This window comes from Centropristis striata, chromosome 7, assembly GCF_030273125.1.
Source record: "Centropristis striata isolate RG_2023a ecotype Rhode Island chromosome 7, C.striata_1.0, whole genome shotgun sequence".
In the NCBI taxonomy this organism is placed as follows: Eukaryota; Metazoa; Chordata; class Actinopteri; order Perciformes; family Serranidae; genus Centropristis; species Centropristis striata.
Genome location: NC_081523.1, coordinates 32,173,388 through 32,245,476, shown reverse-complemented (window position 1 = coordinate 32,245,476; position 72,089 = coordinate 32,173,388). Strand labels below are relative to the sequence as shown.

General features: G+C 38.1%; 1 protein-coding gene across 1 annotated transcript; it reads left to right on the top strand.

The window, feature by feature from the left end:
- Positions 1-18,909: 18,909 nt before the first annotated feature.
- LOC131974999 (protein crumbs homolog 1-like) lies at positions 18,910-59,684 on the top strand. The gene is made up of 13 exons (XM_059337519.1): positions 18,910-19,076; positions 34,703-35,398; positions 36,307-36,502; positions 38,870-39,009; positions 40,316-40,501; positions 40,614-40,727; positions 45,632-46,585; positions 47,445-47,986; positions 49,774-49,939; positions 50,996-51,857; positions 52,130-52,246; positions 52,400-52,526; positions 54,536-59,684. The coding sequence occupies exons 1-13, from the start codon at positions 19,007-19,009 to the stop codon at positions 54,755-54,757; spliced, it is 4,392 nt and encodes a 1,463-aa protein (XP_059193502.1). The 5' UTR covers positions 18,910-19,006; the 3' UTR covers positions 54,758-59,684.
- Positions 59,685-72,089: the final 12,405 nt, after the last annotated feature.

Genomic DNA, 72,089 nt, shown 5'->3' with positions numbered 1-72,089 from the left:
CTTAAGGTTAGAGAAAGAAGTACATATAGGCATAGCACAACATAGCTAAAGATATCAAATAAATGGACATAACTTCCAGAATTCAGGTAGTCATGCAGGTGAAGTAAAGTTTGACCTAACGTGATGTAGCTATGCATGGAAGATAAGATAAGTAACTGTTAAATAACAATGTTGATTTTTGGTTTTATACAAGACACCAACAGCGGCCTCCTGGGTCAAAGTCCTGTGTTTGTATTTGACCCACCCACACTAAGTGGAACTTCACATTCTTCATACTCCATATACTCACTTCTGCCTTTAATTTTACAATTCTTAACTTTGCTTCCACCTTGGTGTACTTAGGGCGCTACTAACTACAAACATAAAAATGGGTCATTTTAAGTGGCGGGAGAGAGAGAGAGAGAGAGAGAGAGAGAGAGAGAGAGAGAGAGATGTTTTATTGATGCCAGAGGACAGGGAATTACAATAGTCAGATATGAAGGATTTAGAGACTTATTCAACTCATTAAAACAGAAAGGTATTGACAAAACCATTCCAGGTTAAGCAAGGAGCGTGTACTTCTCTGCAGAGCAGCAGTACACAGGGAAAGGTTACTTTGTTAATGAGGAGCTGGCTGTTTCCATTTCAGCATCATTGGTACAGCCCCAAAGTAAGGTGTTTCTGAGCTCTTTCCATGTTCTTCTTTCCATGTTAATTTCCCATTATTTTCAATTGAAAAATGTTTTGTGATTTTTACAAAAACAGCTAGGTGAGTCACTGACAAAAGACATAGCACACCATTCCCGATCATTTCACACCTTTTCATGTATCTTTTGGACACAAGTTCTTCAGTGAAAATGTACAGAGGATGAAGAATAAGAAATAAGTATGGCGAAGAGAAAACATTGGCATACTGAACAATCACGCTTTGGATAGACAGACAAGTTGGATCAATTTATTGATGTTTTGGGCATTTTTATGGGGGTTGTTGACAGGAAATTGATAGAATATCAGACTTACCCTTTAATTCACACAAGGTGTTACATGAGCTGCAGTTAAGTTATGTAATATATTTTCAACATAATACAAAATATCATTGCATTGATGCTACCATCAATGCTTGTTTATTTATTTGTATTTTTGTTTATTTTATTCGGAGCAGTGCACATTAATCAACATTGACATTTAACTACATCAATTCATTTTAGTTGTAGCTATTTTTAATTGCTTGTTTAAACTGTACTAGTGCAGTACCCGTAGGAAGTATGTATTTGTATAGTGCGAGATTGTATTTTGTACATAATGCTAATGCCTCTTGCTAGTGTAACCTTAAATAACACAGAAACGATATCTTTATTATGCTTAGCTCTCAGTTAATAAAGTTTTTTTTTTTACTGTTTTCAATGGATCAAACTGATGCGGAAGAAAAGGCTTAAATCTCCGCTTAGCATGCTAATCGTGAGATAGCACATTACACAGTATGCTGCACTAAAAGTACATCAACATGAACCCAATTAGCTGATATACTATACCACATGTAAGTATCTCAAATGATTATGGGGATTAAGCAACATGAATGTCATCCCTGAATTACACAGTAATGCAACATAAGAAGTGAATAAAGATAAATAGACTTAGAGATGAGATGAGACAGGCGTGGAAATCCAGAGTGAATTGTGTTACTGACCAGGTGTAGGCCTATCACACAATGGGGCGGAGCTCCCCTAAAAGGCTCCCGTTTGGAAACAGTGCAATGCCGCAACACGTCCTACGTAAATAATGACATTTTGAAGAAAGGATTAAAAAATCTTCAAAATCGAGGATGCACACCTTCGTGCCATGTGCAAGCCACATATGAAATTTTAAGTCAGTCTGACTAACTAACTTTAATTCTAAAGTTAATTCGTAGGTATTTCATTGTGACAATTTCTGTGTGTCTTAAAATTTAACTGTTGAGAACTAGGAGCCAAGCCTGACTGGACTTGTTGAATGTCACATGCTCATAAACTACCATGTTGCAGCTTTTTGCAGTTAAAGCACATCAGTTCTCAAGCACATAAAAGCATTCTCAGACTGCAGTAAAAAACCCCTGCTTTTACAACATATACTGTATAATTTTGTTGGTGTTTGTCATGTTTCTGTGCAGACACATGTACTGCAGCATGCTGGTTTCGTGTAAAGAATTTTCAGGGGAAAACTTGTAAATGTAGGCCTTATCCATTTAAACTATGTGTCTCTGTGTGTATAGGGACTCAGTGTGGCTTCAGGACCCTCAGGAGGTCCCAACAGATTTAAGAAAATGATCATAAGGTAGATAAACCCAAACTTGTAAAGATATCATTAGAGAAGGACAACATTTAAAAAACATCGACTTCACTATATTCTAATTCTGTGATTTAGCACATTTCTATTTCTCCAAGAAGCTGTTTTTCCCCCCACTACAATGGGAGAAAACCTACTCTTTTCATGTCCCACTATTTAACTGACAACTCATTTGGGTCCCATTCGCCATACGTCCATATGCTACCATGTTTTTTGTCGTTTTTGCTGTAGCGAGCTCATTGGAACCCATTGGTACCCACCATGTCATAATATTGTGTTGGAAGGGGGCGAAATAACACGACAAACAATTCGATCCATTTTTCCCCTTCAGGTGCTGTCGCAGGTTCAAGATATCTGACTGAAAATAGGCTTTATGGGCAGCCATAAGTCTTCTCTTTATATACATGCCTGCTTTTTAGATGATAGAATGCATGTTAACACAACATCAAATGTTATTATTTTTGCCTATTGCATATGAATATTTCTGCATACTGGGATCCCCAAAGGAGCCAGTTCAATGCAGTGATGGCATTATTTGAAACTTGACCTTGATGTATAAAATGAGCTGCTGTGATCTCCAGGATAATCACAGCCTCATGAAACTTTACAACCATTCCCTAGAGCAGCTATTCTCAACCTTGGGGTCCCGACCCCAAATGGGATCGCGAGATGATTTCTGGGGGTCGCCAAATCATTTTGGAAGTCAGCTCTGTCTCCAGCTCTGTGTTAAAGTGTTCATGTGTTAATGTGTTTTAGTCTTTTTGGTCATTTCATGTCTTTTTTTGGTCATTTAATGTCTTTGTTTTTGGTCATTTTGTGTCTTTTTTTGGTCATTTTGTTTCTTTTTTGGGCCTTTTTGTGTCTTTTTTTTGTCATATTGTGTCTTTTTTTAGTCATCTTGTGTCTTTTTTGGTTATTTTGTGTCTTTTTTTGTCATCTTGTGTCTATTTTTGGTCATTTTGTTTCTTTTTTGGTCATTTTGTTTCTTTTTTGCACCATTTTGTGTCTTTTTTTGGTCATTTTTTGGGGGGTAATTCAGTGTCTTTTCTGACAAACCCCAAAGTATCAAGTTATTACTTTCCAAGGAGTCTCTGGCTTGAAGCTGACTGTTACACACTCAGGAGGTCAGAATGGACCTTTAAACTTATAGGAAAGGACTTAGATTAAAAATAACAATAAAATATAAAAGATATATATAAATGCACAGACAGAGAGATGTTTTAGTTGTTGTCTGCTTCATTATTTGTCCAAAATTCGTCGTATCAACTGAGTTTGTATGATCTGAACTGTGAGATTGGGGGGGGGGGGGGGGGGAACTACTGAGAACTACTGACCTAGATACCTAGAGCATTCAGAGGATGTATGGGTTTCATGTGCACCCATAGTGTTGGAATAAAATATATAATTTACCTCTTTCCATGAAATGATTGTTACAATGTGATTTATTTCTGACGGATAAAGTGTATATTGTCTCAAAACTTTATTAATCAATCTCTTTCAAACATATAACAATGACAATGAAACCACAACTGTCTGAAAACAAAATTATTCCAACTTTATGGGCAACCGTATATATTGATAAGGGCGTTTCTCAGCAGTTTAGAGAACAGAAGTGCTCGTCATCCAATCGCCGAAAATACAGAAATCTCCAAAATTTGAAACCAAATCCATATAGGTTTTGGTGTATATACGTATGTTATATTCTGGAGGAGTTTTTGACCAATTTTATCCATTCTCAAAATTAAAAAAAGAAGATTTCTGCAAAAACTTATGGGACTGCATCTCAAATGAATCTTCAGGTTCCCAGCTGTCAGATGATGCTCATCACTTCCATGTGACATCAACTGTGCGACTTATAAACAAAGTCGATTATAAGCATCCAACTAATCAATTATTTATTAATTTAAATGAACTAAAATTCAAAGAACTGGTGGATTTCAAAACAGCACAGTTTATGTTCAAAATTAACAACAACAACAACATGCTGCCTGACTGTATTCAGAAAGTGTTCAATCTAAGACAAAGCCAGTACAATTTCAGAGGGGTGTGTATATTTATAAAGTTAAAAACCAGAACCAACACCAAATTACGATGCACTACGGTAACAGCTGTTCATTTTTTGGAACAAATTGGAGAATGACTTAAAAACATGCAATACCATTAATTTATTTTAAAAAATACTTAAAAACAGGATGATTAATTTATATAAGTTAGAGTAATGCGTGGTGACACCTGATATGCTGCTGTTATTCTTGTTTTGTTTGATTGTCTTTTTTTTCTCTTTTTTTTAAGGAAGATGGAAGAAAGGAGGAAGAAGGGAAAGGAGAAGAGGGAGGAAGGAAGGGAAAGGAGAGGAAAGCAAGAGGAAAGGAAGAAAAAAAAAATCAAGCAGCTTCTCTCTTTTCTCTCTTTTGTGACTGCTTATTTCTTTTATTAATAAATAACAGATTGTACATTTTCAATTTTTAAATTAACTTGAGTTGTAACAGGATAGGCGTAATAAGCTATGCTTCAGCCTACGCCTTTTCAGTCCAAATGTCTATTATCAATTTTCTTTCTCTGTTTACTTATTGTTTACATTGATCAATGTTTTTTCTGGTATTTTACTTCTCTTTTAATGACATGTATTAACTGAAATAAACGGAAACAAAACGAAAAACTGTTGACCTGCTATCTCTCACTAAAAATCCGCTGCCTACAAAATGGTAAAAATGATGAGGGGAACCTGACTAAAACATTTTATAGTTCAATAGATAGATAGATTACTTTATTAATCCCCGAAGGGAAATTTAGTAGTTGTTGGATAGTTAATGTACAGTGGCAAGATGATGGTAATTGTACTGATGATACGATGGTAATAATGTTATTGTGACTAGACAGTATATAATAATATTAAAGTATATATATATAGTATATAATAATAATAATAATAATAATAAGGCCAGCATAAGAATCAATGTGTCATATATTTAGCCTGTGCAGGGTGTGCATACATACATAATATAATATATAATGTGTAAACATGTATAAATATATAAAATATATATATAATGTAAAAGTCTTTCACATTTACTCTTGCTTCTCCTGTGCTGCTGCTCTCTGCAGTCAGTTCAACACATTGGCTCGCTGCAGAAACAACCAGAGAAGCAACAGAAACAAAAAATGACTACCATCCCATCTGGTTGGATGTGAATCACAGCCTGGTGTTCTCCTGCAACATTAGCGCCCTCCAGTGGATCATCCAGAGAAAGGAGCTGAAGTTGGCCTCTTCTGGCTCATTCAGCTTAACCCTTAATAGGGCACTCATTGAAATACTTGCAAATTCCAAAGTTCAACCCTAGAGAATATTGGAAGATATTACATACTGCCAGAATGTGTAAATAAAAAACATACGGACCCGGGGGAGGGGGGTAATATTTAAAAAAAAAAGGTTTACAAGATTAAAGTGACAAATCTACGAGGAAAAAAATATGCAGATTTATGAGATTTAAAGTGGTGAATCTGCGAAAAAAAAGGGCTTTTCCCCACACTTTTTTCTTGCAAATGTGCGACTTTTTTCGCACAGATTTGCTACTTTAAATCTCTTAAATCTGTGACTTTTTTTCTTGTAGATTTGCCACTTTAATCTAGTAAATTTGCAACTTTTTTCTCTTTTAAATATTATTATATTATTATCATACTGATTGGTCAGATGTCATGGTGTCACCGTCTGTGACGTAGCCTGATCTTTGCTGACTAGCTGGAAGAAAACCATGTGGTTCTACGACCAAACACAGAGACATGGGGACCCCGTTTTGATATCCACTGAAGTTACCAAATGCAGTTCTTCGCCCAATAAAGGGTTAAGTAGGATCACTCTTCAGTCCACTGAGATCCCTGACAGGCTCAGAGAGGCACATCATGTCTCTGTGCTGGCGACTGGCAGTCTGTACCTGGTGGGTGAAACATTCACTTAACTTATAGAGGAACGGAAATCCACCGATGGTCACTGTATTCTGTTATTTGGGCTTTTTTTTTTTTTTTTTCCTGTTTCCCTCTGCAGCAACACTATGGAACTTATATCTAATATTTTCTCCTTTACAATTCCTATCTGGATAAATAATCTGTTAAACCCTACAACCAATTAAAACAATCAGTGTGTGAACTTTGATTTCAAATGTGGGTGTGATTATTTGGAATAACATGTAAAAAATAGCACAGCAATTCAACAGTGTAATCATGATATGTGTGATACAGTGTGGGGGGTATGGGGCAAATTAAAGAAAAAACTGAGTGGAGAAAAATATCAAATGCACTGGGGCTCACTGAATGGTTTGATGAGTATAAAAAAATGTTGATGACCTTCACACTCACTAGGTATCAACCCAGCTGAACCACTTTGGAAAAGTTTGGACCCATGTATGAGATGATGCTCTCCAAGTTGTTTTTAAATTGTTTTTCCAGGTGTTTCTCTGTGCATTCCGATAACATCACTCCCTTTTGAAACTGATATTTGACATGCAGAAAACAATTTTGCATGTCAAATGCTGTATACCAAAAATACCAGGTTGTCCTACTACATGTGGTTGCATTTTGTAATATGCAGGTCTGGCTATTCTGACCCACAATCCTCTGAAGCAGAGGGTCAAAGTTCATTTCGCCATGTTATGATAAAGTAGTATGTCGCATGCATACTTTCTGCTAGTAAAAGTATAAAGAAAGTGCAAATGCAGAGCAAATGTCTGTCTGTCTGTGCCTGGATGTTGTCACCATGACAGCATTCACAACCATTTGCAGTCATGAAACTTTACAGGTGTGTAATTGAGATCAAAATGAAGGCCAAGGTAAAATACAAATGTGAAACACCAAGCAATGGTGCGGGAAAATTGGAGGGTACAAGGGGAGCAATTCTTTTCAAAATAGAAAATAAAATCTGTACATCATTTGCATTAAATGCTGCTACATTTGAATCCAGTAGCAGCATAGAACAATGACAATGTTGACCTATAGATGGCAACATTTCCCCAGTTAGAAAACTTTTGCTCCATTGATTTGCCAGTACAGTCAGAGATACTGAGGGGGAATGACACAAGTTGAAGGTCATTTTGAAAACGTAACATTCTACTGGGTGAGAAGCTGACAGCAAAGTTTTATGTTGACTCGGCTATAGTTGGATGTATCAGCAAGGGTGAGGAGGCTGAGTACAAGGCTGCGTGAGCAACTTTGTCACATGGTGTGATCAGAAACATCTACAGTTCCACCTGACAAAGACGAAGAAGCTCGTGGTAGATGAAGAGGGCCAAGGCATCGGCACCCTGTTCCATCCAGGGGGTCGCTGTGGACATTGAAGAGGACTATGAATCAATGTCATTATAGATAACGAAAACTAATGAAATAATTTAAATTAGAATTGAAAAAAAAAAAGTAACAGAAAAGAATTAAAACGTAAAAAAAAAAAAAAAAACTGAAACTGAAACTGTTTGGTGTGGTTACAAAACTAAGTAAACTAATTACAATTATCGTCTTTGTCAACTTTTTTCATACATAAGACTTTTGGTTGATGAGAAATCTATATATTTAGCTCTGCCAGTTTTACGCCAGCTGCCGTAGATTGTTTGACAATCTACCCACGGGTGAATGTGAAAGTTGGGAGGAAGCGGCAGAGTCCTATTTTGGGATTTCTTTGAATTTGAATACAAAAATTCAAAACAAAATTAAAACTAAAACTCATGAAAAATCAAAAGTATATATATATACTTATATATCTATTTTTTTCTATCCTTGTTGGAATTAGTGGAGCGACACCAAATTTCCTTCCGGTGATCAATAAAGTATATCTGACTCTGATATCTGAACAAGGTCCTGCTTTTTTCCCTGTTTACTACACTGTTCCCAATGCCATTCCTTTTGTTGTTCGGTATCCTCTTCCTTATTACTATTCCTATGTTCCTTCCACTTATCCTTATGCTCCCTACACTTATCCATATGCTCTTTACGCTTATCCTTACGCTTATCCTCAAGCCGCACCTCATGCTGCTCCTGCTTTCCCTCACGCAGACCCTTACTCTGACCATTACTCTGATCCTTTTAACTATAATGCAGTTGAGAATGTGATTTCAAGTTACGGGTATGAGCAACCTGAGAGGATAAGGACATTGAGATTGATATCCCTGAACTGAATTTTGCTAAAATCTGGCCAATCTACCTAGGAGCTTCTGAGGAGGTCAGAGAGGCAGAGGGTCCTGGATCTCCCTCAACTTCTGGCCTTGGCTCCTCCACAAGGGGATGCAGAGAAGCACTCACGTCTGACGCATGCAACTCTTGCATCTGGTAGTGCCATGCCCTCCCAGTGAACCAGGCAGCACTTTGTTTTCCCATAGTTCCATAGTTCCCATAGTCAGTGCATTATCTACAAGAGATGACAGTGGACACACCTCCTGTTTTTAGAAGCAGACAGGTGGGTGGACACACAAAAATATACTCTGTAACGGTTAACTTTAGGCACAACACTTGATTAAGGTTAAGAACAGTGTTGTGCTGAATGAAAGCTACTTCAACACTTGACTCCAAATAACTACAGTGACTCTTGGTATTTGGTTTAACATACAATCAAGCTAAAATAGGATATGAGGATGATGCAATAATCATTAAACACAAAGAAATTGAAAGATGAAAAAACATTGCTATTCTTCAATGCCACAAGGCAAAAAACAACCAAGAACAAAGATAAAGTTTTGCCCTGAGGGTGGCGCCAGAGGTATGGCTACACATGACATAATATTTGATTTTGTTGAGGCCTGCCCCAAATCATGTGATACATTCATATCACAAGTGAAGCATGCCTCATATGTGGCATATTTAATATTTATTTTCTCCCTTCACCCACCCTGCCTCTTTCCATTAAAGCAAGTCCTACATCTCTTTTTACTATTTCATCTTGTCCCCGCACATCCAGAAGAACCATATCTATGAAATTTAAATGAATTTTGACAATGCACTATACTATATGTTGAACCAATATAATGGTGTTATTTCTTCTACTTAAATGTAATGTTAATCTCATAAATCTGCTATTTTTTCTCATGGATTTGTGACATTCTATGACATTTTTTTAATTTAACATTAATCTTAATCTTATAAATGTATATATATATATATATATATATATATATATATATACTCTATGTCTTTCTATTCTTGTAACTGAATTTCCCTCTGGGGATCAATAAAGTATTTCTGACTCTGATTAATATGGAGCGCAATATAAACCTAGTGAAACAAATTTTTCAGAGATGACCCGCCTTGATCACAATGTCGAAGTCACGATCGACGAATGATTTCCGTTACTATAGAGATGTTAAAGCAGAACTATGCTGCATTTCATTCAACTTAATCAAACAGTTAAGAAATCATTCTGATGGTAAAATGACCTATGTGGGCACAAATTTCGGCCCCCCTGCTGTCTCCTGGCAGAAAACCAGCCTGGCAAGATCTGTACTTGCATTGGAGGACTGGAGAGTCTTTTTGTGAGTGAGTCTCGGTGTACAGAACTTAGAGTGAGCACAGTTTGATACATGTGGAATTAAATTAACGTAGGTACTTCTCTAGTTTTGGGAGTACGCCATCTTTCAGTATGAGAGCTGCGCAGTCTTTGATACATGAGGCTCCAGATGATGGCTCGCCATGTTAGTGACCTATTTATCAAAAGTAGCCACGTTCCAAATCATCCCCTGCTTTTTCATCTATTTTCTTCTAAATGGGACCATTATTTACACAATTAACATCATATTGTCTTAAAGAAAATTTGAAACAAGCGATTGAGACAATAATGTTGCCACAATTTTTTTTTCTGAGGTCATAAATCAAGTAAAAAATAGTCTAATTTTGTATTGAGATTGATTGAGATAGATAGCTAGTTCTTTTACCACCACCGTTGGCGACCCCTGCTGGATTTTTGAAAGAATGCAGGCTTAAGACACTACAGGGTTTATGTGTTCATAATACATCCTAGCTGTTTGGGGACCTTTTAGTTGGGGCGCTAGTAATGTCTGCCCCTGGTGTTCCTTCCCTGATACAGAGTGCATTTCACCAGAATTACTGACTGTGGGTGGCTGCAACTTGGGTGTGTGATGCAACTATGTCATGGCAGTACTGTGTATTGCTCAGACCCAAGAAAGCACGATGTGTGACGTAGATGTATATGCAGATCTTGAGAAAGCTGCAAGCAGCAATAGGCCATCCCCAATAGCCATGTTTTGAACAGGCACTGAACTATTTTGCTCAAACTTCACAAAACTCTTCCAGAGACACCAGAGACACTACACTGTTCTTTACAGCTGTTTTCACAGGCTTATAATAAGTAAACTGACCATTACTGTAGGCAAAATATTGGCTGAGCGTTTCTTTAGGGTATGTTTTACAAACCTTATTTCACATTTGTCTTATTGTTGCATGTTAAACTAATAGCATTCGCTTATGACAGGTATATAACAACTGTCATATAGAGCCCCATATACCATAAAATTGCTCCATCTGAACAACAAAAACATATCTGTCTGGCCTTTCCTCACTCCCCTGCTGTGTAGTAATGTCAGAGCTAAGCTGACAGACAGACACAATCTTAAAAGCCAAATTGAATGCAATGTTTTATGATTATATCTGCCCTCCAAATATTACTGGAGGATGTTTGCTTTGATCCTTCATGGCTTTGTTCAAATCCCTTTCATTACTTGAGCATTTGAGTGGGCATACTTCAGACCGGGTCCAGGTGATGAAGGGTTAACAGAGGATGTTTTGGAAGGTCGGGGGCCCACTGGGGGGCCACTGCTGGGAGACGCTGTCTTTCTGGCTTATTAGCCCCTCATAGAGATTACTACAGACAGGAGACCAGAGGACAGAACAACAGATTGAGGCCTGACAATCTCTTTATACCATATAGAGAAAATATCATTAGAGAAGAGGTCAGCTGTTTCTAATGCATGGCCATTGTCATGTTGAATTTGGAGATTTATTTGAAACAAAGTAGATGGTACAGTATGTTGCAGACTTCAGTCAAGCATAGACATCTTAATAAGAGCCTGTCTCTCACATAGACAGGTAGTGAGAAAGGCCCCAGTTGGTGTGTAAATCACTTTATTGTACTTATCAGGTATTAGAGACAGCCTGAGCAATTAGTGACTCACAAAAGAGATTTGTTTAGGCGACAGCATTTCTTGCACAATGAGAAACCTGAGGGATTTGATCAAGTATCTAGTAGCATTGCTCTGTAAGATGCTTGAACAGGACAGAATCCTCTTACTGTCCTCACTAATTCCCAGTGTAGGAGGTGGACTGCTGTGATGGAGTTATCACAGTCTTTTATCATAGCTTCAGCTGTCACAACACTTTTGTGAAACTTGTTTTTATTTTACCTGTATTTGCACAGGGAGGCTTTGGTGAATAGTGCTCCTTTTACATGATATTCATACAGTTACTTGCAGTCAAAGCTGTGGACTACCTAGTAAAATCCCCAGATATTCAGTTTACTCACATTTTTATTTGCAGAAAATAATGCCACGTCTTTAACTGGACAACTTCTGCTCTGATTTTCATTGAATTTTGTCTAGATATTTGTAGGCTCCAGAACAGGATTTCCAATTACTTTAATATTACTGTTGAGTTTTCCTCATGTCTCACTTCTGTATCACAATTTCCTCTTGACCAGCATTTCTATCCATGACAAAGTATCTCATAAACTACTGGCCACATTTTTTTGAATTTGCAGTTAGCTCACATCACCTTTCTTGTATTGCCAGCAGAAGGTCAAAGATTAAACTCGATCAACCTCTGAAAAAACATCCATCCATCTTCCTTAACTGCTTTTTCACACTTGCATTCACACACCATTGGGCAATTAAGAGTTAGAAGGGCATGTTTTTGGACTGTGGAAGGAAGTCTGGGGACAAGGAGAGAACCCACGCTGACACAGGGAGAACATGCACACTCCACAGTCGGAGGAGACTCTCTTGCTGTCAGGTGAGAGTGCTAACCGCTACATCACCGTGTAGCCCTTCTGAAAACACAGATTACAGTCAAATGAACTAAGCCTTTTCATGCTCTTAAGAAGATAGACCCTTTGGAGACCCACTGAGCTTTGTGCCACCAAACAAAATATTAAGTCAACTGTGCTCTTTGTTATTTTTTTGTTTGAGTAGGTGGCACTATTTCTATTACCAGTGTATCCATTTATCGTGAGACAATTATTTTAAATAAACAATAAACATAAAACACACTATTTCCCCTGCAACACAACATTTTTGGGGTCTTCAAATCTTGATGAACCATAGATAAAATCACTTTCATGAGGAGGAAGGAATGCCATTGGGATTTATCACGCTTATACTAACTACAACATCACTGGTATGCACAAGTGTTTCGCTTTTTTCACCTCAATATATTTGGGGCTTGGGTGTTCAACCAAGCAACATTTTTTAAATGCACCAATAATAAACAAATATTAAGTTTAATACAGAGTTGCGCTGTTATGAACATGTAAACATGTAAGTAATGGTGAATTGGCTCCAAAATAGAGTTTGAATACCTCCCTATCTGAGCTGTAGCAGCATTCTTTGTTGGCAGTTAGAAGAGGGGGAGGGGTGAGGGAGTGAAGTTAAGGGTCACAAGGCATTTGGAGTTTTTTGAGATGCCATTGTTGTGAAGGCTCAGACAGGAATGGATGTAAAGATGTGAAAGGGAGGTGGAACAACAATAGTAATACGTTCAAAATGTATAGCACTTTTCTGGATGCTCAAAGACCAGTATGAAATAATGAATTAGTCCATAAGAAGGGAGAAAAAGAACAAAGTTTGTCAATAGCCACTCTCATAGTGCCATTTCATGCCGGGACATTTACGGCTCTGTAACGTCTCACCTTAACCACCAACGCGCCTGAAGCGGGATCAAATGATCCCACCAATTTTCTGCCTCCAGAGGTAGTCATAGAGGCGGAAAACTTGTGGGACTGTTTCATAGTGTTGTCCCACAAATGTCTCGCTATATTGCCGGAAAGTCTCTGCTGGCTTTTCGCCTTAGGGTGTTCATAGTGATCCCGTGAAGGCGTGATATTCCTACCCTTTCATGGTGTAGTCTGACGTCGCGGAATGATTCGGAATGCCGAATTGGAGTGTAAATTCACAGACTGGGGACGCCAATATTACTAATTTTTACTTCATTTTTTATTAATTCTTCTTTTTGAACCGAAAAAAACAAAACAACATAAACTACAACAGCGTAGGCTAGATGCATATACATATTCATACACATACTCACATAGGCACCATTAAACAGATGTACATAAACATATAAACATTTACACACATACAGTATATATAGCCCTATACATATACATGCATCTGCCCCGTCTAAGAAATAAGAACCAGTTAACTTAATATTCAATATGCATTTCCTTATATCATTTTGGTTCGAAAAAAAAAGGGAGTAGGCTGAAGTATAAAATACTTATCTAGGCCTCTCCCCTGATACTCAACACTTCAAAATAAGAAATTGTATCTCTATACATAGCCACTTAATGTCAAATAAATATGTATTATTATTATTATTATTTATTTACTTATTTTCTTATTAGTCAACCATAGTATATCAAACAACTTAGATCTGAGAATTTCTATTACTCCCGCAAAGAAAACAAACGAACAAACATAACCAAACAAATCAAAACACTGAAGGCAGTTACAAGAACGTCCTCATCCAGCTTGCGGGCTATACTTTTTTAGCATATGATTTTTCATAAGCCTTTTTAACTTAACAATTGTTGTGCATGATTTAATTTCATCGCTGAAGTTATTCCATATTCTCACTCCCTTACTTGTAATGCAGTGAAACTTTGAATTGGTCCTTAGGTGTTTTTAGTACACATATACCTCTCAGGGCATGTGTACTTACTCCATTGCAGAATCAGTAAATGAATGAATGTCCTAAGGTATAATGATGGCAGAGCTTCGTTATGGCACTTTTGTGCAAACACAGTATGAAAAGGCCTTATGTCTCTCTGTATTACCATACAGTGCAGGCGTTAAGGGGGAAGTGTTGGCATCCTGTTAGTACTTGTAAGTTTCGAGGCATGAAGTTTTTAATTGCTTGTGATTGTATTGTGTATTGTATGCATGTTTGTTTACCCACAGACATCTTAGCTTCAAGCAGATCAGTCAGAACACTGCTCCGTATGGCATCATGGATAAACTGCAAATAGTGAGTGAGAGAGACAGATTGGGTTGCAGTCTGTTAATCTGGACAGCATTTGTTTATAGAGATGATGACCCCCTGTCATGGTTTGTCTTCACCCTGGACGAAACTGGATGTATCTTGTATAGATAGATAGATAGATAGATAGATAGATAGATAGATAGATAGATAGATAGATAGATAGATAGATAGATAGATAGATAGATAGATAGATAGATAGATAGATAGATAGATAGATAGATAGATAGATAGATAGATAGATAGATAGATAGATAGATAAACTTTATTTATCCCAAGCTGGGAAATTACAGTGTAGCAGCAGCATTACACACAGAGACACTAACAACACAATTAAATAAGAACAACCTAGCATACTTCAAGCAATAAAATATAAAAATACAATAAAAATACAATAAAAAATAAAGTGTCTAAAGAAGGAGTATGTATTAAGGAGTAGAATTCCAGTGCAGAATAAATATGAATATACAGTATAAAAATGTTTGGTGCTGTGAAACAAATAAGGTGCAATGAACAGTGTGCATAAAAAACAAAGTGCATAGCGTATGTGTCCTACTGCTCTGAAAGGAATACACCAAAGGTTGAATGGTTATCTTAGTGCTCAAATATGAGAAAATGCACACCTAATTTATCCTCATTAATATATCATAACTGTTATTTTGAATGATGAGTTCTGCCAGTGGGAGTAAGATTATTGCAAGTGAAACTTCAATACATATTAATTTACATTTTACTCATTGATTAATTAATTAATTATTCTTGAGTTCCAATTAGGAACTCAACTCAGGAAACATTCTTTTGAATATAAAATATTTTTTCTCTTTTGGATACATTTAAGTGCCACTACAGAAGATTGAATACGATGCAATGGCAAAGAAGGGCAAAAAGAAAAAAAAGGGCCTCAGGTGTGTTTAGTGTTTGTTTGTTTATTTTCCAGGTGAACTCCAGTGTTTTTGTACAGTGTAGTGTTCTCTGTGTCTGGAGCCCAACAATAATTCACTTCTGCCCACGGAGAGAAAGCCAGTCTTCCTAAAACTGATAACCTGACCAAATGTCATTTTGTTACACATTCAGCTTCATGTTATTATCCCCGCCAAGGAGGAAATGGTTCAGTTTGTTTGTCTTTTTGTCAGCAGGGTTACAGAAAAGGCTAATGGGCTGATTTTCATGAAACTTGGTGAATCAAGGATCAAGGAAGACCCATTAAACTATGAAGATCCAAGAGTCTCAAGACATGGGTGGTAATTAAGAGGTCTGGAACTAGGCCCCACTCTTCTGTTTATGAAGGCATGTTCTCTGTATGCCCTTTCATAAAAGACTGATGATTAGTGGGAGTTACAAATCTGAAGTGAGATCAAATAAACTAATAAGACTTTAACGTTCAGGCAAAACATGGCAGCACAGTCTCCTATATGTTAAAGACATTTGTGCCTCACCTTTCCTTAACCCATAAGAACCCAGACCCAGTAATCCTAAAGGAAAATTATGGGGGATATACCACTGACCAAGTCGACCGCATAAAACACTTAAAAAAAAATTCTACCCCTAAATGTAAAAGATCTTTGATGTGACATATACGATATATTGGGCGTTTATTGTATTTATGTTTATGATATTTCTTATATTAAAACAAAAAATAGACACTATTTCTGCTTACAGAAACACAAATTTGCCTTTTTCTTTGCATCTCCACAATATTAGTGCTGTTTAACAATAAATTATTTTTCAGATTTGTAACAAAATAAGAATAAATCAAAAATGAATAAAAACAAATAACGATTTGCCTTTTTGTTTGCATCTCCATAGCATATATCAAAAATGTGACTTTAATTCGTTCAGTTCCCTATTAACAGATTAGAATTGTTAAATGGATTTACACTGAGCCTCGTAACAAAAAATAAGCTTTTTGAAATTAGCTACTTTTTCACATTTCTGTTTCCAGTCACACACACATTGTGGAGAAGTCACTTCTTGTCAAAGTCACATGACCACCACGCCAGGGTGTTGCGTATGTGTCGTTTAAGGATTTAATGAGTTAAGGTGAAGCATAAAGCTGAATATGGGAGATTCTAGAAGATTTTAAGTGTTTGTTACATGGGCGTCACCATGGGTTCTTATGGGTTAAGAGAAAGACAAACCAAGAGACAAGTGGAGAAACTGTGAGCATCCTGAGGCCTAGCTGAGACTCCATGGCAGCCTGCTGTCTATTTCTCCATTGTGTTGCTGCTTTAATGAACACGGCAGCCAGTCACTGTGGAATGTGAAGCTGTGGAGCTGCTGTGACTCACTACTTTACACATTTGCATGTTGCTTGGTGAAGGCCACCCACACCCCTCCCCCTCACACATCCCGCTGCCGAATGTTTAATTAAACTTTGTTGTTGTTGTGAACGCGGCAGGTTGGACTTAAGCCTGACAGCGGGATCAGGGCCTTTGTATGCGGTTGGGGGTGGGAGTGTGTATGAGAGTTGGTGTGGGGGTGAGTCAGGCATTCGTCTAGCGACCATAGAGGCCTCCGCCAACCACAGAGGTGCAGGGCAGGCTATCTCTACCCCTACTCCCAGGGGTGGGGATGGAAGTTAAGGGGACTGGAGAGCAACAATCCACCGATCCAAAACTAAATCTGGAGTCCTTAATTAGAAAGTTGGTCTGATTAAACACCGAAAAAGTTAACATGAGAAAGGATGCGTTTACTTTTTCAATATACAGCCTAAAGTGTTAAAGGTCAAGTCAAGTCAACGTTTATTTATAGAGCACATTTAAAAACAACCTCAGTTGACCAAAGTGCTGTACAGTTATTAAAATAGAATAAACCATACACAAAAAGGTATAAATAAAAACGATGAAAACAATAAAATACTAAAAACAGTAAAACAATAAAATAAAATAGAATAAAATAGTAATAAAAACGCAATCCAAAACAGAGTTAGAGATAAAAAAGACAAATAAAAGGGTAAAAAAAAAAAAAAGTAAAAAGAAAGCCAAGGATTCTTTCCTAGCTGGGACTGAACGCCAAGGAGAATAAATAGTTTTTTTTAAATAATGTTTTAAAGTGCTCAACAGAGTGTGCAGCTCTGACCTGGAGAGGTAGGCTGTTCCACAGTTTTGTGGCCGCCACAGAGAAGCCTAACCATAAAGCTAACCATACACAGGACGTGGGGCGTGAACCCTGGAATTATTAAACACATTACATTTTCTCCAAATTATATCACACAAAATCGCCTAGTGGTATATAGATTTCACTTTACAGAGAAGGGGTTAATCCACACAAAAAGAAAATATAAGTGGTGTTCAAGGTGCAATTGGTTAAAAAATTCAAAATCATAATTCAGGTAACACAGTTTAAGGTGAAAAAACCCCCCAAACATATAAATATAGGTTCGTTTGTTTTGTCTTTTAAAACATGTTATTGCGAGCGGATGGCTGTAGAATTAAACCTATCAAAATGCATCTACAGCTGTCCTTAAAAATATTTATGAATTTAAAAATGGAAGTTATTTGTCATTAATGTATGCTCTGGAAAAAAGATGAGAGTCATACAGTCAGATGAAGTAACATTTGGTTAGGAAAGATGTGCTTTGGACATTTCTGACCTGAATGAAGTCTAAATATGGCTGTGTTAATCTAATTCCATTTGATTCATAATTAATCTGTATTTCACTATATATCAAAGATATTTGGAGTGTTACATGGAAGAAAGTGCATGCATTTATTGAAGCAACTATTCAGAGCACCAATTTGTTGCACAAAATGTAGATAAATGAAGCAATTAGTTGATGGCCATCAAGTTCGGATTATAATTGCTCATTATTTGAAAGATTATTTGTAAAAGTTGTTTTTTAAAGAAATATATCAATAGTCTATAGAGCCGGCTTCTCAACTGTGATGATATGCTGCTTTTTTCATTTCATGTCAAAGGAAACTGAATATCTTTCTATTTTGGACTCACTACAGCCAAAGCTACCGTATTATGACATCACCATTGGCTTTGCTAAAATTTTGCAGACCAAGCAGTTAATCTTTTATTTAGGCAAATAATCAGACGCTTCAGAAATCATGAAAAGTTTTGAGTCGTAGTTAGTTGCAGCTGTCCATGTGTGGGATGTCACTCTGGATTTAAGTGCATGTGTGTACAATGACAAATTCTTAAAACAATGAAAAGTTCTCAACTGGTCTAGAGTGTGTGAGACACAATCAGTGAACCAGAGTCCAATCCAGTAATCCAGCTCATGTTTTCCTGCCCCCGCTCGCTGCTGGGGTGATTACTCTGCTTTACTCCTGCCCAGCTTGGTCTCCAGAGAGACTCACACACACTCACAGCCAGTAGTCAGGCATGTGGGTGCTGGAGCCCACTTTCAGCAGCTAACTCGGAGCAGCTCGGATGGAGCACTGCGGTGTGCTGGAGGCAGAACCTGTGGACTGACAGTATTGTTCTACACTGACCGGAAGCTTCAGCACCCTGTTTTACCATGGAGTTTGGAAGAGTTTGGTCCAGATATCAGAGGACAGTGCTGATCACCATGATGATGTTCAAACTGGGTAAGGCTTCAACATGTGCAATGTACTACTACAGCACAAATGTAAACACAGCACCCTAATACACATATACCATACATGAGAGAAGGAACTATTTTAGGTGGGAAAAAAATAATAACACAGTCTCATCCACAATTGTAACTGTCTCTCATGCTTGTGTGTAAAGTGTACTATATATGTATTCAATCCTGCTGTGCTGCATGGCTATAATATGTTGATATGTATTTAGAGCCATGACAGGACCATGTTGTAGAAGTAAACTTTATGTTATATGCCTGTACTCTCACAATTTCCAAAAAGTCTCCTCGAAAGAATCATTTAATTCCAAATTAGGGGAACATACACTGTGAAAAGTGCTCAGTTGGTACACTTCCAATTTATGTTCTGTAACAAATGACTATCGTGACCTGGTGAGCCTTTTAGTCAGTGCACAGCAGCTAAGTTGAAAATCCAAAAATGTAAAATCACTCAACCATATAGTTTTATATATGGAGAAAAACTGCATGAGTAATAAATAAAGTACCCAATAATAAATGAACAATGAATTACACATTTTACCTGCCATCAATACCAAATTTGCATTCCAAAGTTATTTTTAAGAGTCTTTCTAGGAAATGATTAGGAAATTATGGACCAATAAGATAAAGAGTCACCTGTAGTTACTGTTAATTGCAAAGTTTGAAATCCAGCTTTCAACACTAACTGATGCCTCATCATCTTTTGTATACACTATTGTAAACATGTTAGTGTGTTGGAAGCAAGTGATCAACATAATATATTTTTTAATTAATTTATTTCTCAAGTGTTTTATGTGTCCGTTAGTCAGTCCTTGAGAGACATTAAACCACATTACAACCCAGTGATTCATAACAGATAATGAACAAGTACCTGGCTTCCTTCTAACTCCGTCATGTGTGATAAATCTGTAGCTGGGGTATGGGAGTGTGTGTGGGGGCTTCTTGGTCGACCCCACCACCTTATGAAACCCTGTTGACCCATTTTTCCCGCGCCCTTCATTTGTGTGAAGCGTCTGAAGCAGTTTTAACTGTGGCAGACCAGCAGCAGGGATTGGCTGAGGGTGGCATTGTTAAAGATCACCATAGTAACGAGCTGAGCGTCCAGCTGCACTGCTACACAGCTTTTTTGTCTTAGCTTTGAATGGAAGGAGTGATGGGTTTAAAGGAGCATGGTAAGAGACCTGGCACTCTGTGCTTTTAAGAATTTAAAGATAAATACTGCAGCCAAAAACACAGAATAAAGTCCAAATGATGCTGAGGATGAGGAGAACAGGGTTTGCCTGGGGGCGGCGTCCCAGAGGCTCATCGGTAGAGTGCATACCACTAAGGCTTAGTCTTTGCAACGCAGTGGTCCGGGGTTCAAATCCGGCTTGGAGCCCTTTCCTGCATGTCTTCCCCTCTGTCTCCCCCTTTCACTCTGAATCTCTACTGCTAATAATAAAAGAATAAAGAAGAAAAAAGGCCAAAAAACTAATAAAAAAAAAGATAAATAGCTGTTTAGGAATGAGAAAAAAGACCAGTTGAAGCATCCACTGTGCATGTTAAGGGCTGCTATCTCCAGATGACTAAGTCGAGGAAGATTTGCTCTAATGATAGTTGAGAACTCTTAACCGAAAATATGAAAAATATGGGGGTTTAAGCATCCACAGTAAATGTTTGCAAAGCTTAACCTAGCAATTTAGCGTGGCACTTTCTTAAGGAAAAAAAAGCACTTTACTACTTATTCGAAATTCCTCATTACTCTTGATACCCCAAAAAACATACTGATTATGTGTTCATTGTCATTTTAATGTATAGCTTTATAACTCATTTCTCAAAGAAAAGTTACAAAAAACAACAACACATAATTTGCTCCCAAACTAGACAAACACATTGTGGTAGAAATGAAGCAGTCTTTGTAGGAGATTACACGGGAGACAAATGATGTACGTCTCTCAGTGACTCAGTGTGTAACTGTGACTGATTCAGAGGGGATTTGTGCATTTTTTTTGTATAAAGCAGAGCAGCCACCTGCTGTGGAGCCATTGGAGCACAAAGATGAACTCAGGCAGGGCTGCTAGTCTCTTGTGGTGATTCAATAAAATTCCTCTGAGCCCAACTTGTGCGTTAGGCAGGGGCTTCCCTTTTTCTGTGATTCATAGCATTGCTGCTTCCTCTGCCCAGCAGCGAGACTCTCTGCTGGCTTTGTGTTGCTGTTTTCGTGACTCGGGGTAAACACTTTCTCTAGCTCTCCCTCTGCTTTTGCACCTGCAACAAATGAAAAACTTTTATCTCATTTCAGACGGTCTTTATCTCATTACACATGGTATTTCGAGGCTTACAGGAGCCTCTTAATTGACACAAATGTTGTCAGTGTAACATATTCTCAATGCGATGAACTCAATTGCTTACAGATTCATGCAAAAACACACATTTGCACAGTACTTGTTTTGGGAGGTTATTGTGGTTAAGTTTAGAGTTTAGGTTTGGTAACATTAAAAAGTTTGTTCTCCCAATGTCATAAAGGGCTTAGGTTGCCAACAAATCCAATAGAAAGACCAAATTTTTGAATTGGTGCCACTATGGTGTCACTTTTGAAGTCAATAGGACAGGGATAGCAAGACCCACAATAATCCATCATATTTGAGATTTTCATCAACATAACATCACATCATGTTGGGTAATGTTTCTTGTTATTGGTCATTAAGCAGATCATGGCTCCATCCAGCAGCAGCATATAGCTCAAGTCAAGACAGCTATAACTACAACTTGGTTCCAAAGAAGTTCATATTTAGTTCATATTTACAAAAAACAAACAACAGTTTTAACATTAAATATCTTATATGTCTTTTTACTGTATTCAACTGAATGGAGGTCAAAAAGGATTTGCAAATAATTACGTTCTTTTTCACAGCGTCCCAACTATTTTTGGAATGTGGGAAGTAGCTATTATCACTGACCATACTGCAAATAAAATCTGATAAATTCATTAACGGCTATGATTAGAAATGGCCCAACTCAATGATGTAGTCTGTCAGTGTTTGATAAATCCAGTTAATTTGCACCTGACTCAATGATTCAAATTTGTACTCCTCAACTAGCCTTTATTATTAGCTAGCACACATGCATGACAGTTAAACTTAAGAGTCTGTAACATTTGCTATCAAACACCACACTGTTTCCTTTACACACTGCAAAAAAGGGGTGTCTAAAAACAAGATAAAAACACTAAATCTGAGGGAAATTATCTTGCTGCATGGACAGATAATTTCACTTGACAAGATTTCTTAAATTAAGATTAAATCTAGAAATAAGCATGTTGTATGCTTAAAATAAGAAATTAACTCTTAAAACAAGATAAATTAAAGCTGCAAGCAGCGATGAACTGGCCCGGCCATGAGTGCACTGAAAATGATTTGTTTCTTACCAAGATAAAAAAAAACTTTAGATTTAGTTATTTAGAATAAATAAGAATGTATCTTGTTTAAAGAGTGACCTCCACTGCCCCAATTCTCTTGACCATTGGGTGCAATGACCAGTGTTAAAATTGTGTTTTACACATACAACTTATCTACTGTACAAGCCCAGCAATGCCTGACTTAATTTCTGACATATCTTGCAAAACACAAATTCCATAAAAGGGTATTTTATAGGCCTGACAAACTTTATGTGATAATAAGGTGCTTCTGCAAATGGAAACTAAGCAGCAAGGGTTAAGAAAAAGGTATATTCTACAAGGCTCTGCTAGATGGGTCTATCAAGAAGATGTTTAACTTAATTTTCTAGCCAAGCACACAGCTAATGTAGATTCTCCAGTTAGCCACAAACACCTAGCTTGCACCAGGACATAGTGGAAATAATTCAAATCACATCCAACTACTTTACTATACTTATGAATTGCTTAGAGAGCCACCATCTGTATGAACAATGAAACAAATTGTATGAAAAACAGAAAGCACAAGTCATGGAGGATTTGGGAAATACTAAGATTGTTGCACTCACTGGGAACTTCACTCAGCAATCCTTTTTAGTTACCTAAAAATTGTGCCACTGACTCAGGATACATTTGCAGTTAGCTATGGACATTTATGCCATTAATCGCAATTAGATATTTTGAACAGTTTGGCTCATTGTGTTCTTAAATGCTACTGCATTGGACCTCCTAAACATTAGCCTGCAAATAAATAAACTAACGTGACTAGGAGGCATAAGTCATTTAGATTAATAAACATGCAATGTAGACTTAATTCCATAATGTGACATTTTGCCAATTATGCGCTTCTTTAGAATGGAAAAAAAAGAATTTGATGAGAAAATTTGGTCAGGCTGCTTTTCCTGCCTTTCAATTTTGGTAGTTGGTAGTTTGGCAGATACATTTACCAAGTAGACTCCATCAAAGAGAGATGGAGCAACAGCATTATATGTAAATCTGACCCCCGCTTCATATCGAAGAGCGTCTGTGAGGACTCTGGAGAGCAGTTTGATCCTGACATCATTCTATCTGCTATTAGTCAGTGGCTCTGCTCAGTGTTATTGTTAAACTGAGATGCTGGTACCAGTCAGTGCCAGGGACAAACCCTGTCTGGCCATAACCATGATCTATTAAGTGCTCAGTAATGGGTGAGGGGTTAGGAGGAGCTGTTATCTACTCCCTGGAATGTGTGAAGGGTTGACTGGGTTCAGATGAAGGGGTGAAGAGTGAGGAGACCCTCACTGTCAGCCCTCTCCAACAGGATTCATGAGATTACAGGCAGTACAGGTTAAAGTTAATGGTTCAGAGTAAGATCAACTTTCCATGCCAGTCCATGGAAAGATCTTAGCTTTCTCTCACTAAGGAGGCCAAAGGGAGTGAAAACAATGAGAAAACATAACAGACTATCTCCTAAAAGACTAATCTGTGTGGAAGTTTTGTTTGTTAAGACTGCTTTTCCTTTGTGTCCATTACATGTTGATGAGAAACAGGATAAAATAACACCTTAACACATGCTTTTTTGGTGCTCAGACACATTCAACATTGTTTTCTGGGTTTTTGAAATGGAAATACCCACTCAGCCTTGACAAAAAAGAATATAGTGCTATGGATGCAATGTTAATTAGATCCAAAAATCACCACAACACAAACAAACTGAACAAGGTGGCGGTAACATTAGACCAGCCACTTCCGGGGAGAAAGCATAGATAACAGCTAGATAACACACACTGGCTGGATCACAGGGGGAGAAGTTTTCAGAATGGCTTGGGAAAACACCCTTTTGACAGTAAAACACAAATGGTTTGTCCAGAAATACAGGGAACACTACAGCAAAGATACAGAATTACACAGAAGAAAAAAATAAAAAAATAAAATAAATAAATAAAAAAAATTAAAAAAATGAATAAAAATAAAAAAATAAAAAAATAATGGACCCCTTCTTTAAGAAAAGACGTTGAATCTAATATTATCTACATGGCTTCCTTCTTTAGTCCATGCTACACCCTTCCACAAAGTTTCATAAAACAGACAGACAGACAGACAGACAGCCAATGTGATCTCTTTGGCGGAGTTAATGACAGTTCTGTATAACACATTACAGCTTAGGTTGAAATAAGGAGAAAGAAACAGTCAGTTAACACATTCTGTAGCATTTAGCTCAGCTTGTGAGAAATGGCATATTGATATTGATTTACAGCATTAACATCCTTCACAGAAAAAAAGGCTTCCTGTCACGATTTCAACTTTATGTAACAGTATGCAATGTTATTGTCAAACACATGTTCACACTTGCATATAAATTGATGTTGAATTTTCACAATTGTTCTCTCTGGTATGCTTTACAGTCACATATATAAAAAGGGTAGATATTAAAGCAGCTGGGTGCTGGCCGAAACTGAAATCACCAACTACTGGATTGAGTGCCCTTTGTACAGACTTTCATGTCCTCCTCAGTATAAGTTGTGATAACTTTGGTGATCCACATAGTTTTCACCTAGTCAGCACACAAATGTCAGCACACTCACATAGCAGGCTAAAGTGGTGAACATGTTAATATTACCTGCAAACATATGTGGGCATTGTGATTGTGATGTTAGCATTAAGCTCAAACCCTTGTGCCTAAGAGCTGGGATATACTTGACCAGAACTAAAGTATTTATGCTGTGGAATGAGGAATTGTTATACTTTGACTGCACCTTTTCCATGCAAATGTGATTGATAAATACATTTGAAATGTAATTAAATCAAATTATGATTAAAAGTTAGATTTTCAAAACCATCTAAAGTGGAAAGCCTTTTCTCTAAAGCCAAAGAGCACCAGAAAAGATTTACAGTCATCATAAATTCACTGACTGTGGTCTGATTGCACTTCACCTCATTCTAACACTGTAAACTTCAGTTTAGATTATAAATACTATTCTGGGACTAGCATTCAAATTAAAATAGAGGAAGCACAAACAACACTGCATTTATCTGGATTTATCAGGTATGGAAAGCTTCAACATGGTGGGAGGAGAAGTGAAAGACTGTTGTGAGGAGGAAGATGAAGGAAGTGATAGCATATGCTGTGAGAGGAAAAGGAGTGTGTAAAGTGGATGCAGTGTAAAATGAGAAATGCAGGTGTTGCAGGAAAAATAAAATACTGCTGAGATGTTTTGTTTTTGAAGATGACTTGCCATCAGAGCAACACATTATTTGTTGACAATTTTACACAAAGCACTCTACAGTATCATTTTTCCATGCATTTGTGTGGGTGCTCATCTTGTTAGAAAATACAGGGTGAAAAAACCTGGTTGACACACATGTGGTCCATCTAGCCTAGACTGGTTAGAGAAGAATTTTGAAGCCAGCTTTTGTAATTTTTGAAAGAAAAACTAGCATAATCTGCAAATACCTATAACAACTGAAAAGCTGAATTTAGGAGCAGTAAAATGTATCCTAAAGTCAATAATTAGGGTTTTTCTGCTTCAACCTTACCTTATTAGCTAATGGTAGCCAATGTAAAGTACACACAATTACCCCTACAGGAAGTATGCTTGTTCACTGCAGAAAAGCCAAGTTGTATTTTTTTTGGCCTAAAAAAGTGATTTAAGTTGGTAAACCTTGGAAATATAAATTATTGACATTGAGGGCAATAATGTAAGTTAGCACAGCAAAAGGAGCCAGTTGTCTGCTCAAAAACAAGTTGGTGAGTTGTTGTTACTTATATCTTTAAGTTGGGGTTCACAACAAGGGATATAGTTCTGCTAACTCTTATTTCTTTGTTGTGAAATGCAGGAAAGTTGAGAAATTCATAGCAAAAGCTAGCGGCTAACTGATGCTAGCGGCTAACTGCGGCGCTGCTTGTTACAGCTACAAGAGTAGCCATTAGCGTATCAATGCTAACTCAAAATTGTGGTCGCAACATTAGCTGACATTTCATAGCGGCGTTACAATCGTGCCAATTCAGCATATTGCAGAACTTAGCAGAAGTAAGGATTAAAAGTTATTACAATGTAAAATTATAAGTTAGTACAACTTACAGTTGAGTTGACAAAAATCTGAATTAAGAGTTGAGCAAACTCAAAAACAAAACTCAAAATATTTAGTTTAATTGTCCAACTTAAAATTTTATCGAAGTTTGTTGCCTTGAAATTTTGAATTTACCCAACTTTTCTTTTTTTGCAGTGTTGTTGCCTGCTTGTTGTCTACTCACTCTCAACCAAGTCAAATAATGATGTCTCCACTCACTCAAAAAATGGGAAATTGAACATGCTATCGTCCTGTAAATTGCAACTTGTGGCCATAGACCCTGCTGATTTAGGTTACTACTAGTCTTGCATTTATACTGTGTTACTTTCCTAAAAAGAAGTCTTCATCAACTTGTAATTGAAACATTTAAAAATTAAAACTAATTCCCTGGAAATTCAACCATTAGATACCTTGAAATCAAAGTTAATATTTTGGCAGGTTTCAGCTCAAGAAGAGAGTAAATAATGTCTCCAGGATGTTTAATCCTCTGAAGACCATGAGGGTGTTAAGTCAGATCTATATTTCTTGTGTGCACAAGTTAATAATGGTCAGATAGTTACGGACTGGGGGAAGCATGAACATACACAACATATTTTTGGCAATAAGGCCAGGAGTTGTTGTTTTGCTCTGATCCAATGTGTTTGACAGATGGACAGACTGGTGGTCTGGATGAAAAATAAAGAGGCAACTATTCAGTTCATGTTTAAAACCTAAATTTTAACTTAAACCTAAATTCATCACTATGACTTACCAAACTCCTCTTGAGGATTTAGCTGTGCTGAGGGTTCAGTACATGGAACCTCCACACTGGATGAGATGGAGCACTCAGCTGGGCATGTGACTGTAAAATAGTGCATAGAGGAACAAGAACAGGTTAGGTTATCACTGCATTCATAATTCTTCAAATCTACATACTCAAACAATTCATAAAAACAGATATAATATGTTAAGTACTTGGTAATGTAATGTTACTGTAATGCCACTGCACATTTTTTTTCTATTTTTAATATGTATTTTTATAGATGGGAGTATTTTAAACTCTCAACAATAAGTTCTGATTTGATTTAGTCCACCATTTATTTAATTCATACAAATAAAAGTTCATACAATTCAAAATTAATTCAAATTCAGATACCAACCTGAGGCTGAGGCATGACGTCGCCCTCCACGCCTCCCCCTGGGCTTGCCTCTTCCTGCACTAACCCTTTTAGAGTTCTTAGGAGGGTCTCCTCCAGAGCGTGCTCGTTTCCGCTCCTCAGATCTTCTCTGTGTGTTGAAATGAAAAATTGTGTACGACTGATATTAAATACTGAATAATGAAAAGCCAAAAGATAGGTGACGAATAAAGGAAAATGAAAGGAAACCCCAACATAAGGGCTGTTTCCACTACCGGGCAATACCCGGACTGAGGCGGGTCTCACTCGCCGAAACGCCCCTAATTTGAATACGAGCAGTCCGGAGCGGTCTTTTGTCTGACTTTTTTCGTCCCTGTCGAAGAGCAGGGTCTTTTTTCTCCCCTGAAAAAAGCCTGGTTACTGATTGGGTGGATCACTAAGCAGGATGTGACGTAGTACTCCACGCCACAGCAACAAGCGCCATTTGTAAAAGCGAGCGAAGCAGTGTTGACAACTTAGCGACTTTGTTGCAATTCTTAAGGAGCTGCGGGAACCGGCGGCTCATTAAGAGGAATAAGAACGAGTCGAAGCGGCACATTCCTCCTGCAGCAGTCTCTCCCAGCTGCAGTCACAGAGCCGGCTAACAGTTAGCTCTGTAGCAGTACAGTGTGTATGTGCTGATGCTGCAGGAGGTGTTCACTTAGCGATCTCTGTTTATTTACAACAAGCACCGGACACTCTGTGCACAGTTAGCGATGCCGGTTAATTAGCCATGCTGTTTTGTTTATGATCAGCTGCTGACTTTGTGCACAGTTAGCCACGGCGGCCACAGTTGCATCTCACGTGTTTAATCCATCGCGACGATCGAAAACCATACGTCACCTCCGGAGTCTCGTAAATCCCTCTGGGGGCCTTTTTGTAATGGAGACACGCAGAGTGAGTGGACTTTTGAGAGTGTGTGGCCTGAGACTTTCCTGGTGGCCACTATTCCCCCTAAAGGAAACACGGCTATAGTGTGTTACTGAGGAATTGAATAGCTTTAATGCAAAATGGCTTTGACTGTACATATCTCAAGGGATGAACAGCATTCTTGAAAAAGATATTCCCTCATTTGGTGTTTTAATGATGCAAGGAGAGGGTGTTTAGATGTGGTGATTGTGAACGCCATAGCATATTATTCACATCATTTACAATCAAACCATTGAATGAGCCCTAGTGCCCTGTGCACTTTGTCACCCATCTGTTCAAGTACACAATGAATGAGATATATTAAATACTTACCCGGGCTTCAGCTAGAGTGTGGTCTAAATGCATTAAAACAGTCCTGCGTCTCTCATCTTTGTAGTAGGGATTTTCTGGGTCAGTGGTATATCTGTAGGTCATTGCAACAGACAGACGAGTAATACAAATATACAAACAGACAGATTCTGTATAAAAGACAGAGACAGACAGACAGACAGGGCTAGATAGACAAACAGGTTGAGAGATAGACAGAGGTAAAGATAAAGAGATGGTTGGAAATATAGACAGAGAGACAGATAGAGATTGGCTCTTAAAAGTGCCGTTGGTTTTGTGCTGTGGATGTCGGATGAGTTGTGTGTTGTTGCGTGTTGGTTGGACGTAGCTGCAGAGAGAACAGAGAAAGTTAATGCAGTTACCAAATACAAAATATATAAATATAATTTAAAAATAAATAAAAAAATATATTTTTTATGTAAACATCTCAAAACATTTTCAATGGCTATAATAGGCATTTTGCATGTTCTAGACCAGTGGTTCTCAACCTTTCTTCAGTGATGTACCCCCTGTGAAATATTTTTTCAGCCAAGTACCCCCTAACCAGGGCAAAGCATTTTTGGTTGAAAAAAAAAAAAGGCTTAAAAACAGAGCGCTGTGCCATCAGTGACTGTTTTATTAAACTTTGGAACTGATAAAAACATACAAAATTCAAACATTTAAAAAAACAAACATTTTAAATGTTAATAATCCATGACTAAATTCATTGTAAATATTTCTCATCACTAAAATGTAGTGATTCAAACTAATGTAGTAAAAACATTGACCATATAATCATTTAAAACTATAACTGCTACGCTTCAACCACGACTCCATCTTTGAGTTTTCAAGTGATTGACAGGTGATGCCAGGTGGCATATGACAGGTTGGGTCGAACCATCCTGGTATGGGGGAGACTCTGGGTTTTTAGGAGAATTAAATTAAATAAAAATATTTATCAAATAATTATTTTTAAAGGATTTTTGCATGGATGCTACTTTTTAAATGTATATTTTAAAATCTCACGTACCCCCCTGGAGTGCCTTCACGTACCCCCTGGGTATGCATACCCCCATTTAAGAACCACTGTTCTAGACCGTTCTTTTGTCTCTCACCAGGGCCACTGCTGAGTGGAGAAAACTGGAGAAAAAAGGTGTTATCAAATATTTAACACATATTCTAGTTACTACTCTTTTGTAATCTGATAACGTAATCCTGATTGGCCTACAAGTAATAATTTACTACTCAGTCGGGCCTATATCAATATTGAAATGGTTGCAATGTGTATTTGAATGAAGGAATTGTAATTTTCTGTTGCGTCTTCAGTAATTACGGTAAAAGACAGGAAGTTCAGGGTTGTCCACTTCCTGTAAAACTGTTAAAGGCGCGTAATATCGTCTGTGTTTTCCCTATTAAGATACAGTATATGGGTTTTCCTCACTTTGACTAAATGGCATGTGGAGCAGGCCGGTCAGGCTAAATTAATATTGTCATTCATATTCACATTCATGCAGGTTGGGAAGGAACCAGCCACAGACAGATAAATGTATAATTCACCAACCACTCAACAGTGAATATTGTTTTATGTCACTTTCATATTTGAACAGTATTTGGCACGTCCGAGCCTGCAAAACCAAAATGAGAGAAAAAGACGGCTAGTCGTGCTCCCACAGTCACGTTCTACTCTTTAAAAGGTCGATGCTTCCTTTCACCTGATAGAAATTAAGGCTTGCGCTAGCTTATGTTGAACGTTAGCTAGTCAGCAGGCCTAATTTCACAGTGAAAAATAAAAAACTGTCAAATGTATGTTCCTGATGAAGTCCAAACTATCGACCAGGCTTTGAATAATTGGCCTAATGAATAAACCATGCAAGTTATGTCAAAGAACGGCATCATTAATGACATTTCGGCCACACATGCAGCAGAGCATTATGAGCGCACGTCTTACCTGGAGAGTAGTGTGAGCGCAATGAGCTGGTCCCCGCAGGAAGCTGCTGAAATGTGCAGTCGCCTGCAGGTGGTGCTGCGCGCGACGTGTAATAATGTCCATCTTACAATTAAATGTATCTTACCCTAAATATAAAAGCTTTCATTTCTAACTGTGCTGGCTTTAAAAGGTACAAATGAAAAGTACAAATTATGTTCACATATCTGGGCCAGATCAGCCAATCAGAAAGCTTCAAATTCTGTTTCCTGTACTGTTTGTGGCTGGTCGATTGTTATTATACACATAACTTTCTTTATTTCAATATAACTGCTACAGGGCAGTATTTCGCCATTGACGACATCCGCAATTTAAAACGTTATACCATTATTTATATACGGTGACTACGTCCATTATTTATACAGTCTATGGTTATACTACAAGCTGGTGTCGTCACCACAGCAATGGCCGCTGATACTCATGGGAGCTGTAGTGTAAATTCACGCAACAAACCAATGAAATTACGATATTTCTCGGAAAAGAAGCAGAAATATTTCTTAGCGATGACAACTACACAACTCTGCAGTATCGTTAATGATCAGTATACATTATAATAATAAATTAATACATTCTGACGCGAAAGAACCACTTTTCTGTCATATGTGCCGCCTACACATGAAAACAGTGCTCTTCGGGGACCTATAAATTACAGAAAGATAAGATATTGAATTATAAACGTCTATTAAGACATTAAAAACACATAAATGCGATCATCAGAACCTCGACCGCACAGCTGTAAAATACGTGATGCAAGCACGAAAGATGCTTCCTATTGAAATACATTAGTTTTAAAGTCGTCCTGAGCAGCACAAAATTGTTTTGTAAAATCTTTTCGATGCGCACGAATTAGATTGTTTAATTTTGTGACAGTTTCACGAACTGCCGTGAGACTGGGTTGATTTTTCAGGTTAGTCATATCACTATTGCTCTCCACATCAAGGTCTGAAGTCCCAAGCTGTATACAAACAGCAATGAGAGAAACTTTCATTGTCAACACTGACAGCTGCTAGCTCTGTCATGTAATAAGTTTACTTTCAACACCATCTGCTGTGACCTTAAGTCCAGAGGAAAGAGGGGCTTGTCACCTTTAGCACCATTTATGGTGAAAGGTCTAGGTAGACCACTGTGTAAGCTGGAGGGTAATGCCGCTAAAGCTTATGAGTGAAAATGCTGGTCATCCAATCATAGTGAACAAACGTATATATATAGATATATATATATACGTATATATATAAATATATATAGCTGCAAGACCCTAATCACCCTTTTGTTCATAGTAGCTGACTGTAAGTTGTTTATTTTATTAAACTAACTACTTACAACCTGATTGAGCAAAAAGACTGACAGCTGGAACAGCCAATCCTCCTTCATAATATTTATCCTGAGTATATCCATCTCCATCTGTCCTCAGAAAATGTGGCTTTGTCATCTTTGTGGCTCAAGCACCTTGGAGCCTCACACTTAAAACCTAAACACTTTTGAAAAACATACTTAAAATAAACACAATTATTGTAGTGTTTTTTTGCAATGTTTCCAATGTAATACGGTTAAGTTTAAATGTTCCAGAAGTGGACATATTGCAGAAACCAACCCTGAGATCAGATTGGCCATCCACAGTTTTGAGTGTGCAATGTTTCTTTTGTTTGTAGCCTACTTTTGGAGGCACAATTTTGGTTTTAGTTAGGAGGAAGCTTTTAATTACATTTGGATGATGTAATTGTTGTGTTGTGATTGGTTATGGTCTATTTATGTTAAACACAGGAATGTAAGAAACTGTATTAATACTGAAATGCGATATGAGTAGTGTGATAAATCAATGTTAATCTGGCATGTGCATTTATATACTTGTGTTCACTAGCTAGCTGCTATTTGTATGTATTGTTGGTGCTGGATGCGTACTGTGAGTTTGTCAAAGATGTTCCAATGAAAATAGCTGCCTGTTTCTACTTGAAACAAAGTTAATGGGATAGGTGAGAGTGAACACTCTAAAGAGCTGAGGGGAACTGCAGATTTGGTAAATAGTTTTAATAATAACAGTCAGCAACCTGTTTCACATTAGTCATTTTAGAAGTGTTCTTTTACTAAAATATTGTTAGGAGCAGCTGTAAAGCTTCAGGCTGTTGTAGATGCACAAAACCATGAGGAATGGTCTTCCTTGAATGTACTCAACCTGCATGTACCAGTGAAGAGTCAAGACGTTGTGTGCATCACAGAATGTGGCTTTAAACATAACACAACCAACAATTTCAATATTAAACTTCTCATATAAAATAATATAAATAAAAGCAGTGCAATACACACCCATTATAAACTCAGAAAAGGTCTGAAAAAAGCATAAAACATAAACTGCGTAATTCAAAAGTATAATATACATGAAAAATAATTTGATTTAGACCTGAAAAGTTCAAAGACCTGTTTAATGTTTTAAGTATTAAGTCTGTAACTGAAAGTGTGTTCAAGTGTGTGCATTCAAAAGTGGAGTAGGTTTGAGAGGCTTTGAAGATAGTTTTCCATTCACTACCTGAAAGCAGCATTCCCACAATGAAAACATTCATAAGATACACCCAATATGTTATATAAGTCTTATATCATGCATGTCAAACAATTGTATTAATGATGTGGAATGATATGCCACATTTTTTTCGGAAGGCGTAGCTAGCTCATTTTTAGGAGTATACTGAAGATAGTATCATATGAAACTAGAAGACCTAAGGACGGGTCTATAGAGTCAGACAGGAAGTTGTCTTTTTTGACGATTTTCAAAGCGGTCATGTGACCTCTGACGTCATGCTATCTGGATGAAAAGTAGGCTCTCTGGGTTCCCACAAGTCTCCTCTTTACATACATGCCGACTTTATTACATGCAGTTTAAGGCAAAACACACATTTTTTCTTATGTAGTACAAATTTGCTATTTCCGCCTACTGTATTTGAATATTTGTGCACACTGAGGTCCCTAAATTGGCTTTGAAATACATAAACTGGGTATCACTGGAAAGCTGAGACTCTTGTGGATTCAATGAGCCCAGTCTTCTTCATGTGGGATGATGATGATGTCATCAGTAGTAGCCAGTTCATAACAGTGAGGGCATTTCTTGAGTCTGGACCTCACTGTATAAAATGAGCTGCTGTGACCTCTAGGATAATCACAGCCTCATGAAACTTTAAAAGCTCAAAATAGAGACCTAGAGCATTCAGAGGATGTGCAGCTTTCCTGTGTATATTGACAATAAGGTGGTTTCTCAGCAGTTTGTAGAACAGAAGTGCTCGTCATCCAGTCGCTGAAAATACATAAATCTCCAGAAGGACCAAAGTTTTTGAACCCAAATCACAGCATGGATTCTTCTATGTTGTTCCAAAGGTCTTGGTATATTGATGTAATATTCTGGAGGGTTTTTCCTGACCATTTTAATCCATTCTCAATATGAAAAAAATTGCATTATTAACCGAATGTGAGACTTTAGAAAACGTACCCTAATGTTATGACCCTTTTTGCACAATAATAGGTTTCAATAAATAAATAATTAATTCATTAAGTCATTTTAATTAGATATTTTTGAGCAGAACAACTTGACACACCTGCTATCTCTCCCCCTAAACATCCACTGCCCACAACCACCAAAAAAGGTCTTTAAAAGAGAGGTTAACTTACCTTGCATAATAGTATAGACAAAGGTATATATGCAATATTAAAATTTCAACCTTGTGTGGGATTTAGGGGTTAAAAGAAAGTGGTCGCTTTTCCATCTTTAATTGCAAATTTGTCTTTCATTTCAGGCCTACTATGCACAGCAGCAGCAGACAAGTGTTTGTCATCTCCCTGCAAAAATAATGCCACTTGTATTGACCACCTGGGTGACTATGTGTGCCTGTGCCCCAAAGGGCCGGTGTGGTACATGGGGAATAACTGTGATGAGCTGTATGACGCCTGTATCTTGGCACCTTGCACCAACTGTACCAGCAACCTTGGGACTGACGAATTCACCTGCCACTGCCCGGACGGCTTCACAGGGCTTAACTGCACACAGGATATAGACGAGTGTCGGAGCAACCCCTGCAAAGGCATTCAATCAAATTGTGTCAACGGAGTAAATGGGTATTCCTGCCACTGCCCCCTGGGATTGGGAGGAGAGGACTGCCAGGAAAATGTGACTACTTGTTTGGAGGAAACATGCCAGAATGGAGGCATCTGTACGGACATCCCTGACTATGGGCACAGGTGCCAGTGTGCTGCTGGGTATGAGGGGAGAAACTGTGAGGACAACATTGATGAATGCCAGTCTGAGCCCTGTCATAATGGAGCCATCTGTAAAGACGGGGTTAATGCCTACCAGTGTTTCTGTGTACCTGGATTTCAAGGCTACCACTGTGACTTGGACATCAACGAGTGTGCCTCTCGACCCTGTCAAAACAATGGCACGTGTCTAGATGAGATGGATCACTACACCTGTGACTGCGCTCCAGGCTTCAAAGGTAAGCCTCTGTCAGGGTGAGTCAGGGTTATGACAGGCTGGCCTTCCCCATACAACATGGGAAAGGGTAGTGTTCCAAAATGGGAGTTCTGGTTAGATTTACATTTCAGTCCCTTTATCTGTTTAAATTAGGTCCATATCAGATGATTCAGTACCAGCACTAGTTTTTAGTAGCAATACAGGAAGTAATGTGCCCTTTATGTAATCAAAAAGTCAGAGTGTGGAGGGCATTTGGCCCCCATTTGTGTCAGAGACTTAAATTTAATCTTGCCTTTTTTTAATTTTACTGTAACAACAATATTTGTTGTGTATAAACTGCCTAACCATAACCTACCATAGCCATAGCACAAACTATGTACAATATATAATATAATATAGATAGATAGATAGATAGATAGATAGATAGATAGATAGATAGATAGATAGATAGATAGATAGATAGATAGATAGATAGATAGATAATGTTATATATAACAGCGGGGTGTTATACAGTTTAGTTGCTTGTGGAAGGAAATACTTCCTATAACAATAATCTTAACCAGACTGTAATCAAAAGTGGGTGTGCTTGGGACTCCTCACAGTTTGCTTTTATCAATGATCAAAAATGTATATTTTTTATGATTTAAAAAGTCACTCAATCTTTGAATGTGTATTAGTATAGTCAGTACAGATAGTATGATTATTTTTTATTTTTGTATGGAGAGTAAGATTGGTTCATACTGTACCTATATGAAAGATGTTGCATGGCTCTGTTAAAGTAGCATTAGTCTGTGTTTCTGTTGTCCGTCTGTAGTTGAGCTCTTGGCAGTGTCAGTGCTATTGTGTTGTATCTGTACCGTGTAAAGATAATTAGGTGTGTTGCCAATCTCACTCCTTGGCCAACTGCCATCCCTGCTTTGTCCCCTGTAGGGATTAATTGCGAGGTGGAGATCGATGAGTGTGAGGTGCATCCCTGCCAGAACGGTGCCACCTGCCAAGATCACGTCGCCACTTACACGTGTGAGTGCATGGCCGGCTTCCAGGGCCAAGACTGCGAGGAAAACATTGATGAATGTTCCGGCATTCCCTGTTTGAATGAGGGCAAGTGCATAGATGGGATCAACAGGTAGGATTAAACACACATATGTTTTTACTGCCTGCACACAACCACATTTACTATTATTTGGGCTTTTGAAACGCAATACAACCTCGTTGGTTAGCAGGTACACTGCTACATGCATGCTGACTGCAAGGCAGAATGCAAAGTTAGTTAATAATGAGGTCTGAAAAACAGACAATTCATGCTTTTCTAGAACAAGCTGTAGACCCGTACTGTTCAGGTTGGCAGATGGTCAGCTGGTGTGACGTTAACCACCTGAGACTTTATAAAGGTGCATTCAAAAGGAAAAATACTAAGGCAGCGCTGATTGCAAAAGTAAAAAAAATCTTCATTGTTAGAACATTAAAATCATTAACAGAAATTAAAAAAAAAGAGATGTGTGGATGTGAATTATATGAACTTCAATGTACCTTAAACTTACATACCTTAAATAGGCTATATATTCCCATGTTTCAGTATATATACTCACACTTTCAATATATATTTTCAGGTTTCAATATATTTTCTCAGGTTAATATATATACTCAGAATTTCAATATATGTATTCTCAGACTTTCAAGATATATGTATATATATATATATATATATATATATATATATATATATATATATATATACACATATATCTTGAATATCTTATATATATATATATATACTCAGGTTTTGGATCCATGTATATAATAATTTCCTGAACGGCTTGCCATAATATAACCCGCCTGTGTTTATTTATGTGTGTCATGTTGAGTCTGGTAAGGCCGATGTATAATCCAGCAGTTTGTTGTCAGTCTGAGGCTGTAAGGCAGACATTAAAGTTGACCAGGGATAAGAATTAATCCACTTACTCTGAGCCATTGTGATGAGTCACTAAATGTCTGGAGGTGCTGAGAATACCTGGTAGCAAACATTGGAGCAACGATTGGAACAGCGGGGAGTAAGGATGATGGGTAGGATATCAGATTTTACAGACAATTGATGTAAAAGGATCCTGAAAACAGTAAATAATGGTGACAGGAAGATGTATTGAAAGATGCCACCCAGATCAGCTGAGTGCCAACTAAACACCTATTCATATAATTTAGTTATCGTTTTAAGTATTTATCCAAAAAGTCAACACACAATGATGAGCACATATACTTTCATTGTGTGAACTGTAAAATAATTCTGTTTTATTTACGCAATTTGTATTGAGGTTGTCTGATTTCTCTTAACCTTAATCATCACAGACAGGTACTATCTGTCTATTCAGAATCATATTTTGTAGTTTGCCAAATGTTCTATAATCTTTAAATATTTAAAGAGAGACGATGTAACCTTTGAAAGAAGAAATTACACAGCATTCCTAATATAAAAGAAAAGATTAATTCATCAGAAATAACACCATTGTTCTTTTCAGTGCACACAGGGTTTGTGACTACTTGGTTTAGTATGATGGTTGTTGATGTTAGCACAGTTTAGGTGGATATTGTTAGGTAAACTACTGACATATTATAACTCTTCTCTTTGTGTTATATCATGCCACAAACAAACATTTCAGTAGATATAACTAGAGTAAAACAAATGGTAACCCACCACACCTCACCTGCTTGCACTGCAAAAAAGCCAACTTGTATTTTGTTGGCCTAAAACAGTGATTTAAGTTGGCAAAACTTGGAAATATAAATTATTGACATTTAGGGCAATAATGTAAGATAGCACAACAAAGGAACCCAGTTGTATGCTCAAAAACAAGTTTGTGAGTTGTTATTACTTATATCTTTAAGTTGGGGTTCACAACAAGGGACAATAGTTCTGCTAACTCTTATTTCTTTGTTGTGAAATTCATTAGCGAAAGCTATTGGCTAACTGATGCTAACGGCTAACTGATGCTAGCGGATAACTGATGCTAGCGGCGCTGCTTGTTACAGCTACAAGAGTAGCCATTAGCGTATCAATGCTAACTCAAAATTGTGGTTGCAACATTAGCTGACATTTCATAGCGGTGTTACAATCAGGCCAATTCAGCACATTGCAGAAGTTAGCAGAAGTAAGGATTAAAAGTTATTACAATGTAAAATCATAAGTTAGTACAACTTACAGTTGAGTTGACAAAAATCAGAATTCAGAGTTGAGCAAACTCAAAAACAAAACTTAAAATATTTAGTTTAATTGTCCAACTTAAAATTTTATGGAAGTTTGTTGCCTTGAAATTTTGAGTTCACCCAACTATTCTTTTTTTGCAGTGTGTGGGGCCATTTCACTTGCTCTTAGTCAGCTCACCTAATCCTATAATTGCAATTTGTGGCATGGTTGCTGCTTTTAAGTCATATAACATAGCCTTGCAATCCATTTTTATTGACGATGCATTGCTTTTGTTTTTATTTGTCCTTCCTCCAGCTATGAGTGTGACTGTAGTGGGACAGGCTTTGTAGGGGACCACTGTGATGAGGATATTCCTGAATGTGCATCAGACCCCTGCCAGCATGGAGCCACTTGTTTGGAAGGAATCAACCAGTACAATTGCCTCTGCTGGCCAGGTAGACCTTTACTCTGGGCACCAACTCTACAGCTGTTATACACCAACTCTCAAACATAGCAACACTTACCACCCATTGTTTAATATAGGTTATCTATTTAATATAGGTTATTATATAGGTAATAGCAAGTGCTTTGCTGGAACAGTTCACTTTAATCATAAAAGAAAATTTTTGTTGAGATGTTTCAGGAAAAGAAAAGATAAACAATCTGACGACAAGCTTGCACACATGAAAATGTTGTAAGGCTGGAGGTTTCCCACACATAAATCAAGCCAAACAAAGGAATTGAATGATCTGACCCTTGAGTTTAGAGGTCAGGATGGGGCTAAAGAGCAGGGCTTTGCAACATGCAGCATTTATTGCAGAGCTATATTAAAACAGCAGTTTAAATTCTTCAGGATCGTGATCAATTATGAAGAGTGATGCATGAGTACTGCGACAGTGAAAGGTGAAGATGTTAGCAGACTTTCTGATTTTGCTGCCATAATTATGTTTGTGAGTGTGCATTGTTGTGTGCATGTCTCTAAAGTACCTTGTGCAAATTTCACAGGTTTTTTTAAGACTTAAAAATTTTGTTTTAAATAATTTTATTTAAAAAAATGTTCTTCAAATGCAATACCTATAAACAAGGGTAGATATTAGTCACTGTAATATTGTACTGTCTGTAAGAAATTGTGTTTACACTCTTGTGCAACCTGCAGCCAAAATCATCAGTCCTTGTTAATGTAGCCCAATATTTTCAATAGAAAGCAGCTAAAGCATGTCTGAAAAGTTGCTAGATGACTTCTGATGTGTGGCTAAACTGCACATCAGTGACATCAAAGGCTTAGCTGACTCTAATTAGCTTAAACATTAACTATTAGCTATATTTCAAACTATTGCATCTAAATGTACCTGAAGTTTTAAAAAAACTGTTTATGAAGGCTATCGTATAGACAGTGGGTAGAAGAATGATGTACTTTAACATGTACTTTGTGAAAAAAAAAAAAGGTCTGCCAAAAAAAACAATAGTCGCTAGGTTGTTTTTTGAAGAAAGTCGAAAAACTGTAAACTGGCTCCCTGCATTTCTATTTTTATTTTTAATTCTGAAAAAAAACTTACACTACAGACGTTAGCTGTATATGGCTCACTAACAGTTGGTGTGAAATGGGTTGGTGTATGTGTAAGTGACCGGATCAATTCATGGCCTGTATGGATAAAAGAAAAGTGACCATTAACTGTACTTATGAGCATATAAGTATTGCATTAAGACAGACATATCTGTAAACATGAAGTGGTATTTATGTGCATGTGTGTGTTTTTGCAGGTTACGAGGGAGAGAACTGCCAGCTGGATATAGATGAGTGTCAGGAACATCCCTGTGAGAATAGTGGCGAGTGTTTCCAGCGATCAGATATCCTAAACTATGGAATTCTGCCTGAATTCAGCAATAACAGTTTCAGCTATGAAGAGGCAGCTGGTTTCATCTGCCGCTGTCTGCCAGGATTCACTGGTAATCCAGTCTAAAACAAAAACCCTTCTGGTTTTTGGTATATTGGTTAATTAACTCACAATGAAGTGACAAGGACATACATGTGAATTTTATTAATATGCTTTATTGGCAGGGGACAACTGCTCAGTTAATGTGGACGAATGTGAGTCTGCTCCATGTCAACATGGAGGAACCTGTCAGGATCTGATCAACTCTTATCAATGTGTGTGTCCAGACGGCTTCACAGGTAGGGGAAACTTATCTGTTCTTCTTCTTATCTCCTAACAAAAGAAAACTGAGCTGTTCTTTCTCCAGAGACACCCCACAGAAGTGTGTCCTCTCCCTGTTTCTGTTCATCCTCACTGACTGCACAAGTCAGTACAAGGACAGGTTCCTCCTTATATTACCATTCCTTCCTGTGCTTGTGGTCAGTGAGCATGTGCAACTGTGATGTTGACTTATGGAGAGTGAACAGTACTACAACTCAAGGCATGGCTGTTGCATTCAGACAAACACCACCTTACCATATTGTTAGGAACAATGGGAAGTGTACCTTTGTATAATGATTAAACTGAGCTGTTACACTAAGGCAATATATAATAGGGGAAATTATTAATAAATAAAAGGGGAATGTAATGCGTCCTGACCATAGATTATATGTAATATGGACATAATCTGCGTGAAGAAGAGCCAAAATTTATCTCAAATTGGGTGGCAGTTGTGTATCAGGCGGTAAATATATTTATTTCTTATCCTATTTATTGCTTCACTTTCAGCCTGGTGGTTGCCAATAGGTCCGGATACCATACTACATACTAATTCAAAGCAGGGTTTAGGTCAATTGTTGTGTTTCCCACTGGAAAAGCAACAAAATAAGGAATACTAAAATTAGTCAGTAAGTTTACTAAAAAGAGGTGATTATGGAGTGTGTTGTTGATGTACTATTGTCTCCTATGCACAAAGAAAATGAGGAAGCTTCTTTTAGCGGGAAATTCAAATAAATTGCAGGTGGTGGTGAGACAGTTACAGGAAGATTTATGACATTAAGTTGTTGACCACTAAATTAACCAGTAAAACTGCTCTGTGAGTAACAAAAATCCAAAGTAAACTAAATTGAACATCTTCAGCAGAAAACCAGTGAACAAGTGTTGACAGATAACACTCACGCCAGGTCTCAGAATCGCCTTGACCAAACAATAAAGGGTTAATCTTCCATCTGCTGATCATTGCTCAAGGCCAGCCAAGGTATTAATTCCTCATTAAAGAAGATTTGTCACTGCATCATTCAAAACATGAGAAGCAGCATAAAAAACTCTTTGAAATGCACAATTTGGGCATAGAAGTGAAGAATTCAGCCAGACGCACTCGTCAACATAATGAGAGGCTAATTTAATTTCCTAACGGTATTATGTCCATGCAATGTGGAGGCCACAACAGAACAGAGGATAGGAAGGGATGAGAGGGCATATGGTATGGAGGAGCATTGCAGAAAACAACAAAGCCAATAAAAGACGCCATATGTCAGGCGTCCACCTTGGGTATTAAATGGGGGTCTCCTATGAAATTTGTTAGGGGGTTGGGGTGGGATTACAGTAAAGCTGCTTAGGAGCCTAATTAAAGTCTGATAACAAAAAGGACGATACAAATCATTGTGAGCAAAACAAGGTCCTTTTTCCAAACGATCTGCACTTCATTTTCCTGGTATATTACGCTGTAAATATGTCACTATTGTGCAACAGCGAGCAAAGATAGAGGAAAACGCCATGTGGCTCAAAAATCTGATCCTATTAACTTTGTATAGCATGTGAACAAGAGGTTGACTTTCCACATGCATGAGGTGGTTGTCACTATAACTGGCCTTAAGCTGGTACTGATGTATCCTTCTTGTGCCCTCCTGTTGTACTTGGGCTTTGCCTATAAAATTGTGAGCTGTACTTTGTGTCTGCCAATACCAAGTCCCTATCCAATATTTCTATTTTCCTCAATACAGCTGTATAGTGCACACATTAATGCAATTCAAATAAATACATAAATTCAGTTGACAACTGAATAGCTATTGAAAAAAAACCCCATTCATCCAAACGTTTTGTCTTTTACAAAATAACAAAATATAACCTAACAAACCATCTCTTAAATATTTTTTGCCTCGTCGCTGTCTCGAAGGAATTTCTCTCTCCTTTTAAAAGGATCCTCCAGTGTTTGTTGCTTTGGTGGAGCCTTTGCCTTGGTTACCAGATCGCATTGTATTCTGTTGAGTGTTTTTTGTGGACTTTAACATACTCAAAAAGTTGTTAAACAGTCTGTCAAGATCTGGTAAAATTGAGATAATTTAGGGGCTCGCAAAATGGCTTGATAGCACCCCTTACAAAGTTGAAAAATAAAGTGTTCCTAGAGAAGGTTTCACATAGACAAACACGTTTGGTGGGCAGATGTTACACGTGGAGACCAAAAAGCCACCCCCCTGTACCTGATCGACTTGGAATTTGGTCTGTACCATGTTAAGACCTTTGTGATTAAAGTATCAAAAGCATGGCAGTGAAATATGGCATTTTGCCACAATACAGGAAGTAGTTGTAACTTGACATAATCCAATCTGCCCCAAATGTCTCATGCTTGATAAAAGTCCAGACCTGAACACATCCCCTCATCAATATTGATGCATAGTCATAGCGTCCCCTGCAGTCAATAGGAATTAACATGATGTATACATTTTTTATACTGTGATGTCCTGGTCCTAGCCGGTTCACCAGATCCACTTCAGAAGTGATCAGACAAACCTCAAGATGTTGATGACATTTGTTGTGGACTCTTTTGGAAGCATCAATAAACTCAGCAGAGATTTCCCTTATTATAGTTGACGGCTTGCCCTGCCACCTTTTATTTACTCTTTCCTCCATCATAACTCATGCACTACTACTTATACTACCTATACTTGTAGACTCTGCCTGTCCTCTTAGCAGGGGCTGGGTATATAGATGACCAGAAAACACAGAGAGGAGAGGACAAAAACAGTGAAGAGCTAAATAGTTGACATCGGCTACATTTGCTGTACATGAAAGCTTTGTGAAATACACAAAAAAATTAAGGATTGGATCAGGCTCAATACTAAGGGGAAACTGTGGACTGCCATTATGGGAAAAGATGAATTATGTAAATAAAGGGACAATTAAAGTATACTATATGTTAGAATGGTTTGACTCAAGCAAATGCTGAGATCAATCATCAGTTTTTGTCTGAACAAGTATTTGAAAACTGAATGTAAGAAAATACATTATCCAATGAATTTTATCATACACACGTCCTTTCCCACCCACATGACAGTATTTTGAGATAGAATGTGATAATTTCACATTTAGCAGGTGTCATGAAGTCATAAATCTGACAGCAAGGTCAAGTCATGAATTCAGAATAGGAATTGTGAGAATGTGAGAATTAAATGTCATCACTAGATAGATAGATAGATAGATAGATAGATAGATAGATAGATAGATAGATAGATAGATAGATAGATAGATAGATAGATAGATAGATAGATAGATAGATAGATAGATAGATACAAAGATAGATACATAGATACATAGATCAAATGATAGATTGATAGATACTTTATTCATCCCCATGGAGAATATTATACTATTTAGACAGTCTTGTAAATCAGAATTCTGAGAAAAAGAAATCATAAAATCAAAATCATAATAAAATAATTATTTTATAGAATAAAATAATTATTCTGAGGCTCAGAATAATTTGATCTGAGACTTTCCAACTTCTGATAATTGACTATTTGCAATTAAACACACTAATTTATCAGGCACAGTTATGGATGAGAGTGACTTGCTGCCCTAATCAATATAGGCTTCATGTAATGTTCCAACTGTGCTCAGGCCTGAAACCTTGAGCCTGCAGCACCTCCTGCAGGTTAATTCTAGCAGCTCCTCCCACTAGTGGGCATCCACAGGCCAGCACGTGGAGCAGGGAGGGGATGCAGCACTGCATTCCTCTTGTCAAACACTGACAGGAGCCAGCTGGAGGCTGGAGCTTACTGCTCTGCTAGGGCTGGGCTGCAGACAGGAGAAGAGCAGGGGGTGTGAGGGAGGGATTCAGGGAGGGAAGAAGGAGGGAGAAGGAGAGGGAGCAGAAGAAAAGGTGGGCAGGGCTGTCTGTAATCACTTCTGCCTGTCTGCCTGGTACAGAGTGGAGGAGTGGAGGTACTTCTGCTTTGTAAGCTAAAGACAGAGAGAGACAGAGAGAGACAGAGAGAGACAGAGGGAGAGCCTGACTGTGTCACTGCTGTCATCCAGCAGTGTGAGGAGTGAGTTGACTGTTGTCTCAGTGGATCATGGGGGGAAGCAGGTTGATGCTGCTGCTGCTGCTGCTGTGCTGCTGTTGCGGGCTCTGGTGGCTGCCAGGTACAGTATGGTACAGCACTTTAATGCTACATTAACAATGAAGAAAGTTCGTGCTTGTGTATGAGGGTGGAGTCTTGGCACAGACACGGCAAACAGCTTTAGGGTTCCTTGAGTGTAGAGTATTTTAAAGGACTATGTTAATGCAAGGTGACGGCTGCTGCCAGAGCTTAATGTTGAATGCGGTTTGATTAGGTGGTTGTGACTACTGAAACCAAGTAGGTGGACTGTAGCTGCACTCTGGCACAGGGTGTGTGTGTGTGTGTGTGTGTGTGTGTGTGTGGCACAAGTTTGTCTTACAAGGTTATTAAATAAATTGTATTATTTCAATGTCTAGCTAATATAATCAGTATGACTGACTCTGGTTTAATTGCGTTAAGGAAATCTGTGCAAGTCTAATTATCCTTCTAATTGTGCAATTAACGGTTATTCCCTGTAGTCATTTCCTCATCTGCAAGAGACTGATGGAAAAATTCATGCCTTGATTCAGTCAAACCTGCCTGTTCATCTGTATGCGTGCACTCTAAGCTCTGTATCTAATTAAGTCATTTGTAGTTTGACTTTCTGGGTCCCACGTGCATTCCTCTTGTTGTTCTGATTGATTTACCATATTTATGTGATATTGTATTATTAAATACAACATGTATTTTGATCCATGTGAGTGGTACATTTTCTCTGCTAAGGAAACGTTGAATCAGTGTTGTTAAAGTAAGTTGCAGTTCTAAACATCAGTGTCTCCATGCAGGCATACACTGTGAGGTGGACATCAACGAGTGTGACAGCAATCCATGCCAGAATGGCGCCACGTGCACAGACGCTGCCAACTCCTATAGGTGTCACTGCCCTGTGCCAGAGACTGGCCAGGAACCTTGGGGTGGGCAAAACTGTGACATCCGTCTGGTTGGCTGCCAACAGCACCAGTGTCAGCATGAAGCAGGTTGTGTCCCAGTGCTGACCTACGATGGAGAGCACAACTACAACTGCCTATGTACGCCTGGCTGGACCGGAGAACGCTGCAATACCTCCACCACCTTCTCCTTCAGCTCTGAGGGCTATGTCCACATGCAGCTGCCTGTTTCCAAAAACAGGACAAAACGAGAGACTAAAGACCATAATCATGGGCTCCACATGCAGCTTCGATTTAAGAGTACTCTGCCTGACATGGTGCTGTTCTACCGGGGCACCATGGATCGCTTTGTGTCCTTGGAGCTTGTCGGAGGCTCCCTTCAGGCCAGGGTCAAGTCAGGGAAGGTGTTGCAGGTCGTTTACCCTGGCCCAGTCAATGACGGCGAATGGCACCAGGCCACTGTGACCATGGATGAGAGGCTGGTTTTGGTTGTTAGAGGACCTGGCTGTGAGATTGAATGTATGGTGAAAAATGAGGGCTACAACCATTTAATCTTCCTCCAACCAAGCTTCTTTCAAATGCTATATGTTGGAGGGGCACCGCAGGAATATTTAGCCCATACGTCCAGTGGACGCGGGTTCATTGGCTGCATGGAGGACCTTCAAATCGACCACAAGCTGCTTCTGCCTCAGGACCTCATCAGAGAGGAGAACAAGGGTTTGGAAATAGGATGCAGCAAAAAAGATTGGTGTCAAGAAGATCCATGCATGCAGCGAGGGCAGTGTGTGGATATGTGGGTTCGTCCCAGCTGTCAGTGTCATCGGCCCTACTATGGAGAAAGCTGTGAGAAAGGTGAGAGTACTTACAGTATACCTTACAGGTTTGCAGAAATATGCTTCAATTTTACAGCAAAATCACTACATATGGACCACTGAATAGATAACTTTGTGACTAGCAATGAGAGTGGGATGCTTCTGTCGGTGGGTGTAATAAGCAGATGTAGATAAGCAGAGATTTTTGTATCCCACTCAATACAAAGAGTCTGAGCTACTTTACCTCTTCTAATATGTAATAGAGTTAGCTCTTACTGCTGTTTGAAGCTGCTACCATGCCAAATTATAGTTTTTACAGTTTTGAGCAAAAGAAAAATTTAATTAAGCGGATGTATCTGTTAATTCACTTTTGTCAACTACATATGATTGCCACTTTGATGCCATACAGCTGGGGCAGACAATAAAAAATAATGAATAGTAAAGGTCAAACAAATGTATTCATATATCACCTTTCAGCATTGAGGTAATTCAAAGTGCTTTGTACAAGTTATAAAAAAAATCAATGAGTGCAGCAAAGGCCGAGTTAATCTGACATTCATTTCTGCACTCCAAAAGAACAGGATTCATCATATATCATGTGACTAAACCATTTACCTTTTTAATAAATACATTCATTTTAAAGTTTCTGTTAAAAACTCATACTGTTCAAGCCTGAGCCGAGACACACATCGAAAAATATGTCTTGAAAATGCTCCTCCATAACGATAACAGATAGATTCCTTTCACACGCTAAGTAGTATTCACAAGTTTTGTAAACAGATATTTAATTGAAAGCTAAAGTAGTATATCAAAATAAAGTATTGCTAATACAGGTGTAGCATATGCATGTGTGTTGGGGTAAGATACTGACAAATTTGTACTTCCCATCCACATCTCAGAGTATCCATCCTGGACCTTCGGTCATGAGAACACCACCAGCTACTTCACCTTCAACATCTCTGAAACTCATGGAGACAACTTCACTATCTCCTTTTTATTACGTTCCCTCAAACACAACGGTCTGCTCCTGCAGCTCCGTCGAGAAGGAAAGCCCTACCTGACAATTTATCTGAAAGAGGGCACTGTTGCTATTTACAGCCCTCACACCACACTGCTGTCAGAGGCTAAGTTTGTCACTGATGGCAACAATAATTTAGTGACTGTAAAGGTACAGTACGGCCATGTGGTCTTCCCTAAAGCAGGGAATCATCGTGCCTTAGGGAATGTGAGTGTGGAGGTAGGGGATGTGGCGTATGTGGGAGGGCTCCCTGCAGGCGAGAACATGAATGCCTGGGGTGGAAATGTCAAGGGCTGCCTGCAGGACATTCGGCTGGACCACAAGCATCTGACCACTGACGATCATTCAGAGGGAATGGAAGTTTACCGGACAAGCACAGAGGAGAACGTTCTGCCAGGATGCCAAAGTGATGACACATGCAAGGTAAAAGAGAAATTTAGAGTCTGCTGTATGATTATCAATTTAACTACAGAATAGACAAAAAATAGGTAAAACGTATTCCCTCATGATCATGTGAAACGTAAAGAAAGGCTGAACCGGTATTAGGTTTTGTAATGTTACTGATGTTTAAAATCCCTCTTCCGGTTCATTTAAAAATTCTTCATATAACAACCATATTTTTGTAGATATTGTACTTGCTTTACTTTATGGTAAACAAGACACTTGGTCAACTTTAGAATCTAATTCTGTTAATTTGAATTAAAAAAAATAAATACATTTCCAGGTCATAAATACAGATGCTTTGGGAATGAGACTCACAGAGCCATAAAGCACCCATATTTGATGACCTCAGAATGATACTCTAGAATCACATATTGCACATTTAATCACTTCCACAACCTAAAGAGACTCATCTGGAGCAGTGCAACAATACCAGATTTGGTTACTACAGTGTCACATGAGAGGAAGTATAGCCAAAACAGCAGAAAGAAAAAAAAATCTTCCAGGGGGACAGCATAGCCCAAAAGGGCAAATGGGCTGTTGCTCAGGCAACTTCAGCCCTGCCTTGTGCATGTCTCTGCCGCTACTTGAGGCACTACAGCTGCTATTAGTGCCATTATAAAACAATAGACATTTATATGAATTCTGCATAATTTGTCATGTTAGAAATAATTATGCATTGGGCTTGGACTTTGTAGTAGTGATGATATGTACATGCATATGTCTTGAGCTACACTATTTCACAGTAAGGCTGTAATGCACATCGATGGATTTAAAGGAATGAGATTGTACAGTGAGGTCTGCCTTGACAGTCCATGTTATCAATGTAAACACTGCATCACCAAAGTCATTGGAATTTATTCTCTGGGGTCTGTGCCAAATGTTATTCAAGCCCCTCCAAATGTTTGTGGGAAACAACGTCTGGACCAAATTGAAGGACTTACACAGTGATCAACCAACACTGCCATCTCTATCAATCAATCAATCAATCAATCAATCAATCAATCAATCAATCAATCAATCAATCAATCAATCAATCAATCAATCAATCAATCAATCAATCAATCAATCAATCAGACTTTATTTGTATAGCACTTTTCATACAAGCGAGATGCAACATAAAGCACTTTACATAAAAAAGAAAGGAGAAAATAATGATAATAAAAAGATAACAAAACATAGAAACAAACACCCTCCGCCCATCCCCAACCCTCCACCCCACCCACCTTCATCACACCCATCCTGTTAAAAACAAAGCACAAACTGAGGAACTGAGGAAGCGCCATCTCAACATGGAGCAGTGAGGAAACACTGGAGGCAGGTTAGAAATAAATTATATAAAGGATAAAGTAAGATAAAATAAGATAAAAAGATATATATAATAATAATAAAAAAATAAAAAAGTAAAAGTCAAGAATCTAGAATCACTAAGCATGGCTACATTATGTAGCAAAAGCAAAAAGAGTTCATGAAATCCAACATAACTGGCTAATTTTCAATTTTAATGAAAAGCCCCAAATAAACATTGTTATGATTAACCAGTGTGTAGCTCTAACACCGAACCCAAGCTAATTGTGTTTGCACCTGGCAGTGCCGTCTGATAGCTGGGCTGTACTGTATTGCCTCAACCCTATTAACATTGATCGGGTTGTGAATCCCTTTGATCTGTAAGTTACTGCTCAATCCTCTCTGCAGCTTTTACCTCTGCCGTCGCATCAGGTGAGACACTTTACAATCTAATCCATCCATCTGTGTTTGTCTGTGTACAGGATCAACCCTGTTTTAATGGCGGACAGTGTCAGGTTACCTGGAATGACTTCAAGTGCAACTGTTCCATTAACTACTCTGGCCGGCTGTGCGAGACACGTCTGTGGTGTGTCGACAGTCCTTGTTTTGACGGAGTGCGCTGTGTGGACCTACAGGATGGTTATGAGTGTGAGTAATCCTTTAGCAGTGATTATCGCTGTCTTTATCAAGGCTGGGCAAGGCAGGTCAGGTCAGGTCAAGTTTATTTGTTTAGCTCTTAATTTCTTAATTAGACTAACAGTCTCGAAAAGTTTCTGAAGGGCCATTTAAGGATGACCTGCCAACCTTAGACCCGCACTGACATCAAAGCAACCTGATTGCCTCAAGAGTCCAACTGAAAGATGTACTGAGAAGACTATTATTTTACAACATACTGAAATGCAGAAACAATAAATATATAATGCATGGCTGGTTAAAGTCATTTGTTCCTGTTCCATTGGATGTGGCAATCCAGATGTGATTGTCTTATGAATATTCTGCAGACTAATGTTTTACCAGCTGTGACAGCTAACAGCTAAGTATTTGGCAAACCTCTGGGTAGGACTCCCATGTCTGCAAAATAAACTTAGCATAAATTTAGCAATAAAAATGTTCTTTAATATTATTATTCTGATACCATATAACACTTGGTTCAGTTTGAACAGCTGCAAGCTTGGCCTACAAGTTTTTAATCAGCCTGAAACTTGCATACAGTTCAGCACACTGCAAAAAAGGGGTGTCTAAAAACAAGATAAAAACACTAAATCTGAGGGAAATTATCTTGCTGCATGGACAGATAATTTCACTCGACAAGATTTCTTAAATTAAGATTATTAAATCTAGAAATAAGCATGTTGTATGCTTAAAATAAGAAATTAATTCTTAAAATAAGATAAATTAAAGATGCAAGCAGCGATGAACTGGCCCGAGTAGAGTGCACTGCAAATTATTTGTTTCTTAACAAGAAAAAAAACTTTAGATTTAGAAGTGTTAGATAATTTATCTTGTTTTAAGAGATAATTTCTTGTCTTAAGCGTTCAACATGCTTATTGAACACTCTTAATTTAAGAAATCTTGTCAAGTGAAATTATCTGTCCATGCAGCAAGATAATTTCCCTCAGATTTAGTGTTTTTATCTTGTTTTTAGACACACCTTTTTTTGCAGTGTAAATTTGAACCTGCTGATGTGATCTTCTCCTTCCACAGGTTTAACTGAAGCCATTTTTCAAGACAACGCTCTTCAGTATGTTGCAAACAGCTCCCTGCTGAGCCCTGTTACCAACATCACCATGGATCTACGGACACGGGACGAGAACGGGATCTTGTTGCGGGCCATCAGCAGAGCTGAGGTCTTCTGCCTGGGTCTGCTCAACTCCTCCCTGCTGGTCAAACTGGACAGCGGGGCGAGTGCAGAGCTGCTGGCCTTCACAAGTGACAGGGCCATAGCAGACGGAGCATGGCATCAAATCCAGCTGACCATGGTTGATCCCACACAGATAGCCTCCCGCTGGCGCCTCACTGTGGATGGGCAGAGAGTTGGTAGTAGCTTCAGCGTTGGTGGCAACCTCAACTTCCTCAATGACACCAAAATCTGGCTGGCTGAGAAATACACCGGATGTTTAGGGGAGGTGAGAGTGGGTGGAGTCTACCTGCCACTCATAAATGTACCAGACAGCCCACAGATGAGTCGCTTCTCCAGAGTGGGTGGGCACGAGCCAATCATAGGATGCCATGGAGCACCGATTTGCGATTCCCAGCCCTGCCTCAACCATGGTGTATGTCAGGACCAGTTTAATGAGTTTAACTGCAGCTGCAGTGCAGGATGGGAAGGGGAACTGTGTGAGATGGAGGTAAATGAGTGTTCTTCAGGTCCCTGTGTCTACGGTGCATGTCAAGACCTTCTGGCAGACTACCAGTGTGACTGTGAGCCTGGATACACAGGGAAAAACTGTCAGGAGGAGGTGGACAACTGTCTGGAGTTCAGCTGTGTGAATGGAGGAACCTGTGTGGACACGGTGGGAGCTCACACCTGTTCATGTCCTCCTGGCTACGTTGGCAAACGATGCCAGTGAGTACAGACTTTACTTTATAAAAAATTGATTAGTGCCACTTTGAGATCACAATTATTGACCCCATTTAAGACATCTTACTTTAAAAATTAAACTGTTAATGCTGCACAAAACTGGCTTCATTCACTTCACTCTTATCAATCACATTTGCTTCAAATGATTCAAATTAGTAATCGGGACTTATTCAAACTATTATTAAACTAGATTCAATAATAATTCCAATACCACATCAGCATGCAACAATACAATTTTGTGTTTATGTGTCCAACAGGTGGCGCTTCCCTCCAGTAGCGTGCGATGCAAACACAGAGTGTCTTAATGGAGGGGTTTGTATTGGAGGTGACACTGGAGGCAACTGTACATGCAAGCCGGGGTACACTGGTTCCAGGTGAGAGCAGCACACTGCACATTCCTCATCTCACACCTGCTGCTCAGGAGAAAGTGTGTCTGAACCATATCCAAGTGTAAAGGTCAGGAAAGTGTGTGTGAGCTGTTTCTCTGTCAGTCAGCGTTGTGTTAAAACCCTTCTGATGTGTTTCAGGTGTGAGACAGAAATAGATGAGTGTGCGTCCAGCCCTTGTCTCAATGGTGCCACCTGTCTGGACAGACTGAACCACTTCCAGTGTGTGTGCACGCTGGGTTTCAGCGGTACAATGTGTGAGAGCAATGTACGTGACAGAAGGACCTTTCAGTTAATTCATTTTTACAGCACGTGAACTAAAGTATGACCTGAGTCTGAGTGATGGGTTTGATATCCTTGGCTTAGGTTCAAGTACCCTTTAGCTGCCACAGATGTTCTGATCTAGAAATAGGAATCAAGCCAGACTACAGTACATGAAAAGTATGGTTCAAAACACTATCAACAGCAAAACATCATCACTATATGTTAATCGTGTAATGCATGGTCTGAGTCCAATGTTAACCTCCTCAATATGGTAACATTTTTCAGGATTTTTCTAAAATAACACTTAAGATTGTAATATTTCTCCAACATATAAGGGAATTGTGTGAACTTTAAAATAACAATTGATAGATGAAAATCCCTAAAAGGATAGTGTTGTACACTTAAGGGCAAATAGGTTACAATATTTTTTTGATTTATTAAAAAAGGTTAGAAAAGAAAATACTTATTAAATACAATGAAGCCAACTAATACACCAAGTAACAAAGTATGGAAGTGTAAAGGACACTAGAAAATGAATCCTATTGTTGCAAAATAGTATAAAAAAATAGTTATAATTAATACCAAATGTATCTTCATAACACAGCCGTAATGCAGTTAGAGGTTATCAGACCTTTCAGGTTTCTTTTCACACTTGCAGAGCTATTCTCCAATAGACTGGTTGACTTCTGACTGTTTAAAAAAAGTTCTGCAGAGCATCTGGACTAAAATAAATGTATTAACTACATATTAACATGTATAACTGGACATAATGGAGTCTTATAAACAGGGGTGCACATATCTTTTTTAGTCTAGTTCTCAAAGGAGCACCTGGATTTGTTGCTTGGTACTCACACTTTGTGTGGCAAGCACAAAGTGTCGTCATCACTACCCTCTGGACTGCTCTCCTCACTAGCTTCCTCTCTTTCAAACATGAGAGAAGATGATTATTATGTAGGCCTAGTCCTTTCTCCCTGGTTGAGCTTGTTTGCATCCATAAGTCAACAGCTGGCTTTGGGTTAAAAGTCTCTGTTGCCATCTTTGATGATCTTTGAAGTGGATGTGCATCAGAGATGAGATTTGAGGGTCTGACTGGCAGGATCTGTACTTGCTTTTAATTATATTGAGATGAGAAAATTCCATTTCACATGCAGCACTGCTCAAGGGCAGTGTAAGAGACAAAAGTTGGACTTTCTGAATATTGGAGGAACTATATGGATTGCTTGTCTTTACTATGCTGACTAAGTCATACACAGAGGAGGCTGCCAAACGTTTCCCTGCTTGCTTAAAACACATCCATTCTCCTACAGTGGAGTCTCTGTCAACAAACAAGCTCAGGGCTGCACAATTATGGCAAAAATGATAATCATGATTATTTTGATCAATATTGACATCACGATTATTTGTTGATTTAACAAAAACAAATTTAATTGTCATATAATTATGACACATCCACATCGATTACTGTGGTATATTCCTGCTAATGTACAAATGTGGGCATTGAAACAAAATTGGTCTTATTCACCACAATGCATCTTCTTCAAGAATACAAATACAAACATTCACTGATCAACGCTGCAGCCTGCCTATGTTCCTCTTTCACTACAAGCAGATTCCCCTCATTCGTAACAGTGGCGGAGAATTAAAATCATTCAATACATACGTTGATGATTTTGATGCCTGAAAAGTAAGTTGGTGCGCGAAATGATCAGCAGTGCATAATTTATTTTGACCATGCATGCATACTTGCGCACCATGTTATGTGCACATCTGGTTATAAAGTACAGTTGCTACTAAAGGGATTTTTGTCCAGATTCTGTGCAGACAAGGAAACTGTCATGCTAGAGGACAATAAACTAAACCAAATGGTTGCTTATAACTGAACCTCAAAACATAAATAAATCATTCATGATTAGTTACAACTAAGAAAGATTTTAAAATAGATACCACATTAACAATGGTACCAAAAAAGGTATGGTCATGTAAACATAACATCCTTTCCTGTTCTGTTTGCAGAAAGAGGAGCATAAGGAGCGAATTCCCTGGCTGGTGGTGACCATACCCCTCACCACCCTGTGTGTGTTATTGGCCATCCTGGCGGTGTTTTGCCTTATCATGACAGCACGGAAGAAACGTCAGTCAGAGGGCACATATAGCCCCAGCTCCCAGGAGGTGGCTGGTGCCAGGCTAGAGATGGGCAGTGTCCTCAAAGTGCCCCCAGAGGAGAGGCTGATCTGAGGACTGTAGCCCTGCCCCACAGCCTCACATCCAGTGGATGTGTAAAGGGCAGAGAGAACATATGCTCTGCAGTGTCACACTGATGGGCCCTCCTGCCCTACGAGGAAGCAGTGGAGACATCAATGACTGATCCTTTACCTGGAAAAACTACTGATGTTGAAGTCTCACAGATGGACAGTTAAAGACTTAGAGGCTGAGAAAAGCAGTCTCCTGTTTACTCAGGCTGTCCGGTTGGGAAGCGTTTGCTCCAAGGATGCTCTGAGCCCTTTGAAAAGTTAAGTCTTGAGGACAATCTCAAGCTTGATCAATATGGGACCAAAATCATGTGACGACCTTTACTAAAGAAAAGTCTAAAAACTTGTGGAAACTAAGGAATGCATTTTACACAGCCGGAAAACTACTGAAATGGAACCTCTCTGACACCATCATCCATACAGTCACGTAAGGGCAAGTAATTAATAATTATTTATATATTTGCAAAGCAAAACACTGAAAAACTTTCTCTGCAGATTCCACTGCTGATTCTGTTTTGCATGACAGGGGAAACAGGAATGTGTAGGAATACATTTGAAACAGGTTCTGTGAAATTGCAGTGTTTAATTTGCATGAGTATAAATTGCACACTATTATCAGGGCCCTTTCTTCACCAACATACTCCTTGTTGTAGTATTACATTACATATGCAAGAGGGTGTCTGTTGTATGGTGATATTTTTTAGAGACTGACAATTTAATTCTCAGCTTTGTCTTGTTAGAGGTCCCTTGGGAATTCTAATCCTGCATGACTTCAGCTCTTCATCCATAATGGGGTTTGCACCCTGATTTCTGCTGTTTTTCACTCCCTCCACAGTAAATTAGTAGTAAAAATTTGAAGCAGCTGCTGAAAAATGATTTGGAGAAAGAATGTATTTTTGATTCAAACCTCATGTTCTCCTTTGCTAAATCAGATATTTTGAATGAACATTTGTACAATATTACCTTGATTTCAGTCGCTTAATTTATAAAGAATAATTTTAGCACCATAGGAAAAGAGCATTGTTAAGTTGAAAGCAGTACTTCAATCATGTGTCGACATGTCTTTTATTCACTTGCTGAGTAATTTCTCCCCATTTGCTGCAGTATATGAATTAAAAATGCAAAAGTTCATAGATTGAAAAATAACACCAGAACTACCATCAGAATGTGTGGATGAACATCACTGCAGCCTTTATAGGAAAGAAAATAGTTTGTTTTAATATTTGCTGTATTATATTGTTTATATACACTGTACATGCTTACCACTCTGCCCATTGTTTGTCCCTATGGAAGTAAGCTGTGAGTATTTTATCAATGTCTTTGTGTTTTGTATAATGTGCTGCAAAAGTTCAAGTCACTGTATTTTCCTTCTTGTATTATTTTCAAAGGGAACAGTATTTCATTGTATGAATCTTATTTCTTTGGTCTAAGTTGTCACATAAGTATTTGTGGGCATAAATAATTTTCATCGATTTTCAGAAAAAGGAGAATTTGGCAAATAATGTCTAGTTGAATTGTAGCTTATTTAAATGAATGATTAGTAAGAGATTATTGTTTTTCTTAGATTAATAAGAAAAACATATTTGGAATTTCACCTATTTATTTACTTTTCAAGAGTGATTTGAAAAGATACAAAGTCAAAGAATGGAGCTGAATGCAGGATGTGGTAAGCCTAGCTTAGCATACTGGAAGCAGGAGAAAACATAGCTCCATCATCTGAACCCCCCGAAAAATTCCTAATCCCTAAAACCACCAAATTATTATTTTCTGTTTCTTTTTCCATTTCTGCTTGTGTACAAATGATACAAATGACAAGATACAATGTGTTAATTAGTGAAGACATCTTTACAGATGCTTGCCATATTTTCATACTGATCTAGTTTCCTACTGCTTTCAGTCTTTATGCTGAGTTGTCATATCAATAAAACAATGCCAACTCACCTTTTCCCATAATATAATCTAAAGAAGCTGTTTCAGACAAACCTGCATTCTAGCTTTGGGATAGTGTTTCACAAATACTTGTCAGACTGCCCTAGACCTCTAAAGTAATTTAAATCACTCGAGTTAAGCATTCTTGAACTCAGAATTAGTTATTAGACTCTAGACACACATTTGTACTCCAGGACTCCCACTGCTCACTTGCCTTTCACTCTGTACTCACCAGTGCTGCTAACTTTGTTAAACCACTTAACCAGGATGCTTTTTCAGTTGCAGTAAGGGTGCTGCTGAGATTTTAATTCTGACTCTTTCATGTTAATACAATTAGCACAGTTTGTTAAGTGACATGCAAGTCACAACTTAATATGAATTAAAAAAGACACTGGTCATTACTATTGAATGCAATATTACATTTCATTTTGAAGGGTTGATACCAAACAGAAGGAGAGTAGAACGGACATTCAAATTACCATAGCAGGCTGGTCAAAGCAGCAGTCATTCAGATGTGAACTATTGTCATTGCAAAGAACTGTGAATATTGTTGTGAGCTAACTTCCTTTGAAACCTCAATATATACTGACTTGAAGGAAGTCGCAGACTCACTGAGATGAGGTTTTGCAGTAAGGATTAAATGAGCAGTGGAGTAGTGTCATAGCGTAGCGTAGCACATTGCTATCACTGGATAATGACAACATAGTTAGGCTAATTTTCTGTAACCAGTGTAGCATTAAAGCATGACAGGATTAGCAAACTCCAGCTAACCAGACAGTTCATGACCTCACTGAGGTATTATCACTATCATAACTAACAACAATCACCAATTTTGAAATAGTCAAATGACCACAACAACATTTCTATGTCCATTCTACTCTCATTCTATTTCTATAGGTGATACATATTTCTTGATCTGTGAAGGTTTTGGTAGACTTTGTTCCAATAACCAATGAGAACTACTTTCTAGATTTTAAAGTTTACTATAACTTTATTTAATCTCACATACCTCACATACATTATATGGACACCCCTGTCCACAAACTTTTGTGAGCTGTGCTTCAGTCCAGGCACCTTGTTTCCAATGAAAGGAAATTGTAATGCTCCAGCAGTTTGTGTGTTTCCATTCCTGTTTCAAAATGACAATGCCCCAATGCACAAAGCAAGCTCTATAAAGAAACGGTTATCCCAGTTTGGTGTGGAAGCCAAAAGTCTTGCAAAGAGTCCTGCCCTCAACCTCATCCAACACCTTTTGGATGAACTGGGACAAAAAGTATGAGCCAGGTCCAACATCATCGCTGGTGGAAAGCCTGGAACCAAAGTGGAGGTTATTAAAGCAGCACATCACTGCCCATGGTTGTAGTATGACAGGGATGGGCAACTGGAGGCCCGGGGGCCGCATACGGCTTTCCATACTTTAAGTGGCCCTCAGTACAACTACATGCATTTGAGCATGAAATCTTAAAAGTACAGTGTAAAATGCACTATTATAATTATAATTATAATTATAATTTATGTTGGTCTGCTGTTCTTGCACTGGAAAAAAAGAAATCACAGTAAGTGGTTATTTTTTATTTGCTTCAAACATTTTGTATTCCTATTTATGGTGTTATACATGCATTTGAGCATGAAATATGTTAAGTTACTGCACTGTAAACATATTTAAAATTGCAGTTTCATCATATTTGGTTAAGTGCACTGTCCTATATGTGGCCCTGTGGTAGTGTCGAGGAAAAATTGTGGCCCCATCCAGCATTTAAGTTGCTCATCCCTGTAGTATGAGATCCTGAGCAGTATGGCTGGAATGTTCAGGACAAGAAAAGAGATCTGACATATCCTTGTCTGCATATGTCAGATCATATCAGATCTGCTTGGGTCCTACAAGAAAATATGACAAGCTCTCGATCATCACACCTGATCTCCATATTTCTACACCAGAGTTATTTTTAAAATGGATCCATGGATACCTGTCCAAAACTGACATTACATTACATGACAATACATTTTTCGAAAAGGATAGACCGAGGCTGACAGGGAAACTTTTTAAAAAAAATATTTTCTCCTGCTGTGAATATGATGCCCCTTAAATTCATTAAGATCCACTTGAGTATTAGACATATTGACACTGACCCCAAGCCAGTGTCAGTTAAAATGAGGCCCTTTCCAAACTGAGTATAATTTGGGCTTGGTCCCACTCTATTCCTGGGTTGAGTCCTCACCCATGATGACCACTTCTCTCCCAACCCACCCCCAGTTAATTTGTAAAATGTGTATTGTTTATACCTATTGCAGGTGGCAATGCTCCTTAATGCTCCTTTAAAATGACTGCAGGGAATGTATGGGTGTGTGCATGATCAGATGACAGTATGTGCCTTCATGTTCTCCTGCATCTAGAAACACAAGAGTCCTGTGGTCTGTTTTTATGCTACTTATTCACACAGATAAAAGCCTTTATATAGAGTTAAAAAAATTAGAAGAAGAAGTCAGTGACAGACACCGGACTGTTCAGGGATATTCACATTGCTCTGTACAGATATTGTTCAAATCATTATGGTATCGTTCAGACATGGTGTTATACATTGCTTTGACTAGATGACAGAACATACACAATATCCTAGCTATATTCAAAATGATAGTGATTTTGCACGGGGGTCGTCTTTATTAAGGTTTTACGATGTACAGCACACTGTAGATCTGTACACAAGGAGTTGTATTCCAAAATATTATATGTTCACTTTAGGAAATTAACAGGACTCCGTTTGGGAGTAAACCCATGACTCATACTGTAATTCACTCATTAGACACCCCTATTTTTGCTGAGTGAATATCTCATTTTGAAATACAACTCTTTATTTGTACTCACACTTGTGTATATGAGGCAATTTTTTGTTTATGGTGAATGGCATTTTGTGTATATGGCGCTTCAAAGTTGATGGATATGAAATGTGTTTTATACAGTGTTCAAGGAAAAATAAAAGAAAAAGGAACTGAATAACCTGGATGTTTTTTTTCTAAGATATATTTTTTATTTTCGGCTTTCCCATCCTGTGATGACCTCTGTGTTGCAGTTCCTGTGTTCCTGTGCTACTGGAGGGTGGAGCTGGAAGGTTTATTTTCATACCTGCCCATCTGGGTTGGGCCTGTGAAAAAGGTATATAGGCCTGCCTTGCTGGGAGTTTCAGTCTCTCTCTCAGCTGGGGCCGTATAAACCACCACAGACCTATCATCCCTTTGTTTGGTTGGCTGCACCATCCAACATGCATTACGCATATTTTCACCCATCCACACACTGCTGACACTACTAATGTTACTTTTGATGGCTTTAATTGTGTGATGCCTCCCTCATTGTTGCCGGCCTAGAGCCAGGTGGTAACATTAAAGTATAAAGAATATAAACATAGAAAGTATAAAAAGTGGTGCTGTCCCAATTAAAAATAAATGAAGAGATAAACAAATTTTTTCTTTTTCTTTTTTTTTCTCTCTCTCCCATTCCCTTTTGTTCTCTTCCTTCTGCAGGCATGTGTGTGTGTGTGTGTGTGTGTGTGTGTGTGTGTGTGTGTGGCAGCGGGCGTGGCTGGCTCTTCCTGCAGAGGAGGCACACCTGAGCCCTGTACTACCAATAATAAAGATAAACTTCAGTAAAAGAACAGCAATGTACACAGCCACTGCTTGGAACCTACTTCCCAAACATTTTGAACAAACCATTAGCACAAAAGACTTTAAATTATTATTGAAAAAACATCTCTTAAATGGATACATATACGTATTATGAAATTGTTATTAATAAATGAACTCCATTAAAGATATAGAATCATATAGTTCTAGCTACAACGTAATAAACACAGCTATATAGTATTAAATTATATATAACATCTAGTTTTAAGTAATAATATATATAAATCCTAAATGGATATATATAGAAATTATTACTATTATTTTACTGTTAAAAATATAGAATAATATGTTAGTAAGGTATATTAACTACTACATAATGAATATAGCTATAGTGTATTAAACTATGTAGGAAATCTATCTTTAAGTAATGGATATTAAACTTAAAGATGTAGAATGTATAAAAGATCCTCATTTTGAAACTTTGCTATCTTTTTGCTTCACTCTTCCCATTGTTAACTCTTTAAATGTCTTTTAATTTAAGTTGTATGTACTGTATATTATATTTTATAACCCAGGAAGAATAGCTGCAGTTGTGCTGCAGCTAATGGGGATCCAAATAAAACAATAAACAATACTACAAAGCTGGATTTGAGGGTTAGCGAGGTAACTTCGGGTTTTTGGTATCACAAAAACATCACTCATGCTGTAAAGCTAACTCTAGTCAATAGTCAATCAATGATCCATACAGACTCTCGGCCGGGAGAATTAAAGATAAATGTAAACGCGTTGAGTTGTAACGTTACATTAATGTCAGAACATTAATTAATTTCTCACTGAACTACTGAATACCTTTGTAGTGTTCCTGGACATTTACCCACACAGTCTCTGAAATGATTCTCCTGTAAAATAAGGTAGCAGACAGTCATACTACCCTACATTATTAATCAGTGTGTTTACATTCTTTCTTCACTACATTATGAATTAGTGTGTTTACATTAATACCGCCTCACATAATTAAGAAATTAAATGCTGTATAATTCCTTCAAACCACACCATTATCACATTGTGTTTTATGCTTGGTCCTGATTTATTGGTGTCTGTTTTAAATGCCAGGATTAGAATACTGACTGGGAAATGTCTATTTTTATGTTGTTTATCAAAGATGATAGACCTTAAAATAATTTCTTTTTGAAGTGGCCAAAAACTAAATCTATTTTTTATTTATCTTTTGTTATGGGACAGTTTCAGACCTCAAGCCTGTTCATGTTAAAATGTGCTGCATCAGTTTTCAGTGTAACTGTAATTGTGCTGTGGTGTGCAGCTGTCAGGTTAGAAATCAACAGCAGTCATTGTGAGAGTGTCGAGTGGTTCAGAATTGGCCAGAATTGATCCCCTGCCTCATTTGTAGTGACAGTATTGCTTTTAGCTGTAATAATTATTCATATTCTTCACAGATGTGGATGGAACGCAGTCATTTTCTCCGGTAGTTGTGTCAAATGATGCTCCAAACGCCCCCTTTTATAGGAACCTGAAGAGGAAAGCCTGGGTTAACTAACCATCTTCGTGATACCACTTATCCAAGATTGCATTTGAAGCGACATAAGGCAAAGATATCCTGGGTTTGTTGAAATTGCTTCGTAGTACAGAGCTCTGCTCTCAATCAGATCATCAACCTCTCCATAAAAGCTTGGTCAGGACCCCATTCCCATTGCCAGAGTTTTCCTCCTTGTGTTTTATGGATGTTTGCTTACCTGTGCTGGTATATAGCCGTGTGCCTCGCTGCACCCCCTTTTGTTTGTTCCAGTAGCCGTCCATGTGCTCTGCTCTCAGGTCTGCCTTCGGTGAATATTCCAGCCAGCTTCCTACCTCGCTGCCTGCAGTTTTTTGTGCACATTAAACTGTTTTTGTATATATATCCCTGTATTCTGTCTCTGCTTTGGGGTCCAGTCTAACCACAACCATAACATTGTTTAGAATCCATCGTTGAAAAACGAATCATTATGAATCTCATTTCATATGCCAGAAAGTCATACCTTTATGCATCTCCTCAATGACAAGTATTTACCACAGTAAAGTAAAGTTTGCTACAAAAAAGGAAACAAAATTTCTGGAATGACAGGGCAATAGAAAAAAAATAAGGAAACTCAATATTTTTGGCTTAATTTACTTATGATGGGTGTTGAATATGTTTAATTTTCAAATAACATCACTCTGTCTTAAAAAGATTGTATTTGGTTTTATCTTGGGGAAAAAAAGAAGCAAATTCTTCATTTATATAAAGATCATTGATACAACCAGAATACCTCCATCCATCAAGGACGGAGGAAATGTATGATTGTACAACACTTAGGGTTTTGCTGAACATTTGTTCAAATTGAAATATATCAATTGACTAATGTAAAAAAATGGATTACCAGAAATAACCGTTAAAAAAACACAAAAGAAAAAAAAAGAAAAACAAACAAAAAAAAAGATGAATTGAACTGTTTTCACATCCCCTCTCCTTGCCCCTCCTTGAAAAACATCTCCCTCTCTCTCCCTTTGAAGCTATAATGGTGCATTCCTTTGTGTCTCTGAATGGCTCCCACCCAGGCTGGCTGCTGACTTGGTCAGTGCTTTTCTTCCGTAATGATGGCAAGTGAAGCAGGACAAGCATCCTCCTCCTCCTCCTCCTCCACAGTGTGGGGGCAGAGGAGTCAGGAATGCTGGCATGGAACCCTGAGATCACCCTACTTCAAAGCAAATCAGGAAAGGCTGAATAATTGTTTTCAAATCTACTGAAAACACATACAGTCACCATCAGTGAGACTCAGTGTGTTACACTGAAATATTAGAAATTGGAAACTTGAAAATGATGTAACACATCACAACCTATTGGCTAAAAGTTACACTTAACACACAATGCAACGCAATGTGTCATTTCAACAAACTATATTACATTAATCTGTATTCTATGATGTGGGTGCAGAAATCTCGGACAAAAATGTGAAATATGCAAATAAAAAACAAATATCTGTGTGCAGATTCCACTGAAGGAAGGTGTTTCTTGTAGTATGCTTTGTAATTTGAGTGAACTAAGCCTTTAAACCAAGATGTGTCACAACATCTCTAACAATCTTTGTGACACTGAGGATAGTAGTTCTCCATCCTCACTAGCCATGGTAACAGTGAAAACCAAAAGTTACTCCTAATCATATCTACTCTACACACTTTTTAACATTCAGCATTTAGACCCCGTTAATACTTGGTATCAACATGCAATGTCCTGTTTATTCTGAATTGGGTGTCTCCATGGAAATGCTAACACATTTGTTGCTGTATAGTCTATACCAGGGGTAGGCAACCTGCCGCTCCAGAGCCTCATACAACTCTTCAGGCCATCTACAGCAGCTCCCTGTGACTGTGACCAAAACATTATGCCAAATAATAACAGTTATTTCTTTTAACATCTTAATTTTAATTTATCATTGGTGTAGGCCCAAAGCACTTTGTATTCTTCAATTGTAACAATGTGCGGTTTATAAACACCAGTAAAACATTTTCTTTTAATATTTTACTAAACTAAAATGTGTGTCATAGCTTATGAAAATCTAGGGCCCGGCACCTTAACCTCTAAATTTTGCCAATTTCAAGTAATTTAGTAGTCAAGCAAGTAGTTTTGAGTTCCCCTCGCCAGGGAAAAAAATGTGTTTATCTCTTCATTTCTCAAGGGTCTACCCTCTTATTTGCACTTGAGTCCTAACTGCATCCTGACAAAACCATTTTAATAACTGCTCATTGTGACCTATTAGTAATGTTGGTAGGCTAATTAGGCTTCAATTAAGGCTGTTTTATCTTCACTGCAAGGATCCAAAAAATGTGTGGCTCCATTCTGACAATTTTTCTCTTTTTTTGGCCAACAATGGCTCTTTTGTTCGTAAAGGTTGCAGACCCCTGGTCTATACAGACATGGACACATTACAAAATGTGTTACAGCGACCTTTTCTGTTGCGATGTGGAGAACATAACGTTTACCAGAGTGAGTGGAGAAACAGGTGCTAGCCCAGCTACACATGTCGGTTATGTGTAACTCTTGCCTTTCTATGTCATTGCTCTCCTTCAAAAGTTTCCTAATGCTGCTGTTTTGGCTCTACAACTGATTTTACTTTGCAGGGGAAAGGCGTAACTTTTTGACAGGCAGCTAAGCAAAAGCAGGCAAAGGCGGAGGTTAGATGATGTTTCAACTTGTAATTCAGATTGTTTCCCAAGAATGTGGGGAAAAAGTAAAGCTTACACTTATATATTACTATTACTGTACTGTTAAAACTATTACTATAAAACAAACACATCACTGAGCTGCACTGTTGCACTGGGTGACATGTTCCTTTGTAACAATGAACACACGCACATAAAATGCCTGCAGCCCAAAAGCTTCAAAGCACCAAATATTCCCCAAAATATACTATTCTCCTGTTGAGTAACATTTGTTAAAAACTTCAGTGGCCTACTGTTTTCAGCAAGCCTTTTAAAAAAATCTAATCTTTTCATTTTTCTTACCTGTTGTTCAATACGTCTTCAGGAGAGAGCCACTGCAGACAGGGAAGGGAAGTCAGAAAGTGTTGAGAGACGAGACTAACACATTCATGGTTTTGGTCGTTTCATGGGATTCACTTACACACAACATGCTTTTTTACTTGGCTCTTTAGATTTCAGACTTTCAGGCTTTTCTTTGTGATGGACCTACCTGTGTGCCCCACACCATCAACACTATTACACTCTAATAGTGAAATATACTTAATAATACAATTTAAATTAATTTCAGTTGGCTTTATCACAACTTTTAATATGCTATTTATTTCTTACTGTTATAATGATGGCACATCCAGCAATTTGGGGAAAAAGTAAAATATACAAACTGCTACAAATAATCCTATGAAACTTAGTATCCATATTTATGCTCCCCAGAGAATAATTCTGAAGATTACAGGTTGTCCCGCAAAGTCCCCCTTATCCTTACAACAAAAAATGTTAACATCTAATAGGAATATTATTATGAAATAGGCATATTATCATCATGACTGTCACAACCTGGCTCTTTGGGCCATTACAAAACCGAAATTGCACTGTTTTAGGAGGTTAACATATTTATTTATTTAAATTAAAGAAATTAAAATTAGAAAAAATGTTACAAATGGGATGTGGACGCCAGTATTATCAGTGGTGTAGGATGTGCATGTGTGTAAAATGTAGTGGATGTGTGTTGTCAAGTGCATTTAACTAAAAGAAAAAGGAACGGCTAACCCTGCGGCTGCCACACTACTCCACGGACGTCTGCTGGGGAGAGGATGAATCAATCGTGGGCCTTTATAAGCTCAGGGCACCGGGCCCAGGTCCCAATTTAATGAGTCAGGAGAACTTGGGAACTTAATTTTAGACCCCATGGTCTTCCCTCTTGTACCACCTTCAGGGACAAACTTTACATGTCAGACCGACGTAGAAAAGCAAAATTCTAAATATTGTATTTGCAGGAGATGTATTTTGCAGCTTTTAATGGGCCTCCAAATTTGTCTAAATTACTCGTGTATTATCTGTTTTTATCCCTTAATCGTCTTTCTTATTGCTCTACAAAAAAAAAAAGGATTTTTGCATCTCCTTGATTAAAATAATAATTGGATCAACTTACAAATAGCTGTCACCACACTAAAATGTCACCATGTCCCACATGTCCTTCAGAAACTATGACATATATTGACATTTTTTGATACAAATAAACTTCATTATAGACTCTCTCCCTGGCCTCAGAGTAGGGTGCATGGTGCACCCTCCCACCCTGTCTCCCTCCCACCCTTGTGCACCTCCTCTTCCACCCATCTGCCCCTCGCTCTCCCTGACTGGATGGCTGGCTGGCAAGTGACAGGACTGACAGACGAGGCCTGTTCCTGGGTTAGTATCATGTCGGCGGGGAGCGAAGCCTCCCGGCGGTGTCAGCCATCATAGTGCCAGCTCCAGGTCTAATGAGGGAGACTGCCGCCTCGGCATTCCCTCCCCGGTGTCAGGAATCGGCCGACAAATCAGCAGTGCATCACGGGCCCAGCACAAATGATATGTTGACAAATGCAGATATTTCACTTTTAATTGACACTAAGAGACAGAGATGATCCGGCTGCCAGGGCTTCTGAGGAGACAAGGACAAGACAAGATGGGAGAGAGATATGGAGAGGGAGAGAGAGAGCAGGGATGGGGGGGAGAAAGGGGGTTAAAACAGTGTTAGAAAAAAGAAGATAATGGAATAGGCCTTGGAAGATGTTTAATATTTGCGCAGGGTGTCATTTTTTTCTGTGTGTTATGGTTGAGGGGGAAAAGAAAGGGGGGTTGAGATTAGAGGTGTGTGTTTCTGAGACTTGTCAGCGCTGACAGTCGCTGTATCATACGGCAGCCTCACAGCCTACTGACTCTTCTAAACCAATGACAACATTTCCTATTCATTTAGCCAGGTGGGCTTTTTCTGTAAAGACCCCTATCTCAACTCAGCCTGACAAAGGCCGGATCACGAAACACTTGATATTCTACTATGTATTTGCACTCTATTTTCGGGACTATAAAGGCCTTTATTTATTAAGTCACAACACTGTTGATAAACTCCAATATGCATACAATAAAAATGTCATATTGTAATGAAGGTTTTATTATTGTGTCATGCAATATGGCAAGCTCAAATGATACCACAAGTCAATATTACATGATCCAACTGTGTCACACATACATTTTCAAACAATGTCATAAATAAAATAAAGAATGCTAGTTTTCATAAATTTCAAAGTGATATTTTAGACCTTCCCTTGTACAGCTAAATGCATAGATTACTGGTAAAGCAAGATATATGTCATTTAATCAGAGAAATGAAAATAAACTCTGTAGCTTGCATTCTTTGACAAAGAGTTAGCTAATTTAAATCACGCCGTCAAATACAATTCCGCAATTTACAATGTCATATAGCAGATGCTTTTATCTAAAGCAACCTACATTTGAGAGTTCATACTGCAGCTTCAGTTTACCATTAGGTCTTTAAAAAAATGTTTAACATGGCAATCTTTAGAGAACATGTTCCTCTAGTTCTTGGTTTATTTATTTTTTTTGCCAAAATTAGGGTGATGCATATCAGTGGCATCTTCTTTCCATGTTTAGTCATAATGTCCAATGACTGTTAAGAAAGTGCAATCCCCTATTGGTTGATACCATTTGCTCCACACATTTGGTGCTGAATAATGCCTTTTTATTCATATCAAGAATGGATAAAAATGGTCAAAAAAACCTCCAGAAGATTACATCAACATAAAGACATTTGGAACAACATAGAAGCATCCATGCTGTGATTTCGGTTCAAAAACTTTGGTCATTTTGGAGATTTCTGTATTTTCAGCGATTGGATGATGAGCACTTCTGTTCTACAAACTGCTGAGAACCCTTATGATCGATATACCTAGGAAAGCTGTACATCCTCTGAATGCTCTAGGTGTCTAGTTTGGGGTTGTAAAGTTTCATGAGGCTGTGATTATCCTAGAGGTCACAGCAGCTCATTTTATACACTGAGACTCAAGAAATGCCCTCACTGCAATGAACTGGCTACTGCTGATGACTAACATCATTCCACATGAAGAAAAAAACTGGGCTCATTGAATCCACAAGAGTCTCAGCTTTCCAGTGATACCCAGTCTATGTAATTCAAAGCCTGTTTAGGGACCTCAGTATGCACAAATACTCAACTACAGTAGGTGGAAATAGCAAATTTGCACTACAAGAGAAAAACGATGTGGTTTTTGCCTTAAACTGCATGTTTAAAGTAGGCATGTATGTAAAGAGCAGACTTGTGGGAACCCAGAGAGCCTATTTCTATTGAGATAACATGACATCAGAGGTCACATGACTGCTTTGAAAATCAACATAAAACATAAAAAAAATGGCCCAACTTTGCCTTTAGATTCCTTAGATCTTCTAGTTTCATATGATAGCCGTATCTCCAGTATTTTTCTAAAAGTGAGCCCGCTATGGCCTCCGAAAAAAGAACAAATTAGCGAAAAATGCTGACTTCTGGCGGGCCGTTGGAATGGTAACTCTTTTGTTAACATTATCTATATGATGCTTAAAAATAATAAATTAATACAAGAAGTTGATTTGATCTTTGCTTGCAGCTAAAGCCTCTGTCATCTGATGTCTCAGGTGAAAAAGATGAGGAGATAACACTGGAAGGGGTAGGATGTTTCCCCAGTTTCCCCAGTATATATATATATATATAGGTATATATTAGGTATAGATTATAAATAAAATAAATATTAAATGCAGATCTAACTGTACATTAGTGCAAGTAGATATATGTTATTGTTATTGTTATTATTATTATTATTATTATTATTATTAGTTCTGTGCTGCTTACCTAAGAGGGTTGACCTCTTTATTGGTTATTCAGACAAAAAGCAGCGTTTCATTTTGTCGAGTTCTACAGATAAACCTTTTCTCTCCCTTTTCTATTGCCCAGTCTGGAGTACAAGATTGTACAAAAATGCAGCAGAGTGGGCAAACCTGCATTTAGAGAGGCTATACAGTTTGTTAAGATTCACAATGAGGCAATCAGTGATGGCCTTGATACAGAAGAGAGATGGACAGTCATTGAGCCATTCAAGTTTTGTTCAGTGATATTGCTGACATGGAAATTTTGGATTTCAACAAAAGCAACAAAAATTGGTGGACATATCGCTATATAGCATACATAGAAACAGGTATAACATTTTTAGGGTGGGCCTTTGTTAGGTGGTTAAAATATGTTTTGTTGCAGTCCCTTTAGTGCATGTCTGGTTCTCCAAACTGGGAATGCGCAGTGCCACATACAACCCCACTTCAAAAAATCCGAATATGCCTTTAAATTGAGCTGATAAAGAATGTTATTCTGAATTAAGTACTGTTTAAAGAAAGAAGAGAGCATTAAGCTATTATGTAACTCTCCCATTCATCTCTTGGTTTTTCAGAATTTATTAAAAAGTGTATACAAGGTACTAGTAATCAGCCCAAGAGTGGAACAATCTTAGCAATATATACACTTTCCACATAACAATGTAGAGTCATCCGTTAAATATAAATAAAGGTCTTAAAAGATTAAGCCAAAAGCGTCAACTAGATTTTATTTTGATACTCATTGTGTCACTTCCTGTACTGCCAGTCAAGCCTTCACACACTGTTGGCAACTTAGCGACTTTGTTGCTAAATTAATGAATGAGACCTCAGCCACATTTTCAATTAAAACCAGTTTTGAGTGCCTCTGTGGACAGATTTTTTCAGCACTATAGCATCACAAATGTTGTCACTACAGTTGCTAGCTAGCTAGTAACTAATGAATCTTAGCTCTGTAGCGTAGATTGATTGACAGGTGGATGACATTATTATTTGAAGTTTGTTGGTACGAGCTTACATGAGCACCCATCTGATTTTGTACTTAAGATCCTTAAAACTAAAACAAATTGCACTATTGACTAATTTTATTCCTGTCGCAATTAAAAGGTTAAATTTGGAGACACTTAAGATTAACCTAAAGGCTAACATCAGCTGGCACTTGTTGTTGTAGCACCAATGGTAAACTTCCAGGTTGGGGGTAATTACATTCTGAATATGGACAAAATACATACACAATGAAATTAAAAGCCATAATACAATTAAAATTATGCAATCATTAAGTTTTAGTCCTTTAAGCCACGTTTTCTGTTCTCATCAGAATAATATTTGTCCATTTTATTTCTCCCCCTTCTTCCATGTAGAAATCAAACTCGTATTTATTGGATTATTTTTAATTCACAAAAGGAACATTAATAAATGATAGAGAATGACGGAGAACTTTGCAAGCGTTGCTGTTTATTTTTTCATGATTTGCACTGATAAACTGGAAATATGTCAGGTTTGTTTTTTGCAACAGCAATTATAAAATGTGACAATAAGAAGATTTTTCAAATGAGACCTGATGTTCACAATTCCTCCAAACAAGTTACAAGAGTGGCGACATTGCCCACTTATGAGACAGGAAGTGTATGCAATTTTATTACATTGGCGAAGCTTGAAATGCACCATCTTCCTTATATTCAGTTCACAGAATATTCTTTCTCCTGCTTTTGCAGGTGTATTGTGTTTTAAAACTTTAAACGGTTAATTATATACAAATGTTGCTTAACATATAAATAAAATGTTGCAACAATTTCCGAAGGGTTTTGTTTTCCTTGGTGTTGTATGTGGCCAAAGATGGGGCCAGCCGTAAACTACAGGCGTGGCCTCTTTCCCGCTCTCAGATTCACTCTGCTGCCCATGATCAGCTCGTCAACTCCTTCCTGCTCACACACCTGTCTCACATCTAATCATCTGCTGCAGTATAAGAACCCCTGCAACAAAGCCCGGTGGAAATGGCAAGCTAAATACTGCCCTACAAAGCAAAAAGGCAGTAACTACGCAGAGTGCAAAACTGAGAAAAATGACTTTAAAGTTATCCTGTAATCCAGCCGTTTAGTTACTGTACAAACGACTACCATTTGACTACCATCAAAACGACACACATTTGAGATAAGATGTTTTGTCACATAACAAAGGATGCCTTGAAAGTCATGAAAATGATAATAACTCATTTTTGACCAAAAATGCAGTTACTGCCTTTTTGCTTTGTAGGGCAGAATAATCAGCCAGTAAACATCCATCCACTTACGTACACAGTGTTGTCACAGCCATTAGTTTTGAGTCTGAGAGTTGTTACATTTTGGAAATGTACTTTGGTAATAACTTAAGAGCCAAGAATGGTTAGGATTTTTTGTTTTATATTATATCATAGGCTACAACTTAAAATGAAATATGTGTCTGTAAAGAGTCTGTAAATAGTCAATAGTATTTTTTGTTAGGTCTTTGTTATAATGAAAAATCTTGCATATTTATTTCTTGTGCCCTGTAGTTCATGTAGTGGAGCGCATGCCCCATGTGTAAGAGGCAGCGGCTGCATGTTGTATTCTCCCCTGCAGCCCTTTGCTGCATGTCCTCCCCTGTCTCTCTCCAGCTATCATGTCCATTTTACATTATTCAAGGTTTTAGATCAAACACACATGCAAAATGAAATTATATTGGTCGGAAATCTAAGTTTGAATGTGATTCCAGTCTTATCCTATCATTATGCTTGTGCTTCTTTTCTTGAAAAAGTGCTAGCTGTTCTGTTGTTGTTTAATTTTAATGTTATTGCCAAAAGATGGCCCTGGACCTTTCCATATCCCATCTGCTCCCCTATTCAAAGCAGGCTAAAAATTGTCCTGCCATTTGTACTTCTGGCTGCAGGCTGATGTAGTGAGCTGTATGGCGAATATGAGATGATCACTTACAATTTTGAATATATTTTAACAGTCAATTCTTGTGGATTACAGTCTCCACCCTGTGGTGTTCAGAGGATGAGGCACTAAAGGACAACACTGTTTTTGGAAATAATTGCAATAAATGATTATTAGGTTGACTGCGACCCTGTTTTACATCCAGGCAGCATATTAATTTAGAATGGTCGACATCAATTAGAACTACTTAGAAGGTGTCCATTGTCAGGAAATAATCCAATAATAATCCAAACCAATCAGAGTTGAGTATTCACCCAGTCCATGGTATAATGATTTTGAACATAAAACTCTTTGATGCTCTCCCATCTTTCTAACTATAGAACCACGTCTTTACAGAATGATGTATGTACACAAGATGTATTCTGAGGTGAAAAGTACAACACAACTTATGTCACCACA

Excerpts from the sequence above, each read along its gene's own strand:
- LOC131974999 (XM_059337519.1), top strand. The coding sequence starts at position 19,007 with ATGGAGTTTGGAAGAGTTTGGTCCAGATATCAGAGGACAGTGCTGATC. Across the intron at positions 35,399-36,306 it reads CTGCGCTCCAGGCTTCAAAG|GGATTAATTGCGAGGTGGAG; the intron begins GTAAGCCTCTGT and ends TGTCCCCTGTAG. Across the intron at positions 49,940-50,995 it reads CCTACAGGATGGTTATGAGT|GTTTAACTGAAGCCATTTTT; the intron begins GTGAGTAATCCT and ends CTCCTTCCACAG.